The 72,089-nt window shown below is 45.0% G+C and overlaps 1 protein-coding gene across 1 annotated transcript; it reads right to left on the bottom strand.

Moving 5' to 3' along the window:
- Positions 1-34,332: 34,332 nt before the first annotated feature.
- AKR1B1 (aldo-keto reductase family 1 member B) lies at positions 34,333-48,897 on the bottom strand. Its single transcript, XM_012465765.3, has 10 exons — positions 48,776-48,897; positions 43,120-43,287; positions 42,331-42,447; positions 41,294-41,371; positions 40,879-41,001; positions 40,263-40,369; positions 39,871-39,952; positions 39,190-39,273; positions 37,145-37,227; positions 34,333-34,747 (listed from the first exon to the last, which is right to left on the bottom strand). Exons 1-10 carry the CDS (start codon positions 48,839-48,841, stop codon positions 34,705-34,707), a joined length of 951 nt encoding a protein of 316 aa, XP_012321188.2. The 5' UTR covers positions 48,842-48,897; the 3' UTR covers positions 34,333-34,704.
- Between the last annotated feature and the right edge of the window lie 23,192 nt (positions 48,898-72,089).

Here is a 72,089-nt window from a genome sequence, read left to right as displayed (position 1 = left end):
AACATCGATCCTCAGAGGAGGCAGGATACAGTGTTCTCCCATTGTTGGATGTGCTGAAATCCTTGGAATCAAGGCTAGGAGCCAACTGGACTGGGGCTCATGGCAAGGACTTGGCCAAATGGAATAAGGCAGGGTGAAATGATTAGAACCAAGGAGCCAAGATCGGACAGGGTCTATGAGCCAAGGGGGATGGGTGTTAGCTATTGACTACAGGCTCTGAAATTTCTCCTGCCTGAGTACAGGATGGAAGGTGCTGGATTTAAAATTCTGCTCGAGTGGCCTCAGCAGGGAAAAAAAAAGTGAAGGTTTCAATTGGTTATTAAGGTTAATTTTTGTAGAATGAACTTTAAAAATACAGAAAGAATGATAGAATCTCTGAGAACATCTGCACAGACAGCAAAGCCAGCAGAGTGACACTCAGGGATGGCTTTTATATCTGTATCTGAAATCGTCCTCTGAGAACCCTTAAGTGTGACTTTTCACACAGATAGCAAGCACAGTGCAGAAAGTGCTTAGCTGGCCATTCCTGAGAGAGTTATCAGAAATTAACGAAAATGCCAAAGACGTGCCATCAACTAAATAGGAATGGAGGACCTCAGATCACACTCGGGCAATTCAGCAGCTGAAGACATTCTCACTGAGGACTGTTTCTACGCCCCTCGTTTTGCAGAACATAGTGTTTCAAATAGCATTGCAAGAAATCAGAGAGACGCCTGCTTGCAATGTTAAAGCAAGACAGGCACGCTGTATTTTTAGTAGAGACGGCGTTTCACCATGTCAGCCAGGATGGTCTCGATCTCCTGACCTCGTGATTTGCCCGCCTCGGCCTCCCAAAGTGCTGGGATTACAGGCATGAGCCATTGCACTTGGTGATGTTTCGATTCTTAATTGCACATTCATGCTGTAATGGGATGAGACTTTTGGAAACTTTGGGAGAGAGTGACGATATTTTGCATGTGGGATGGATGTGACTCCTCAGGGCCACAGACTAGGCTGTGGGACGCAGCCTCTGAGAAGGCCTCAAATGAGGCCTCAATCCTGTAGGACTCTCCATGGTTCCTTTCCTGGTTTCAGCCCTTACTGTCCCCTAACTGGGCAACCATCCCCCTCCCCACCGCACTCTTCTCCATTGCTGCTTCAGATGGGGGCTTCGGGAAGAATGAAAGAAGAGTTCGGATCCTCAAGGGGCATCTGCTGGGCCAGCCACTCGTGAGCGCTATTTCTCACTGCGTTGTTCTCATTATGAAAATTTCGGCTTCGCCATTCCTGCTTGGTTGTCATCGTCTTTGTCTTGCTTATTTGGCTAGAGCGCCACTTCACACAATGTGTGTATATGTGAGTGTGTGTGTGTGTGTGTGTGTTTGCACAGCCTCATATATGTACTCTCTAGTTTTAGGGTCAAGTGGATGAGGAGGTAGGGAGATGATTGAAATAGCAGATGGTCAAATTGTTATTTTCCTTTCTTTTTGATACATCCGTGGGTAAGTCATGAGACCAAACTAGATGGCTTTAGAGAAGCATGGCTTGCAGGGGAACTGTACCTGAGGGCTGTGCTGCAGGGCCACACCTGAGATGCCTCCTTCACACTTGGACCTGCCTTAGATGACTCGATTCTTTCTTTCTTTTTTTTTTTTGAGATGGAGTCTCGCTCTGTCGCCCAGGCTAGAGTGCAGTGGCACGATCTCAGCTCACCACAACTTCTGCCTCCCAGGTTCAAGTAGTTCTCCTGCCTCAGCCTCCCGAGTAGCTGATACTACAGACGTGTGCCACCATGCCTGGTTAATGCTTTTTGTATTTTTAGTAGAGATGGCGTTTCACCGTGTCAGCCAGGATGATCTCGATATCTTGACCTCGTGATTTGCCCGCCTCAGCCTCCCAAAGTGCTGGGATTACAGGCGTGAGCCATCGCACGTGGTGATGATTCGATTCTTAATTGCACATTCATGCTGTAATGGGATGAGACTTTTGGAGACTTTGGGAGAGAGTGACGATATTTTGCATGTGGGATGGATGTGACTCCTTAGGGCCAGAGACTGGTCTGTGGGAGGCAGCCTCTGAGAAGGCCTCAAAGGAGCCTCGCCTCCTGGGATGTATCCCCTAGTGTAGCTTCCTCTCTTGTTATACCACATTTGTGCCGTGTAACCCAGGAACCGAACCAGAATCCCCACCATTATTCCTGACCCACAGAAACTGTGAGATAACAAGTATTTTGTTTAGAGACTCCGAAGTTTGGTGTAATTTTTAAATGCTGCAATAGAAGATGAATCCACTCAGCACATGGGTATCTTTTTGGTCATTAGCCTCCCATCCCTGTTCCAGGCAGGAAGATAAATAAGGGAACAACAGCCGGGCGCAGTGGCTCAAACCTGTAATCCCAACACTTTGGGAGGCTGAGGCGGGTGGATCACCTGAGATCAGGAGTTTGAGATCTGCCTGGCCAACATGGTGAAATGCTGTCTCTACTAAAAATACAAAAATACAAAAAAAAGCCAAAACATTAGCCAGGCATGGTGGTGCGTACTGTAATCCCAGCTACTTGGGAGCTGACACAGGAGAATTGCTTGAAGCTGAGAAGTGGAGGTTGCGGTGAGCTGAGATTGCACCATTGCACTCCAGCATGGGCAATAAGAGCAAAACTCCATCTCAAAAAAAAAAAAAGAAAGAAAGAAAGAAAAGAAAAAAGAAGGAACAACATGCAAATGTGGAGATGTCCTTCTTAGAGAGCAGCGCATTTCTGCTTCTGTCCACTGAGCAAGAACTAGATCCATGGCTCTCCCTGGCTGCAGAGAAGGCTGGGAAGTGGTTTTTTTTGTTGGTTTTGCTGGGAAAATTACTGCCTGGAAGAAAAAAAATCAGGGTTCCATTAGTAAGAAAGAAAAGGGAATGGATATGGGAAAGGTGACTGTACTGTTACAACAGATTTATTCCTGAGTGCTACACATTCCAACATTACACAGATCCCTTTTCTCATCACGGCACCTAGAAAATAATGCTTGTGGAGCACGCTGGGGTAGACGGCGAAGGATGCTTGCAACTAAGGAAACTGGCGTGGGGACATGGACTGATGCAGGATCTACCTAGTTTCTCCAGTGGCTTACAGGATGATCAATATCCCTGCAGACCAGTAACCCATCCACAGCCGCACTGCTTGGGAAATGCCATAGGTGAAGTTTCTCAGAGATCAGTATACAGGTTTTTGTTTGTTTGTTTGTTTTTGGTATTTTTGGAGATGGAGTCTTACTCTGTCGCCTAGGCTGGAGGGCAGTGGCACCGTGTTTGCTCACTGCAACCTCCGTCTCCTGGGTTCAAGCAATTCTCTTGTCTCAGCCTCCCGAGTAGCTGGGATTACAGGTGCTCACCACCACGCCTGGCTAATTTTTATATTTTCTTAGTAGAGACCAGGTTTCACCATGTTGGCCAGGTTGGCCTCGAACTCCTGACCTCCAGTGATCCGCCTGCCTTGGCCTCCCAAAGTGCTGGGATTACAGGTGTGAGCCACCGCGCAGGGACAATATTTGTGAAGGGCAAGGGATGTGGGACTGGGCAAATGGAGAAGTTGAGCAGCAATAAAATGGCATCAGAGACCTCAGCTGACCTTCTGGGAAATCAGCCCTGCAAACTTGTCCCACCTGAGACAAGGGAGCCAGGTCTTGTTGACCCCTTTCCCACCACTGACCAGTCATTGGATATGGGGCGAGGTGTGGCTTTCAGTGAGGGACTCTGAGGCTGAGTCTAGTGCCCTGATTAGGAGAACCATCAGCTGCCATTATTCCCAGGAGCAGGAGCAATGAGTCCCTCGGTCCCAAAGGGGCTTCTGGAGGCTTTGTGTTCTACCATCAAAGGGAGCAGCCACATCTCCTACGAAATGGTCCTTGGTGGCACAGTAAGAGTAGAAAACATGGATCCATGAAAGAAAGGTCTGACCCAGAACAGCCTTTATAGTATTCTTATGCCGTTCATCCATTGCATCTCAGCCAGCGGACGAGTCCTGGGGCCTGGAGGAGAATTCCACCTGCCTTTACCAGGCCTAGAGCACTGACAAATGTATTTTGTGCTGCTGTTTATTTGGATTCAGCCACACTCTTCTGCAGCATTTAATTGTCATGGACATCATGTAGCGAGAGGCCGCTGAGAGACTGAAAGGAGCTTCCAATTTGTCTTCAGAAAGTTTTCTCCATTATGAGATGAGAAAGATTAAAGGACTGATAATACTTTACACCCATATCATCTTTCCTACCAGCAAAGAGCTTCCGTCCACACGTTATCTTATTTGAGCCTCAGGAGAGTCCTGTGAGGTAGTTAGAATAGGAATTAGTATTCGTCTTAGGTATGAACAAATTATAACTTCGGAAACTGATGCTTTCACGTTTTCCATTTCTTGATTTTTAAAAACTGGTCAAGATCCTTTCCACTGTCTTAGAATTCAAGAAAGCAAAAGCATGAAGGCAAGTGAGGAAAAGGAGCCCCTTCTTTTATGCCTATCTGGTTTATGACATTCTTCTCCCATCTCTGAAGTCACAGTACAAGAATTAGGACACAGGAATGAAACCACCTGATATGATTGGCTCTATATCCCCATCCAAATCTCCCCTTGGGAGGCCGAGGTGGGTGGATCACCTAAGGTCAGGAATTTGAGACCAGCCTGACCAATATTGTGAAACCTCATCTCTACTAAAAACTACAAAACTTAGCCAGGCATCGTGGAATGCACCTGTAGTTCCAGCTATTGGGAGGCTGAGACAGGAGGATCGCTTGAACCCGGGGAGGCAGGAGACAGAGCGAGACTCTGTCTCAAAAAAAAAGAAATTGTAATCCACACATGTTGAAGGTGGGGACTGGTGGGAGGTGACTGGATCATGGGGGTGGATCTCCTCCATGGTGTTCTCGTGTTAGTGACTGAGTTCTTATGAGATCTGATGGTTTAAAAGTGTGTGGCACGCCCTCCCCCAACCCCACCACCTCTCCTGCATGGTAAAGACATGCTTGCTTTTCCTTATGCCATGATCCTAAGTTTTCTGAGTGTCCCCAGCCGTGAGGAACTGTGAGTCAATTAAACCTCTTTTCTTTGAAAATTACCCAGTCTCAGGTAGTTCTTTACTGTAGTGTGAAAAAGGACTAATACACCACCCAAACCAGAAACATATGGAAACTGTCAACTTCTGGGATCATATCACTTACCTAGCACCCCTTACTAGATGCAGGTCACTGCAGGGGCCATGCTGTGGGGGTGGAACGAAACGTAAATAGCAATCATAGTTTTTACGGAGCTAACAATCCAGTGAGGGACATCAGATGGGCAAAGGAGTAGAAAACATTGAGGAAAAAAAGTAAGGTCGATTTTGCAGGCGTGTAGAGAAGGCACAAATGCAAGGGCGCTTTAACAGAAGAGGCAGCATGACAGCTGGTCCCTGAAGGATGAGTAGCATTTCCTTTAGCAGATGGTGAAACAGCAATGACGACCTCATGGCCTAGCATTAATCCCAAGCGTTGTGCATGCCAGGCATTGGGCTGAATGAAGGCGATTGCATTCGCCACGTTGCCAATGCATCCAGGTCAATGTTTAGCCCGTTACTCACTCATTACCACCGGCCAGCCAATCAAACAGCCCATGCCTGCTGGCTCTTCCATTGGTCTATTTTCTAACCATGTTTTGTGCTCTCGACACTTTTTGTTGAATTTGATATTACTGGATTAAAAATTATATACTTGGCTACAGCTTTCCTTGCAGCAAGAAACCCCTCCAGCTGGTATCTCATGGGGTCTTTGGGAGTATTCAAAAGACACTTTGAGCAGCAGATGTTCTCCTATCTGCACCAAGTCAGACGTCCTATTTGCACACAGGTGATATATAAGCTGTGCCCAGGGGAAACAGCAGGCCCTCGAATAAGGTGGATTTTTTTCAGAGTTGTCTATTTGTCTTGCTTTTTTGTTCCACCTTTATTCTTCTCCTGGAAGGAATTTCCTAATAGGATTAATAAATGAAAAATATAAATAATGTGACTACTGAAATGTAGATTTTCCAGGAATGCAATGTATTAGGGGCTTTGCGGTGGTTAAGCCGTGCGATGCCATCTGTTAAATGGCCCCTTCACATGCTGCTAGGAGGAGAGGATTTCACAAATTACAAGCCTGAGCTTTCAGCTGCAGGCCTGGTTAGCCATTCATGCGACCCAGGTATCTCGACCTAGGGGGCACAGCTGAGGGAGGAGATAGTGACCTGGGAATGTAAGTAACCTCCCACCATAGCACTGATGGCATGTGGCACAGGACCTTCTGGCTGGCCTGGCCCGTGCTATTTTCTCTGCAGTTTTTTAATTTTATTTTAGACAGAGCCTCCCTCTGTTGCCCAGGCTGGAGTGCAGTGGTGTGATCTCAGCTCACTGCAACCTCTGCCTCGGATTCAAGAAGCGATTCTCTTGCCTCAGCCTCCTGAGTAGCTGGAATTACAGGCATTCACCACCACACCTGGCTAATTTTCGTATTTTTAGTAGAGACGGGTTTTGTCATGTTGGCCAGGCTGGTCTCAAACTCCTGACTCCAAGTGGTCCACCTGGCTCATCCTCCCAAAGTGCTGGATTGTAGGCGTGAGCTACCATTCCTGGCCTTCTCTGCAATTTAGAGCTGAGTTTTGAAGTAATGTTTTCTCCCTTATTGATGAACTCACTGCTGATTTTTTTCATGAAATATCTTCCAGTGAAGATAGAGAACGGAAAGGAGATCTTTCCCCAGCTTTAGATTGGTGCAGCTGAGGACCTGGTTGCCTAAACTCTCAATAGTTATTGGATAGCTTGGGGAATTTGAGATTTGAAAAGAGTATAGTGGAGGCAGGAAGGAGAGAGGAAGAGGATGATACTTTGGGGAAAATGAGGCGGGCCCTTAAGCAACAATTTTAGGCTATTGGGGTATGTTTGCAGGTTCCACCATTTCGGGGAATTATTGGCAAGGTTGGAGGAGCCCATGCGTGTTTTGGGAACTGGACTTCCTGCTGGAAGGAACTGGTCTCTGCAGTATATTGGTGGTCCATCAGTGGCTCAGGAGGCTTCAAGTCCTAGATGAGTGCCTTACCAGTTCTGTGACCTTGAGCAAGTTACTTAGCATCTCTCTGTTTCCTCATTGATTAAATGAGAAGATAGGTGATCTGGTCTCTAGAGTTACTTCATATTTTATAAATGACTATTTCAGAATCAAAAGCTTTATAAAGAAATTCTTTGCTACATTCATTCAATGTCATTTTTGACATCAGCCAAAGAAGGGAATAGAATCTGATGACCTTGCCTGCATCATAGACTGTCCTTCATCCTTTTCTAAAAAGAAGAACCTGGAGAAGCAGGGGATGATGTCAGGAACCATCCACCTCCTCCTAGGGAGTAAGACACAACCCTACCATTGTTGCTGCAGAGGCGAGGAATCCTAAGAGGCCAATAGGGACTGCCAACCTAGAGATGGCTTCTCCCTGTTCCTTCCTTCCCCTCGCCCACCTTTCCGTTCAAACCTCTTCCTCCATGTTATCAGCCATTTCCATTTAGAACAAGGCTGTCTAGGACAGAGGCATATTTGGGGGTGCTGGTCTTGACCTGACCAAATCCTGAAGTGCAAACCTGCAGAGCTGTTGGGCAGGGGAAGCCAGCCCACGTGGTCAGGATGGTGGACGAGGAGGGAGAGGCTGGGTGGAGGTGGGACGATTGGCTCCAGGGACCAGGATTCTCAGGTAGCTCCGAAAGGTCTACTTTTAAGGCGGTTCTGAGGAGAGAAATGAGGTCGTGAGTGTGGATCTGCCACTGCAGTTGTATGGGCGAAGTATGGCTAGGCCTTTCCAAAAGGCTTCGATTTCTTTGGAACCCACCGTATTTCATGGAGAGAAATGAGCTTCTGCTGCTCATTCATCCATTGATTCAGTCAACAAGCAGTCACCGAGAGCCTGCAGCCTACCAGGCTCTGTGCATCCTTATGAATCTAGTGGTGGCCAAAAGATGATAAGACCCCTGCTTTCAGGAGTTTCTCATGGAAGAGACAGCACTCAATAAATACGTGAAAAATTATAAAAGAACGTCAAGTGATGAAAGGAAGAAAAACAGCCGAGTGAAGTGATGGAGCGTGCAGGGACGGCTGCTTCCATTGGGTGGTGGGAGAGGCTGTTCTGAAGAGGAGACATTTCAGCTGAGACTGAAATGGAGGAATCAAGCCCCGGGGACTTCTGGGGTAAAATCTGTCCCCAGGCTGTGGGAACAAATCTGCAAGAGCTCTGAAGCAGGAGGGAACCTCTGGTGTTGAGGAATAGCAACCATGTGGCTCCAGCAGAGTGAGAGAGAGGAAGGGTGGCAGGAAATGGAGCCCTAAAGGCAACCTGATCAGCCCTTGGGCCACACTTGGGACCTCAGGTTTCATTCTGAATTGATGGAAAACATGATGCTGTCTGGACTTCAAAGCATCCCTCTGGTGGTGTCTGGAGAATAGGCTACGGGAGGGGGAAGAGCAGCTGGAGATGGTGAGGTTATTTCAGTCATCCTGGCTGGAGCTGACAGTAGCAAGGGGTGGGCTAGCAGCCACAGAGATGACAAAAAGTGGTGGCATCCCAGGAGCATTCCGAAAGTGGAGCCAGCAGGACTTACTGATGAATGAGATTTGGGTTGTGAGAGAAAGAGAGAAGCTGGCTGTAACTCAAGCGTTGAGTCCAAGCAACTAAGCAAATGGTGGAACCACTCAACCGAGACAGAGGAGGCTGGAGAAGGAGCAAGCTGGAGGGACGAGAACTGACTGTGGGACATGTGAGACCCAAGATGCCACAAGACCACTTCCAGGTGAACAGGACAGGCAGGCAGGTGGAAAAGTTATCTATCTCTTCTTTCCAGGAGCAGGAGGTTCTAGAATTGTCCAGAGTGGATCGTTACTGATCCCGATCAGGATGTAGAGATGATCATCTTGGGGAAAACAGGAGCGTTTCTATTTCTAGGCTTTCCGGGCACACACAGCTATACTCAGGCATCGAGTGAAGTGTCTGTATTCAGGGCTGGCTGTGGATTGGGGGGCCTCACTTTGCACCATGCTGTGATTGTGAATAGCTGCCCGCATCACTGGGCTGGAGGTGTCTGTGGAACAGACCGCCTGAGACCAGACCGATTCTGTGGTGCAGGGCTCCACCTGTAACCCGAACCACTTTCCGCTGGACGGATGATTCGGTCTAGTTACTCCTGGTTTGGGAGAGCCCACCACACAGTCATGGCCTCTCATTGCAGGCCACCTGCCCTCCGACCTGTGCATGCCTCCAGCTTGCAGTGTCCCCAGTCTGGCCTGCAGTTTCCCTCGAGGGTGATCTTGTAGCTCATCCTGCTGACAGGCTGACTCCCAGTGGAGGCCTGTGGGCTCTCCCTACCACTGCTCTCCTCTGCCCATGGTCATTCTCAAGCCATCTGGTTTCAGCCTGTTGCTCCTATGTTATCTTTGAGTTCTCCCAGACACCTGATTTCTTGCCACCAAGGAGCTTAAATGATTCTCAGTGGAAGTACCTTTCACAGAATAATTTTCAGCTTCTCCCTGGAGAAGGCAACGCTCTCAAAGATACCCAGTGATGACCAATTAATTGATAATCAGCCACATAATCCAGTCTTCCCTACAGGTCTCTGCTGACCTGCCAATGGCCAAAAGACAAAGACAGTGACTCTTTGGGGTGACTTGTAGTCTTTTTTTGAACTCTGTACATAAGAAGAGACCATTTTGTTTATATGGGCCCATAACCCTAGCTACCTCTGGGCCCAGATCTTTCTTTGGCTAACTTTTCATGGTCAAGGCTGATTGACAGTTGATAACTTTCAGATCCACATCCCCTCCTTTGTTTTCAGTTGTTTCTTATCACACCAGGCACCCCCGAGGTGCCATATTTCTATACAGTCTATATCCCTTTGCTTGACCTGCAGGTATAAAGTCATCCTTCAGTTCACAATTTTATGATGTCTATTAAAGTCTCTATAATTCATGAATTGAGAGTTGCCAGAAGCCTTAACATGATCACCACAGTAATGCCAGTACTTTCTACATCGTATCATAGCCCTCCTGGGGAAAGCAAGTTGGCAATTTAGCCTCTGCTCTTCATGGGGGATGGGGAGGGATTGTAGTTATCAATAAATATTTGATTAATTAGACAAACTAGGTCCTAGTCCTGATACTAACTTTCTAGTATCCTTGGGCAAGTCATTTAATTTTTTTGGCTCTCACTTCCACAACTGTAAAATGATTCATAATCCCTAAGGTCCCTTGCAGCTTTAAAGTACTAAGAAAAAAATATATGTGTGTGTGTGTGTATATATATATATATTCCACCATGTTTATTGAAACTAGCCATAGAAGAAGACTCCTTCTACTTGATCACTAGTCTAATGTTTAACATATAGAGGGTAGAAATAAAACCAATTTGGGGAAAGAAAAATATTGGTAGCTCCACAGCGTAGCGTCGAATAAAGGCAAATGCTGTGTTACACCCTCTGGCGCTCAGGGTGGAGTGGGTCATCTAACCAGGCTGAACATGGCCTTTTAGTGCCTGCCTCAAAATTAGTAGGCTGTAAAGAGACTTTAGAGATGCCTCTTCCAAGTCAATTCAAGCATAGCCACGTGTGGGGAAACTAGGAATCTAGAAAGTCGGTAGAAGTTATTGTCAATTTTTCTATTTTCTTCCTCCCTTTTTCAAAACCCAAGAGGGCCCAGGAGGAAACTAGAAAACAGATATTTGGTGGATTACTGTGTCTTTAGGGAAACATCCATCTCGTCTTTCCACTCGTCTTTCCTATTCTCATACCTGCTTTTCGTCTCTTTTCTTTCCTTCATTTAGTCATTGACTACTCATTCAGCAAATACAAGGATGGGTAAGAAGCGGCTTTTGATGACACAGTGAATACATTAACACAAATGTCAGTTACCTGACACAGGATGGGGGGCACAGAGAGGAATTACTGACAGTCTGCCAAAGCTTCCCCCAACTAGAAACACAGATACCCCCCTCTGATGGAGGTGGATGATGAGCAAGAATATAGTCACTCAGCTATCCAACACTTACCCGGGTGCCGTATTCTTACGCCTTCCCTCTGTTGGACTCATGGGATATTGGCACCCCAGGTACAGAGCCAAGATCATCCTCTGGGAGAGCTCAGCCAGGGCCCATGGCTGGGGAGCTGCTGGTGCTGTATCCACATGCAGGAGCTGCAACAGGCTGGGACAATGTGGCCTCGGAGCTTTGGTTTCTTGAGCCAGGATTACAGGTAAATTCCTTATTCTCGTTTTTTCTAGAACTCTCCTTGGTGTGTTGTAGTAGAAGAAAAAAGACAAAGTTTTGGAGCCAAGATCTATGTCCAGATCTCAGCTCTACTACCTACAGTGTGCCAACCTGGTGAGTTACTTAATCTCCCTGAACCTCAGCTGCCTCATGAGTGAACTCTCAACTCAAGGAGTGCTTGTAAAAATATGAGATAATCCATGCACAGTTCTCTGTCAGATGGTGGGTGTTCAGTAAGTGACGGCTATTGTGACTACGAGGGTTGCTGGCTCTCCTACCACAGAGTGTTGGTCCTGCTGCCTTCTACTGGCTCTCTCAAAATTAATAGAGTCTAGAGAGACTTTAGAAACCCTCTCTCCCAAATTGATTCAAGCACAGCCTCTTATGGGGGAACCAGACATCTAGAAAGTTAATAGAAGTTATTGTCCATTTTTTCCCACACACTTTCTCCCTTTTCCAGAAAATCAGGGGGGCCAGGAGGGAAATGTGAAACAGATGTGTGATGACTGGTAGGGCGATGCCAGAGAGCCTGAGCAGCTTTGTTTATTTCATCTGTAGCAGGAGGGGTTGGTTCTTCTTAGCTGGGGCAGTCTAAGAGTCAGTGGGACAACAGGCTATTTCCGATCTCCAGCTTCATCTGGACACCAGCCATCTCCAGAGGAGTGATACCTTCAGGAACCTCTTATCCTCCACCCCATGGGTGTGTAGCATCCCTGAGAAGGAATGGTATCGGTCACTTTCCCTGGTCTCTATCTCCGTCTCTTGGTCTTGTCCTGTAGGACCCCATGCGGTTGATCTGGAAAAAGATGCAATTAGGGAAGATTTGCATGGTTCTTGAAGATCCCTCCCACTCTAAACTAAGCCCCTGGACACACTGGGTCATTTCACATTTCTTTACTTCCACCCTGACTTTCATCGTCATTTGATTGGTTTGTTTATTTATCATTTGTCTCTCTTCACTAGAACATCAATTCCATGAGAGCAAAGACCTCATTGTCAGACCCACAACTGTGACCTCCAATGCCTAGAGGGCAGCTGAGCACAGAGCAGGCATGGGGTAAACATTTGCTGAGCGAGTGCAGGAGTGTGAGGCTCACGCCCACACACAGGGGCTGGGGCCACAGGAAGCCAGAGCATCTAGACTGGGGCAACAGCTAATAGTGGAGGCAAACACCTGGCTCATGAGTGGCCATGGGGAGGCCACACAGCACAACCCTTTTCAAACTGCAGTTAAATGACTTTGACATTCACAGTTGAGCATGAAGCGAATCAGATAAACTAGTCCCTTAGCTACATGTCACCCGTGTGGGTTATTGGTTGGATTTCCCCCCTTTCGTCTTCTTTAGGCAGATCTGGTGTCCTGAGAGTAGGGTCACCATTTGGCAGAGGAAAGAGATGCAGATAAAGTGGGCAGATCTCAGGAAAGGAAATGATCTCAGTGGTCTCAGCTGTTGCCCACAGCAGGGTCCGACGGCCAGTTGAGTTGAGTGTATGGGAGGCTTGTGGCAGACCAGTAAGGCAAAAGACCCCTATGGGCACTGGAAATAAGAAAATAGATGCCCACCCAAATAGATGACCAGTATGGGTGCTTTCTCCACCCCTGCCAGGGTTTGCCTCTCATTCAACAGTCTCCCATCTCACTTCCCATTGTTTTACTGAGACATGGCTTCTTCATGCCTTGCCATATCCTACCTGCTTTTAATTGTTCCTAAATGACTTGAAGTAATTCCCAAATTTAACCCTTTTAGGTTCTATTTTCATCTCAACCAACCTGGAACCCCGCCCTGCCTATGCCCTCATTAGACACAGAAAGGATGAAGACAGGGAGGGCATCGTCTACATCGTACATCCCACGTGGCTTCAGCCACACCCTTCACCGGCTTTTGGAACAAGCGCAGAGGTATGCAGGTGTGAGGGGGCAGGAGGTGTCCTCAGGAAACTGAAGGAGATGAGGGCTTCTGGGCCCTTCAATCTGGCTTGCTCAAATGTCATCTAGTTTTCTCCATTCATTTTAGCTGCTATGGATGGGACTATGTTTGCCCATTCATTAGAAAGCACTTCATTTTCCTTCTTCTCATTTATTTTTTGATCTTCCTCACCCTTGGCAATAGAAGTGAACCACTCTGTCCACGGCTCAGCAGCTGGGGGCTCAGTATTTTGCTTCCTGAGTATAGGCGGAGGTCCAAGTGGCCTTGGGTTTCCAAGATAGAATCGCTCACAAATCTGCTTTGTTATTGATGTTTGATCAGTGAATGTACAGGGATGCAATTGTAGGCAATAGAATGTGGGATTTGGAGAGATGGCTCTGGGTCTCACATTCCTCAGGCCTGTGGGGAGGGTGAAAGAAACCCACCCCCTTTCCCAGGCAGCCTACTGCTCATTGTGTCACTATCTGAACTGAAGATTGTAACAGAGGATGAAAAGCAGATCAAAACAAAATTCCCCCGAAACCATCAACACAAAAGTAGGAGCTACGGGACGCGTCAGCTGGAGCAGAGAAGAAAAGCGGAGCAATGACTCCACCCAGTGGTGTGTCTGTGAATGAGCGCTCGGCTGCTGGTTTCTCATTAACCTTATTATCCTCAGAGTTACGGAGCCCCACCTGGCGTAGGCTCATGAGCGTGTAGGGTTAATGGGGCCGGCTAAACCAGAAGTAAACATCAAATAACTGTGCTAGGAAGGGTGGCAAGCCAGAGAATGAGGATGGAGCAGCAGAAATGAATCCTCTCTAAAGGGAAAACGATAAATACTATATTATTTAGTCCATGACACAAGGAAGTGTTTTGTAAAATGCCGTTCTTACACCACCCGCATCAGAACCACCTGGAGAGCTTGGCAAAGGTGCAGATTCCTGGGCCCATCTCAGCCCTAATCCGAATCTCCGGGGCTGGTGACTGGGAGTTTGTATTTTTAACAAGTGCCCTAGGTGAGTTCTAAGGTACTTTAAAGTTTGGGATCAGAAAGTCGGAAGCCAGTAAGTGAGGTGCATGATGTCTCATTTACTCACTCTGTAAAAAAGAAAGTGGAGGCAACGGACAGGAGGAAGAACAGTTGTGTTTAAAAGAGATAGAAATGTTGGGTTGAGTGCGGTGGCTCATGCCTGTAATCCCAGCACTTTGGGAGGTCAAGGGGGGCAGATCACAAGGTCAGGAGTTTGAGACCAGCCTGGCCAACATGGTGAAACCCCATCTCTACAAAAAATACAAAAATTAGCCTGGTATGGTGGTGCGTGCCTCTAATCCCAGCTACACAGGGGGGTGTGGCAGCAGAATTGCTTGAACTTGGAAGGCAGAGGCTGCAGTGAGCCTACATTGTGCCACTGCACTCCAGCCTGGGTGACAGAGTGAGACTCCATCTCATAAATAAATAAATGAACAAATGAGATGGAAATATGAAGGGAAAGAGAATCCTTTATATGAGACTGGGATACACACAGAACTATTTGGGCAGCCACCAGGCAGGCAGCCAGCCTCGCCGAGGAGCTTTCTTTCTTCTCCCAGTTAGGTTAGGCATCACTGGGCAGGGCTGCCTCTCTACGCCCTCTCTGTGCTGCGTGTCGATGTCCAGGTCCACTCCATGGAAGGTGGCCCGATGGAGGGTAGAGCGTGTCTAATCAATCACTGGGTGCTGCTGACTGAGTCACCTGGTAGAGAAGGCATGACCCAGGAGTTGAAGGGCTGGGTGCTGGTCTTAGTTCTGCCATCACTGGAATGGGCATCTTTGGAGTCTCTGGGTCTCCATTCCCCCATCTTTAGGAGAAGGGAATTGAGCTAAAGGATCTGATAACTCTCACGATGTCCCAGGACTCTCCCTCTCCTCTGGGGCCCTGACCTGGAGCTCACCTGGTCTGCTCACCCTGAGGGTTTGTCTTCAATGTGGGGACAGGGTCTCTACACCCCCCTCCCCCGACCCCAACAGGCCCATGAGGGAAACTTTGAGCCTGGTACCACTGATGAAAGAGGCTGCGCCACGTGGAAAACTTCACCTAAGAACCCAGCTGCCCCGTGAATGGTAGGGTTCCAGTTTCATGGACAGGATTTTCCCAGAAATTCCAGAGAGGGGTGTGGCGGTGCCAATGGGCTGGAATAGACCTTTAGGACCGCAGCCTTGGCGTGCCCGGGGAACACGTCAGGGAAACTTCCAGCCCCAGTGCCCTTCCTGTCTCTCTCAGGGGAAATGCCACCAGGACAGGAAGTCACAGGAAATAATGACTACACTAAATATCATTGAATTTTGCACTTTAAAATGATGAATTTTATATTAAGTGAATTGGGTGAATTATATTTCAATTTTTAAAAACATTTGAATACTTATCAAAGGGAAAAAAGAAGTCACCAGAGGCTCTTAGGGATAGAAAGAGGTGGAAACATGTTTATCTTGTCACTTGATTTAATATATTGGAATATTAGGATTCAGATGAAACCCAAGTGCTGAGTTCTAGAAAAAGAGCAAGTCAGAGAGTGAAAACTCCACCTGTATCCATGCCGAGTGGGGGGTGGGGTCCAAGGGGACTCGCGGCCCGGCTGACCTCAGCGCCAGCCCTCCCGGGACTCCCCTTTCTGTCTAGCCCAGCTCCTTGTTCCTTCAGACAATGGCAGCTGGGGGCTCTAAATCTCACACCAATTCAGAGCCCCTTGTGGAAAAATCCTTCTTCCCTTTTGGTCAGCTGGGGCTGGGTGGGAATTTTCCAAAAGGAACTTTTCCTCAGAAACCCTGGGGGAGGTGGAAGGAACAGAAATACAAAGGTCTTAGGGGAAAAAAAATCCACTCTACCAGAGTGTAGATTTCCATGGTGATCACAGCAGAGACCGAGGTTGAGGGGAAGACTTGGTGGGACCCTTTCTCTTATCTCAGATCTGAGTGGCGTCCCCACTCCCACAGACCCTTCCTCCATGGTTCTCTTGCCCCTCCTGGGATGGGGACAAAATCCAGCCCCAGACCTTCCATGAAATCATGTCTAACTGGGACATTGGACATGGAGGCCTGAGTGGCCCCTCCCTGAGGGCTGAAACACAGCCTTTTTTGGTGCTGCTGTCCAAATTACTCCTAGAAGTTCAGGTACAGTGGCTCATGCCTGTAATCCCAGCACTTTGGGAGGTTGAGGCGCGTGGATCACTTGAGGTCAGGAGTTCGAGACCAGCCTGGCCAACGTGGTGAAACTCCATCTCTACTAAAAATACAAAAATTAGCCAGGCATGGTGGTGTGCACTAATTCCAGCTACTCAGGAGGCTGAGGCAAGATAATTGCTTGAACCTGGGAGGCGGGGGTTGCAGTGAGCTGAGATCCTGCTACTGCACTCTAGCCTAGGCTACAGGGCAAGATTCCGTCTTGGGAAAAAAAAACAACCAACAAAACCAAATGACTCTGAGAATTACAGGGGAATGGAGCTGGTGGAAATCATATGCATTGCCTGTTCCAACTCATCTGTCCCGTCCACATTCCATTCTCAGATGAAAACACTGAGGCCCAGAGAGGTCACATATCTTTGCTCAAGATCACCCAGGATGGAAGGCCACAGAGCCCCTGCCTTATCACCTGGCATAAGGCACCTTGGAGGCCAATCTGGGCCCTTCTGTGGCTTCTAGGGACTGTAGCTTCAGCGAGGACTCCCTTGAGCAGAGAGGGCAGGACCTCATCCACCTGGCCCCGCTGAGCAGGTGAACCTCGGCACGTGGCATGGGGCGGGTGGGAGGAAAGCAGTGCCATTGTGGATGTCCCCCAAACTCTACTCGCCAGAGCCCCATTGAGGAAGCACCTGCGGAGTCCCAGGCTTGGATTGCGCAAGTGAGGGACACAGCCTGAGCCAAGGCACAGGGGATGCAGAGACCCTGGCATGGTGGAGGAACGGCAAGTCCGCAGTTTGGCTCTGTGAGGGAAGAGGGCGGGTGGTGAGGCTCAGCTGGAGGCTTGGATTCAGCTGTGAAGGATTTGGGCTCAAGAACATGGCAAACACTGTGGGCCTTGACGTGGAAGTGATTAAAGTTGCTCATGCAGCAGGCAGATTAGATCAGGGCTGCCCTGGCTGGGAAAGCCATCAATAGGACAGTGTAGCCTTCCAGTGAAAACTGACAGAGGTCTGGCTCAGGTGATGGGAAGGAGCATCCAGGGCAGGGCAGATGCAGGGGCACTTGGAAAACAGAAGTCAGTCGATGGTCAAGGGCGGGGCAGTGAGAGAGAAGGACACCCAGGCTTCTCAACTGGGCAAATGGGCAAATGGTGACATGAAGCAAGATGACGGGAGGGACAGGGAGCTCACAGGTGGGATTTGCTCTCTCCTCTAGATCTGGTTCCTGACTTGCAGGGCTTGGAGCGCATTTTCCAAATGTGATTCCCATGCCACTTCCCTCAGAATCAGAACCACCTGGTCTCCTTGTTAAAGATGCAGATTCCTAAGCCCCACTCAGAATCTCTGGGAATAAAAGGCTGGAACCCTGGGATTTGAAAAACACCTGGTCTTAAACATCGATGTTGGGACATTGGAATAAAAGCAGGTTTTAGATTGGAGGAAGAGCAGGAAGATGGTGAGTTTGGCTTTAGAGTCGCAGATGTCTCGTGGGCAGTGAGCTAGTAAAAGCTAGAGCTCAGAAAAGCCATTGGGTTAGGGTGGCTAGAGATTCAAGACTGTAACTGGAGAAATAATTTGAAATTACATGCGATTTATCTCTTTCATCTTCGTGAGTCTGTGACCTTTATACGGAGTCTGTCCTAGCAGCCATATGTCTAGGAAGAGTTTATAAGTAGTTAGAGAAGGATTGCCTAGAAAAAGGCCAGGTTGGTATTCAACTTTTGACATTCAGAATAAGATTATGTGGCAAGACAATGATCTTCAAGCCAGGATATTATCCTGATAGAGGAGTCACTGAATTCCTTAAGTTCCCTCTGCTCGCTTAGCTCATCAACAGGAAGGCCCCCTACCCTGTCTTAAGGCCCCGGTGGTGGAAATGTAGAAGAAGGTAACTATGGTGTCCGGGAATTAGAAGAAACCCTGCTCCCTCCAAGGGAAAAAGAAGGGGAAGTTAGGGGGTGTGGGGTGGAGTCTGTGGGTAAGAATTGTGCTGCCAGGAACAGTTAAGATGGGGCTCCATCATCCAAGAACCTCCCCAGGACCAAGCTAGACAGCTGGGGGTTCAGGATCAGAGGCCACAAAAGTGCACAGTGAAGAGGCCAGCAAATAATATCATAATATCACCCTGGAGAGCAAGGGGCCTTCCCAGAAGACTAGACCAGCACCCGCAAGGCCAGGGGCCTCTTCTTGCAGAAATAGGCCATGCCAGCTGCAAGGCTGCGTGTTGTAATTCAAGAGAGACCGAGGCACCTTCCTGGGCTTTTATAGTTATCCAGCCTGATTAAACTTCACTAGTGATAGGCCTTATTTAACAGTTGCACTTATAATTTTGCACATCCAAGATGTAGTATGCGTTACATTTTCAGTTTCATGAAGGAGTCATTTGGTGGTAATAGGAGCATAGGAGTAGTTGAACTTAGCTAAAGAATGTGAGTATTATGAGAACATTGGGCTTCAGGAGCCAGTGATGGGAAGAGCAAAATGCAGAAAGGGGGCTCGGAGGTGTAAGGGGAGAGACGGAGAGACGGTCCTGGGATGCTGGGAAAGAGAAGTTTAGGAGGACGATGATGAACAACACAATCTAAAGTTGTAAGAGGAAGGGAGGGATGAAGACAAAGAAAGGGCCATTCAATTTGACAAATAGGAGATCAAAATGACATTTAAGAAGCCAGATGAGCATAGCGGTCGGAAGGAAATCTGTCAGTTAAACCACTGGTGTTGAGGCATCAGTGGGTGATAAAATGGGAACAGCTAGAATGAGTGTTCCCTTTGATGAGTTTGTTACTGGAGTAGGTAAAGAATAATAAATCAGATGACACTTTGAGTGGGTCACATGACCAGGATTATGGAGGACCTGGATGTGTCTGTAGGTAGAGAGAAAAGATCCAGCCAATGAGCAAAGATGCTGGGGAAAAGAGGAGGCTTTTGAGTGTGATGGTTGAGTGGGACAGCTTGGGAAGAAGTCGAGGAGGGATAATTAAGAGGATAGGTGATAGGACTGGCCTTGTGCAGAAAAGGACGTCTCTCTCCAAGAAGGAAGGCAAGTGAGAACTCAGGAATTCTCAGGTGGAGATGAGGGTTTATTAATAGATGAGATCAGAGATGTGTCCCTTCCCCTTCATTCTCCTGTAACTAAAAGATGAGGTTGTTTGTGAACGAGGCTGCCCCAGTGGAGGGGAGGCTGCACCATGAAGGCTTGGGAGGGCAGTGTGTATGGATGAGGCTCACACCCACGGGGTGCTGGGACCTCTGCTGCAGGCCCATCTCAAGATGATGGGAGGAATGCTGCTGATGCAGTGAAATAAAGGTGAGAACAGACCAAGTGCAGTGGCTCACACCTGTAACCCTAGCACTTTGGGAGATCGAAGCAGGAGGATTGCTTGAGCCCAGGAGTTCAAGACCAGCCTGGGCAACATAGTGAGACCCCTGTCTCTACAAAAAATAAGCAAAATTAGCCAGGTGTGGTGGCACACACCTGTAGTCCCAGCTACTTGGCAAGCTGAGGTGAGAGAATCACTGCTTGAGCCTGGGAAGTTGAGACTGCAGCAAGCCAAGATTACACCACTACACTCCAGCCAAAGTGATAGAATGAGATCCTGTCTCAAAATGCAAACAAACAAACAAACAACTTAAAAAAACAAACAACAACAACAACAACAACACACACACAAAAAAAACAGTGAGAACAGCAGGATTTTATAAACGAAGGAGTCAAAGGAAAAAGCTGGGGTTACCCCAGGGATAATTTCATTTTTTTTGTCAATATAATTTCATTAGCCAAAGAACATAATCAAAATGATAACACGAATTTAAAAAAAAAATCAAGCATTAATTTTTTCATGTTTCTTCCCAGTTCTAATCCTATTTTTTTTTTTATTTTTATGCAGTTGCAACCCAATCAAAAACTGTGGCAGATTATATTTTCTAAAACTGGCTGTAGCAGTGTTTCCAGTCCTGTATGCTTTTCCAGAAACTTGTTGCTGTCCCATCATAAGGTGGCATCTCTTTTCTTTCCCCTTGAAACTGACAAGACTTTCTGACTCAATGAATGGAAATGGAAATGACACTGCAAAATTTCTAAGACTAAGTCATAGGTGACTAACTGACTTCTACCTGGCTCTCTCACTGGGATCTTTTGTCCTTGGAACTCAGCCACCATGTTCTGAGGAAGCCCAAGCCAAACGCAGGTGTCCTGGCCAACAGAGCCAGCTAAGGTCTCAGCGGATGACCAACATCAACAGCCAGACACGTAAATGAATGAGCCTCATGTGAATCCAGATCCAGACACTGTGGGCCCAGATAAGCCATGGAGAGTTTTGTTTTATAACTTTTGCATTTGTTAGCATGAGGATTTTCTTATATTGCTTTATAGTCATCATAATTATTTTATTGGCTACAAAATATTTTGAGTTGATGTAGTATAGCTCATTTAAAAATTGTGCTATTCTTGGCTATTTAGACTGTTTCTCATTTTTCACTATTTAAGCAATGATATAAAAAGTTATGCATAGAGATTTTTCTTTTTCCTTGAATTGCTTCGGTGGGACAAATTCCCAGAAGTAGAATTAGTTTTGGGTGTGAACGGTTTTGTGGCTTCCCAAACATACTGCCAAATTACTTTGCAAACAAAATTTCACCAATTCTGCCATTAGTTGTTTGGCAATTTTGGTACATAAAACCACCTCAAATGTGTTTTGAATTAAAGAGGGCATAAGTAAATAACTGTATTAAATAAAACTGTACTGTCTTGGCATCAGCATTAGACATCACCATCACTTTTAATTTTTTGCTAATTTAGTCCATGGAAATTGTATTTTTATCATTGTTTTTCATTTGTGTATCTTGAGTGAGTACTGAAGTAGAGATTTTTTCATATTTCAGAAATTGTTTTTCCTCCTATCTGAAGCATATATATATATATTCTTTGTCTAATAATGTATTTATAAGAGCTCTTAACATCACTGTTTATTTAAATTATGTCATAATTTCATTAGTAGACTATAAAATGTATTGTGGCTCATGACTGGTATTAAAGAAAAAATTAAACTAATAGAATAAAATAGAAATATCAGAGCATTCTGCATGTAGTAAGATTATGTGTGTGTGTATTTTAAAAAAAATTTGTATACATTTCAGGGGTAAAAGTTCATCTTTGTTAAATGGTTATATGGTGTAGTGGTGAAGTCCGGGCTTTTCATGTAGCTATCACCTGAATAGTGCATATTGCACCCGTTGAGTAACTTATCATCCCTTACCCCTTCCATCCTCCCACCTGCCACCCTTCCCACTCTCCAATGTCCATTATTCCACTCTGTGTCCATGTGTACACACTATTTAGCTCCCACTTATAAGTGAGGGCATGTGGTATTTGACTTTCTGTTTCTGTTATTTCACTTAAGACAATGACCTCCAGTTCCATCTGTTACTGCAAAAGACATGATATCATTCTTTTTTTTATGTCTAAATAGTATTCCATTGTCTATACATGCTACATTTTCTTTATCCAGTCATCCATTGATAGGCACTTAGGTTGATTTCATATCATTGCTATTGCGAACAGTGCTGCAATAAACATACAAGTGTACATCTTTTTGATATAATGATTTCTTTTCCTTCTACCAAGTAGTGGGATTGCTAGATTGAATGATATTCTATTTTTAGCTGAGAAATCTCCATACTGTTTTCCATAGAGGTTGTACTAATTTACATTCCCACCAACAGAGGATAGTAAGGTTTTTTTGTATGAAACCTTTATTTCAGTGTAACTTTGTATTGGAGATGCAACTCTTTTTCTTAGCAGAGATGCAATAAAGATGTTTTTAAAAGATGGACCTTATAAATCATAGGTATTAACCCCTTTTTATATTGATGCAAACATTTCCCAGTCTGTAGCTTCCCTTTTTATATTGAATCATTTTTCTTTTCAACTATTTTAATTTTTCATGTGGTCAGGCCTGACAATCTTTTGTAATTTCTTATTTCAGTTGAAAACAGAAATTCATCTTGTTTCTACAGAGGTGATAAATGATCTATCCTTTTTTTTGTCAACTCAATTCTTACTGAAGCATTCTCTGGACACCTCAGAACTTCTAAAAATTCCCGTCGGCTCAGCAAAATGCAAATGAAGAGCTCTGGTGCAAATGCTATTATGAAATGGGTAAATCGAGAATGTGTGATGATCACAAGATCACGTGTCCCCATTCTCACTTCCAGTTGTCAGTTTATGCTGCATCAGCAAAACGAGTTCTGGGGCAAATGCTGTATAAGCAAATGTTATAATTGTTACCCAAAGATAGCTACCAAATGATGAAAGCTATTGAAGAAGAAAGTAAAATTGAAAATGCCAGAACACATGGAAGAACTCAGAATAAGACAAGAGAGATGAGTTTGGAGACCAAACTGTCAGAATAGAAATGAGTAAAAGGATAATAATAATTGTTCCTGTTTATTGTACATTTGCTCGGATCATTTACTCCTCACCACCATTATTTCTATTTTGCATTTTGCATTCCATTATCATTATTTCCATTTTACAGATGAGAACTGCAGTGCAGAAAAGCCACATGACTTAGTCAAAGGCATCAGCTTAAATAGGTGCCTGGAATTGGAACTTCAAGCCCTGGTTCTTTTTTTTTTTTTTTTTTCTTTTCATTATACTTTAAGTTCTGGGATACATGTGCAGATCATGCAGGATTGTTACATAGGTATACACATGCCATAGTGGTTTGCTGCATCAGTCCCCCACCATCATCTACATTAGGTATTTCTCCTAATGCTATCCCTCGCCAATCCTCCCGCCCCTGCTATCCCTCCCCTATCTCCCCTCCCCCACCTCCCAACAGGCCCCAGTGTGTGATGTTCCCCTCCCTGTGTCCATGTGTTCTCATTGTTTAACAACCACTTATGAGTGAGAACATGCGGTGTTTGGTTTTCTGTTCTTGTGTCAGTTTGCTGAGAATGATGGTTTCCAGCTTCATCCATGTCCCTGCAAAGGATATGAACTCATCATTTTTTATGCAAGCCCTGGTTCTTAATCATTGGCCCATGTTGCCTCTGACGTGGGAGCTGGGGGTTGCAGCTAAAAGAAAAAAGGCTAATGCCTGGAGCTAGTATCACTTACTACTCAAGAGGATATTTCAATTGTTCTATGGAAACTTTCCAGATTTCTCCCTCCATTCTGAAGGATTTCTTTCAAATAACTGGATCTAGACATCTGGAATAAAAGCAGCTTCTGCCATGTACAGTGCTGGAGATTACGGCTGATGTTTTGTATTCCAGCTGTAATTTTCCTGGATTCCATTCAGATCATGAAAATTCCCAACATGATGTGATTTTAAAGAGACATGGGAGACAGTGGGTCAGAGCACACAGTCAGTGGCCAGTGTGCTTGGATTTGCTACTAGCTCAGCCTCTTTCTAGCTGCATGATGAGGGGCACATTTTCCTAGTTTTTAAAGTGAGGATAATAATAGAAGCAACCTCAGAGGGCTGTTGTTAGACAATGCCTGTCCATAGCAAGTGATATACTAGTATTTGCTATTTTATTATATGCTATAATTATTTCTTTTGAAGCTGATATATTTCATATTAGTTATATATTTTTTTCTGGTAGGATTTTAGGAGATAATCTAGTCTTATCAGTAGCATGTTTACAGATAGATAGGGTGTTTCTATGTTGATTCTTGTAAATTACATTGGCATTTTCTTATCTAATTCTTCAGTTTCCAGAATATCTGCTGTTTGAGAGGGGTGGCCATATGTTCCAGTTTACTCTTGTTATCCTGCCATCACTAACCATACTCAAATGTCCCTGTTTGGAAGAGAAATCATGTGGTCCTCCCATTTGGAGAAGGGCAACTCTCTTACCAGGGGTCATTGTTACATTATATGGGCTCGGTCAGGAGGCCCAAAGTTGGCATAGACTCAAGGATGGTGTGTTTTCTTTTAATCATTTTTCATGCCAGGATCCCTTTGGCAAGCTGCAGAAGCTTTTAGAGCCCTTCTAAGAAAAATGTTTCTAAGTGCATAAAATCAAATGCACAAGATTACCAAGGAATTCCTTAGTTTTGAAAGACTGCTATCAAAATATTTTTAAAAACCTAATTTGTAATATGATAATATATAGGCTTTTTATTAGTGATTAAATAACAGGTCTAGTGACAGGTTTAATAACTCTGGTAATTTCAAAGTAGTGATGCACATAGATGACATAGTGAGATATTCCTAGTAACAGCAATGGGATATAGCAAGAGCTGTGACTTTCTATTTGTGACAAAGTCATAGAACCCGCTTCTGTTCTCTATATTCACAACGGAATGTAATATTTTCCATGTCCATGTTCACAGACCTCTCGGATTCAATCCAGACCTCTTGTGGATGGCAGTTTAAGAGCTACTGCACAGGCCGGGCCCGGTGGCTCACGCCTGTGATCCCAGCACTTTGGGAGTCTGAGGCAGGTGGATCACTTGAGATCAGGAATTTAAGACCAGCCTGGCCAACACGGTGAAACCCCGTCTCTACTAAAAACACAAAACAGCTGGGCGTGGTGGTGGGTGTCTATAATCCCAGCTACTCAGAAGGCTGAGGCAAGAGAATCACTTGAACCTGGGAGGTGGAGGTTGCAGTGAGCCAAGATAGCGCCACTGCACTCCACCCTGGGTGATAGAGTGAGACTCTATCTCAAAAACAAACAAACAAAACCCAAAAACTACTGCACAAGAGTGCATGTTTGAAGCAAGCAGGAGGGAGGCAAATTGCACAAAGATCAGGAAGAAAAGAAAGAGGCTGGAATGGTCATAGATTTGCTGATGAGCACAAGAAGTGAAGGGGAAAAATGACTCAGAAGATGCCGGGATGTGGACTGACGGAAGTGGAAAAGCAGGAATGGTCTGACAGATGTCTCTGTTGACAGAGGATGCCCCACCCAGAATACATCCCGTCAGAAACAGGCATGTTCACAGTGGCCCAGAGTGCAGAGTTTGAAGCTGACGCATCTAGGCATGAACCCCAGCCCCGCTGTGTTTATCAGCATGTATTTTGCGCAAGTTATTTAGCTGCTCTGTGTCTTAATTTGTCTTCTGTTTAGTGGGAATAATAATACATCCCTTACAAATTGCTTTGAGCGGTGGTCCCCAGCCTTTTTTGGCACTGGGGACTGGTTTTGTGGAAAACAATTTTTCCATTGACCCGGGGGTGGGGAGATGGCTTCAGGATGATTCAAGCGCATTACATCTATTGTGTACTTTATTTCTGTGATTATTACATTGTGATACATAATGAGATAATTATACAACTCACCATAATGTAGAATCAGTGGGAGCCCTGAGCTTGTTTTCCTGCAACTAGACAGTCTACCTGGGAATGATGGGAGACAGTGACAGGTCATCAGGCATTAGATTCTCATAAGGAGCACGCAGCCTAGACCCCTCAAATACGCAGTTCTCAGTAGGGTTTGCGCTCTGCTGACCTGACAGGAAGCGGAGCTCAGGCGGTAATGTGAGAGGGGACATACAGATGAAGTTCTGCCTGCTCGCCCACCCCACGCCTCCTGCCGTATGGCCCCGTTCCTTGTTAGAACTGGTACTGGCCTGTGGCCACGGGGGTTGGGGACCCCTGGCTTTGAGGATTAAATGAGACAGTGTATGTAAAGGGCCTTTGACGGCACCTATTGTATTGTACCACTTCCATCAACAGCTCTGGCAACAATATCATTGCCCTCACTGTTACCAGGAGGATCTGCTTCCCAGTAGTAAGCAGGGACTCCCACCAACGATTACCAAAAATCATTGTTGACCATTTGTGGCCAGAAGGGGGAAGCATACACCACACTATAAGCTCAGGAGGCTAAGGACGGAGAGAGGAGAGTGTGGATGGGGACTTCCTTTTGTTCACACAGGCTGAACTCGATGATCCAGGCTTCCTTCGCCCCCTTTGCCTGGCCACGGTGCCCAGAATCCAGCTGGTCTTTGCTCTAGGATCAAGTGCATCCAGACTGTCTAAGCACCATCAGGGATGTTCTGGTGAGGCAGGCAGGCCGGCCAGGGACCAGACAGAGACCAGTTGGTGTCTATTCCATTCTAGCCAAGCAGCATTTGAATCATATACATGGAGAGGGTAGGTGCTGCGGTCAGGGAAGAACTCTACCGCGCAATAGTTGGAGCTAAGTACTTCCTTCAGCTCTTCATGTTACATAACTTTTCACCGGCCTTCTTATTGGTAGAAATATCATCTGCTCTCCATACAGTCCCAGGAACCAACAGGGTTTACACATGCTGTGCCCAACTTAGGAACATCCAGCCTAGAATGGTCCGTTCTGTCCTCCCTCATCCTACCATGAAGAAATTATTGCCCAGCTTGGGCCACATAGTGAGGCTCTGCATTTACCAAAAAAAAAAAAAAAAATTAGCCAGGTATGGTTGTGCACACCTGTAGTCCCAGCTACTTGGGAGGCTTAGGTGGGAGGATTGCTTGAGGTGGAGAAGTTGAGGCTGCAGTGAGCTCTGATCGCATCATTGCACTGAAGTCTGCGTGACAGAACAAGACCCTGTCTTAAAAATAAAAGAAGGAAGAAGAAGAAGGAGAAGAAAAGAAAGAGGAAGAAGAAGGAGGAGGAGGAGGAAGAGGAGGAGGTTCCATGGAATGTATTTTAATTTTTATTAAACTGTTTTAAAGGAACAGAACCCTTTTCACAAAGAAAATCATACATACAGTTTCAACAAAGAAGATAAAAAGGAATTTGCTCTGGTTGAGGCCGTGAGGTGGGGCCTTGCCTGCGCAGCCCAGGGCAGAAATCCAGGCTTCTTCAGAAACACGATTTGAACCATATGGCTTCCCACTGGATGACAAACCGATCTAGTCTCTAGTCCAGATTAGGCCACAAGTGGGTGGCCTGGGTTTTCAAAATCATGTGTTCAGACTAAGAAGTAGGGGACCTACAGAAAAAGAATATTGGATAAACATCTGTAGACATGAGTTCTAGTCCTGCACGGTCTTGGCAAAATCACCTGATCCCTCCTGTACAACGAAGGCTGGGACCACATGGCCTCCGAGAACACTGCGAAAGTCCCAACCTGCTGATTTGCAGGTTGGGAGAGAAGGCCACACGGTTCTCACCGCCCAGGTCCAGGCCAGGAGGCCTCTGCTGCAGGCCCGGGCGGATCTGGGCAGTGGGAGTGTGTTGAAGCCACCCTCTGCTTTCTTCCCACCGGCCGTTCCTGTCCTTTCTCCATGCTGTGGGCGCCTGTACCCTGTGGTCGGTACCCCATTCTCTGGTGCCCTTTGACTCTGTGCTGTTTCCACCAAAACTTACCAGACTTCTGCCCTGGGCCCTAAGGCTGGCTCTCCTTTCCCTGGGTCCCAGTTCTCTAACAGGTCGGGGCACTCATAATTCTCTTCCAAAATCTGTTTTCATATCTCTGACCAACTCTCTAATACCACTGAAATTATTCCTGGCTTGCAACTCTGGCAAACACCGTTCATCACTGGTGAATATATATTTTATCTACAAAGCAAAGCCAAGAATTGTAGGAGACAAGATGAAAAGATAGCTCTGTTTAAAGGACTTCACTTCTTTTGCTCAATGAGGCAGTTGGGCAATCAAATTTTTCTGTATGTAAAGTTAAGATAGCAGCAAAGGTAGTCATAAAAAGTGTCTTCAGTGTGATTCAGTAGAAAGGTCATAGAGTTTGGAGGTGAAACCGTTGACTAGCTGTGCGATATTTGGCATATCAAATGAGTTTTCTCAATTTAGTTTATCATCTGTAAAGGAAGAACCATGTTACACAAGTCTCACAGAACTGTCATAAGGATCAAATGAGATCATTTATTCAGCAAACATCTTTTTTTAAATTATGAAATACATCACATATAGGCCAGGCCTGTAGGCTCCTGCCTGTAATTTCAGCACTTTGGGAGGCCAAGGCAGGTGGATCGCTTGAGCTCAGGAGTTTGAGACCAGCCTGGACAACATGGGGAGACCCTGTGTCTACAAAAAATTAAAAAAATAGCTGGGCATGGTGGTGCACGCCTATAGTGCCAGCTACTTGGGAGGCTGAGATGGGAGAATCACTTGAGTCCCCGGAGGCAGAGGCTGCAGTGAGCCAAGATTGTGCCACTGCACTCCAACCTGGATGACAGTGAGACCTTGTCTTAATTTTAAAAAAAGAGAATTAGTAGAAATAAATGATACATGCAGAAGAGTATATAACATCTCTGTGTATCATTTAAAGAATTAAACATCCATGTTCTCAGAACCCAGGTAAAGAAAAAAACAGTCCTTTAGGACTCCTTGTATATCCTGCTTCAGTATCAAGATTCACTCTAACTCCCACCCTTGAATTTGGAATAAATCCTTCTCTTTCTCTTCTTGGTAGTTGTATGAACTGTGATTGTATCCTTAAAAAAATATGTATTTCAGTTTTACTTACTTGTAAATTTTAAATAAATGGCTTCTTACTTATGTCTCTTTTGTGTGACTAGTTTTTTCTTCCTCCTTCGTGTTCTCCTTAGTACTTTTGAGATTCATTCATGTAGAAGCACAGAGCTGTAGACTACACCGTGAGAACGCACTGTGATCAGCTCATGCAGATGCTTTCTGCCAGGTAAAGACGTTCTATCCTATTCCTAGTTTACCACAAGATTTTATCATAACACCATTTCGAATTTTACCAAATGTTTTTCTACTTGAATATACACATATACCTTTAATTCATTCATGTGATGGATTACATTCGTGAATTTCTAATATTAAATCAACATTGCATTCCTGTGATAAAATCACATGACTCATTCTTTTATACATCACCGGACGTGGTTAACCTGATTTTGTTTAGGACTTCCGCAACTATGTTCTTTGATGAGATTGGTTTGTAATTTTCTTTTCTTGAACTGTTCTAGTCTAATTTTAGTGTCAGAGTTGTGTTGGCTGCATACAATGAGTCTGAAAGTATTCCCTCTTTCCCGCTTTTTCTGTTTTTTTGGGAGAACTTAGGTAGGATTGGTTTGATTGTACTTAGAACGTTACATACAACACTTCTATAAAGCCATCTTGGTCTGGGATTTTCTTTGAGAAGAAAATTTTAACTAGTTTTTCAACTTCTTTAATGGACATAACACTGTAAGTTTCCCTCCGAGTACTGCTTTGGCTGCATCCCAAAAGTTGTGAGGATTCCACATGCGTTTTCTACATTAGAACAGAACTGAGGGATGAACTCCAGAGCCAAACTGCCCAAGTGGAAATCCCAGCTCCACCATTTTCCAGTTATTTGATCTAGGGCAGGTTCTTTATCCTCTATGGGTCCCAGTTTTTTCATCTCCAAATGGGATAGCAAGGGAATCAACCTCATAGGGTTGTGAGGATTGAAAAATATATGAAAGTCTTAAAACCATGTTTGAGTTTTTAATAGGTAATTTGTACCTATTAAATTGCCTCAGGTAATTAATAAATGCCATATATAGTGTTTGCTGTTATTTTTTCTTCTTTAACCTTTGAATTGATTGTATATCTATTTCATAATTTCCAAATGCATGTGGGGGCCATTTCCAGTTCCTTTTTTTGTTTTTAAATAATTTTATGTGTGGCCAGAGGAATAATCCTACTTATATATCAGTTCATTGATAATTGCTGAGGCCGGCACTTTGGCCTAGTGTATCACTGATTTACATAAATGCTACACATGTGCTTAGAAATATGTGTTCTCCAAGAACAAGATTAGTAATTATGCCATTTAAATCTGTACCCTTGCTAATAATTTTATCTGCTTGATCTAAAAAAGGTGCAGACATTTTAAAAGCATGTAAGTAATCTAGGTAGACATACTGTCGATTGTTTAGAAAGACCACTCCTACAAAGTTTTCTTTTAAGGCACTTTATTTTAGAATAGTTTTAGATTTACAAAAAATTGTGAAGAGAGATTTCCCATATATCCCACATCTACTGTCCCATAATTAACATATTACTATGGTACCTGTGGTATAATGAACCAATACTGATGTCATTAATTCAAGTCCTTGCTTTATGCAGGCTGCCTGAGTTTCTACCCAGTGTCCTTCTGCCATCCCAGGATCCCATCCACACTACATGAGACTTCCTGCCTCCACTAGTCTTGGATATGACAGTTTCTGAAACTTTCCTTGTTTTTGATGACCTTGATGGTTTTGAGGAATACTGGTTAAGTATTTTGTAGAATAGAATATCCCTCCATTGCAATTTGTCTGATGTTTCTCTCATGACTGGACTAGGGTTTTGGTTTTTGGAAGGAAGATCATAGAGGTCAAGTGTCATTGTTATAACATCATATCCTGGCTATATACTATCAACATAACCTGTCACCATTCATGTTAGCCTTGATTACTTGGCAATGTTTTTTTTTTTTTTTTTTTTTTGCGGGGGACAGAGTCTGACTCTGTCACTCAAGATTGGAGTGCAGTGGCCCGATCTCAGCTCACTGCAATCTCCGCCTCCCAGGTTCAAGTGATTCTTCTGCCTCAGCCTTCTGAGTAGCTGGGACTACAGGCATGCACCACCACGCTCAGCTAACTTTTGTATTTTTAGTAGAGAAAGAGAAGGATTTATTCCAAATTCAAGGGTGGGAGTTAGAGTGAATCTTGATACTGAAGCGGGATATACAAGGTGGCTTAGAGAAACGATGGATTAGATGACCTCTGCAGTCTTTTCTGTCTCTAGCACTCTGATTCCACCTGTTGGTATGAAACAGGTAACTTATCAGCCCATGGGCAGCATTTTCTTCAGGACTCACTCTTCCTGCCATGAAATACAATCCTAGGAGTAGGAAACAAAAACTGTGTGCTGCTCACTGGTGTGTCAGGAGAATCCCTTCCTTTGCGTGAGGATGGAGTGCTGTTCCTGGAGAGAAAAAAGCACCTCTCAGGGCTTAGCTCTACCCGCTGGGGGCACCACCTTTGCAAGTCTTAAGGGGCTGGATAGATTTGCTTCTCTTGTCAACATTTGATTATAAAGATATTAACAGCTGGGTGCGGTGGCTCACACATGTAATCCCACTTTGGGAGGCTGAGGTGGGTGGATCACCTGAGGTCCGGAGTTCAAGAGCAGCCTGGTCAACGTGGAGAAACCCTATCTCTACTAAAAAAATAAAAATAAAAATACAAAACTTAGCCAGGCATGGTGGCACACGGCTGTAGTCTCAGCTACTCATGAGGGTGAGACAGGAGAATCACTTGAACCCAGGAGGTAGAAGTGGCAGTGAGCCGAGATCCTGCCAATGCACTCCAGCCTGGGCAACAAGAATGAAACGCCATCTCAAAAAAAAAAAAAAGACATTAATATCAACAATAATCGCTATCATGTTTCGAGTGCTGTTGGGATAGGGGGTTTTCATTATCTCATGCAATCTTCATGACCATGATGAGGCAGGCATTTTGTAGGTTGAAGAAATGAAGGCCGATAGATTGAATTAGAGGTAGAACTGCAATCAAAAGTCTATAGTCATAGAACCCTCGGTCGACATTCGGTGAATTATGGGCCAGAAGATCAGAACTGAACAGCTAGCATTTGGGTTTAATGTATCCTGATTTCACAACTTGGGGGTTTTAATAGGCATTATAAGAAAAACTCTGTTAATTCACTCACTCATTCATGCAACTGAACATTACTGAGTTTACTCTGTGCTCAGGTGCTGTTCTAGAAACTGGATAGAAGAGTGTGGAAAACAGAAGCTGGCACCTCAGGCTACACTGGGATTTGGGGCTGGAAGAGGACCTGAGGAGCCATCAGCTGCTTACACTGCCTTCAAGGGACAGAAAGACTTGGTATAACCTAGGGGGCTGGATCCTGCAGAGCCACGAATTCCCAGAATGCCCCTCCAGGGAAGGCTTCCTGGGTTGAATCCAATACTGACTGTGCATATCCTGGCTGGGCACTCTCCCAAGGTCCTGCAGATGAGCCCCATGATAAGCCATGAGAGCACCAAGGACATCACACTGCAGTGGTTTGTGCAATTTTATCAACATAACTGACGTAGTGTTGAGAAACCTTGTTCTTTGAAGTCAGACCCTAAAAAACGATACTGTTTGAAATCAAGTCTTCAGAGGCACTGTTCAGAGATTTTTCAGTGCAGATCTGACTTGCCTGTGTGATTTAATACTAGTTACGTCTTTCCATTGGTCTCATTATCTTAACAATTCTGCTCTTTGGCTGGAACATTACTTTGGTGAAACCCCACTGTTTCATGAATGTATGTTGTGCCCCCAACTACACAGGGGCAAAGGTCCTCAAAGATGGGGCCAGCACCATTGTTCTATAACTGCCACTGACTTTGCCCTCTGAAGGGTGACTTCATTCATCGTGATGAGTCCTCCAGAGTCCTGAGGCTGGGCTCAGGAAGGTGTAGGGGTTTTGATTCCACTAGGGGAAGGAAGAAAGGAGCTCTCCATTGGTGAATGAAGCAGCACCTCTCTTGATCCATGGACCTTCTTGCATCCATCTGCTCCCTGGATGAATTGTTAGTGGAATGAAGCTGGTCCCACTGAGCTCCGCAGCCTCACCTTCTGCTTCCTAAGCCACACTTTTCAGCATACAGCCAACAGGCCTTACCTGAGCCTGAGCCACTGACTGCTGAAAATGACTAGAGCTTCAAAATGCAGAACCACCTGTTCTGTCATTGGTGGCACACCTTCTCGTCCTCCACTGCAGGCAAGGCTCCTAAGGTGCAGTCCTTTGGTAAAATCTGAGGGTTCAGCTAGAAAGTAGGGAGGGGTGGTTGCACAGCTTGCCTTTTCTCGTTTATGCTGCCGGGCTGAGTCTCAAATTGTTGTGCTATAATGGTCTATCCTAAGCAGAGATCTAGAAGGCAGGCAACCGATTTAAAAAGTCTTACCAGTGACTGCCTCAAAGTTTTTCCAAAGAGTGTTGAAGCCAACTGGAGAAACAGGAGTGGCAATCAGGTCAGATGATTTGACGTAACTGTTGTAACAAAACTAAAATCGACTCTTAATCATCAGAGGGCGACATAAGGTGTCTGCAGTTTAACTTGGGATAAGGTATGACCTGCCTACTCCAGCAGGGGAACCTGGACCACTGTGATCGGCAGATGCCAAGAAGGGCCCAGGCCCGAGGCTGCCAGGTAGTGAGGGCAGCCTGTGCAGTGGGGCTCTGTGTTCTCCACTGGGCTCAACCCCACTGCTGAGGCGATAGGTGCGCCCCTTCATCCCTGGGTGAGGACCAGGAATCACTGCTGCCCGAGTAACTATACCTTTAGCGATGCATCTTAAACACGGATCACCTGCAAAGCAGTTAATGTGACTTGATCATGGGGGGCCTAATTATCCAATAAAGAAGACCGGCCACTAAACCACCTCACTCGATGGACTTTCAAGTCAGCACTTGTCTATTCCACTCCTTTCTTGGCCTTTGTCAGTTTAACTCTGGATAAAGAAACAGTAACAAAAGCAACAGCAATCGACCTCCAAGCCTTTACTTTTGTAACCCTATTTAAGGCATTCATCCTTATCCAATTGGAAGCCATTTATTTATGCTTTTCTTCCCTCTCATCTAGACAACAGGCTTCAGGAAAGCAGTTTCTCTAAAGTTGTGCTGCTTAGTCAACACTGACTTTGGCCCTCACGTGTAGCAGCAACCAAGGGATCCGTGGAATCGAACACAGGCTTACCCTAAAGCTGCGGCTCAGCCTCGGCTGCACACCAGATTCACTTGGAGAGCCTGTACACTCCTGCTGTCCTGGCCACAGCCCAATCAGATCAGCCTCCAGGGCAAGGTCCAGGCATCACCAGCTGTTAAAGCCCCTCAGGGTGACTCAGTGTACAGCCAGGATGAGACCCACAGCCCTAAAGCTAAATGGGTAAAGTGCTGGGGTGATGGGCCCCCAACTTGTAGTTGAGGACTTGTAGAAAAGCCGAGTCCTAACTCCTTTTGCATCACTGACTGGCCTGCTGGATGGGTATCTGGAGAGTGATGGTTGAAAGTGAGACGGAAGGTTGCTATTGTTTTAAAAACACGAAAACAGCCTCAAACTCACAAAAGCACTTTTTATTTGAGGCAAAGAGAAGTCTTGCTGAAAGGATTACAGTTCCAAGCAGTCAAAACTCAGCTGTTAGTGGCATCATTTTGACCTGGCAGATTTTGCTTCTCTTTGGTCAGAAAAGGGTAATCAGGTCATACTTTCCCCAGTGGGGCAAAGAGAAGGGCACAGCAAACTGGAAGAGACTTCTACTCTACGGACGGGCCTCGTCAGACCCAACATCAAGCTGGACACGCTCTCGCTGGCCACTCTGTAAGTTGCTGTCCCACTGCTGAATGACACAGGCTATACTACATTTGCAAGGAAAAAAATGAGGCAGAAAACACAGGTATAGGTCACTTAGGGATGAGCAGGCATCCACAGCTTCAAAACTCTTCATGGAAGGGGTAATCCTTGTGGGAGATAGCGCTGTCAAGAGAAAAGAGAAAACAGTTGCTTTTTGAAGAGATGATTTTGACTCTATCCAACTCCCAATAGAGAAATGATGTGTCTCATTGAAGAAAGAAAATAGAACCTCAGAGGCAAAAAGCTAGGTCTGACTCTGCAGATTACGGTTCTGCAGCTGGGGGAAGGAGACCCCTCTACTGCTACAGTCACCAAGCAGCACACGCGTGAGGGACACCACCCTGCCCACATGCCCGGCACTGTGCCTGGGGTGGCACAGTGTAGGATGGCAACATGATTTCTGCCTCCCAGTAACTCAGTCTAGCTGGCAGGACCAGACAGCATCTTACGATCTTAAACAGTAAGAGAGTGTAGTAATATGACAAGGTAGGCCAGGCACAGTGGCTCACGCCTGTAATCCCAGCGTTTCAGGAGCCTGAAGCGAGAGGATCACTTGAGACTAGGGGTTTGGGACCAGCCTGGGCAACATAGCAAGAGTTCTGTCTTTATAAAAAAATTTAAAAAATTAACCAGGCATGGTGGTACACGCCTATAGCCCCAACTACTTGGGAGGCTGAGATGGGAGGATCGTTTGAGCCCAGGAGGTCAAGGCTGCAGTGAGCCATAATCACACCATTGCATTCCAGCCTGGGTGACAGAGTAAGAGCCCATCTCAAAAAAAAAAAAAAAAAAAGCCAGATGTTAAAAGTCGGTAGTGACTCAATCTGAAAGGACGAGAGAAGCAATGGCAAGTGCTCTGAGGACGGAGGGAACCTCCTTGTATCAGTGGGGGCTGAAGTGAGCCCAATCAATGGTCGGAGATTTGATACTAGAAACAGGGCAGGGAGCACAGGTGCAGGTGTGTCTGCCAAGGCTCACTCACTGTCCACCCAGTAGGGCCAGTGGCTGTGATGGCAACATAACGGCAGGAACGCCAGACAGAAGGCTGGGCAGGGCATGCAAGAACAGAGTTATGTACTCTAAGCTGGGTGCTTAGAGTTTGTAACTCTTACTTAAAGCCATTCAAAAGCTCTCCACGGTCTGCCTTTTTTGTGTACCCAAGGACAGTGACACTGTCATCAGCAAGTCAGGCTCAATAAAGCATTATCTGCCACAGGGAGGGGTGGCATGTGTGTAGTTAGAGAAAACTCCCTAGGAGACTTGGGCACATCAGGGTTAGCCTCTTCCTCCCACTCACCGCTATGCAACAGGATAATCAAACAGAGGTTTCTAGAACAGCGCTGGAGGGCAGAGGAGTCTAACTGTAAAGGGAGCAATGAGAAAATCACCGTGGTTCCTCAGCCCTGAGAGCTTCAATCCACTGTCTGAAGTGGGAGGGGAAAGGAAGACGGATGAATGGACAGATTCTGGAAGGAGAACGAATATAACTTGGTGACTGATTCTTTTCTTCCTTGTCCACCAGATCCAAAAATGATTTTCATGTCTAAGGTTAAATACCATTCACAGAGATGTCTGAAAGGGGCGCTGGCCTGGGGCTGCCTGTGACATGATCTGTTTGTGGCCTATTTTGAGTGCGAGGCCACAGTGTGGCAGCAGCAGGCTCGTCAGTCACACGCATGCCTGATGCAGGGCAGTTATCGTCCACAAGGCAGACTTGGCAAACATCTGCCTGGGGCGGTGGCTGAAGCCACCAGCAGTGCAAACTCCTGGGAGGGAGAGGGGACAGACACTGGAAAGCTGGCAGCCCATCCATCTTAGGGAATGTTCAAATTTTGCTTAGAAGAGGAAGTACTAAAGGAGAGAGTGTGAAAACAGAGAGCTCAGACGAAAATAAGGGTAGCGAGAGAAAAGCAGGGTCTTAGTCTCCAGTGCAAAATGGGAAGTTCCTTCTTGAAACCAGAAAGTGAGTTACAAGCATCACCTAGTTATTGTAATGGTAGGAAAAGAGAGAGAGAGAGAAAAACTCACAGAAAACCTTCCCAGGCAGCTCCTTCAGATTCCAAACTACCATGCAGAGGAACAGAACCAGAGAACGTGTGGCTGGAGGACAAGGTGCCTGCTGCTCAGAGGGCCTGTCTCGCACCCCAGCACCAGGGGCTTCCTACCAAGCCCCTTTCGTGAGGGTCATTAAGACAAAAAGTCACAGGCGAATTCTTCTAGAGTTTGATCCAGGGTCACCTGGTTTCAGATGAACCACTAGGATTTAAAAATTAAATGCCAAAACATGTAATTACTTCAGGTCGGGCCATCAATGCCCCTGGGTGGGAAGAAGATACCGAGAGCGGATCTCCTGGCATCTTCAGCTGATGCAGGTCACGTGGATGAGAAAGCAAGGTAACGTGCAAAGCAAGAACAGCAGTGACAGGAGGACACGGACGCCGAGGCCTGCGGGGATCACTCTTCTGCTCTGCAGCACCTGAGGATCTCCTGGGAACGCTTCTCACGCTGGAACTCACTCACCTCACCAAGGCACAGACCCTCCAGTTCCTGTTGTAGCTAAGTAAGGTGGTCATATCCTGGTTGCTCAGTTCAAAGTCAAAGACCTAAAAAACAAGCAAAAAAAATCCAGTAAGCTCTGCAAATAAAAACAAAAGACAGAATACCGTGCAGGACCCAGGAGATGCCTTCCCTGGTTTTGAGCGGAGAGGAGTTAAGACAAACTTAGAAAAAGCTGATTATATTACTATTCAAGAAATATCCATGCCAGGCTAGATAATATATGGAACAACGGAAACAGTCCTTCCTTTCCAGAACCTCCCAGGGAAATGATACACTTTATTTCATTTCAAAAAACACTACTGAGCACTTCCGTTGTGATAAGCTGCAGTAAGGAATATGATGATGAGTCAGATGTGCCTTTAACTCTGTTTACCAAGCAAACAAAGGGCAGCGGTCTTTCTACAGCTGTAACACAATTAACTAATCACACACTGTATAAGATGCTGAACAGAGCACAGGAAGGGGAGAGGCATTCCAAATGGATTCCAGCTGAGGAACCGAACAACCACAGCCAAAGAGACGGTATCTGACATGGCCTAAGAAGTGTAAGGTTTTGAAAGAGAGGGCAAGAAAGGTACAGTGGGAGAAGAGAACCACCTGCATGAAGGCAGCAGATGGCACAGAACTCAGCTGGCATGGAGGCTGGGAGGGAGGCAGCACTGGGTGAGACCCACGAGAGGCTGACACACACACTCCCAGAGCCAAAGGGCTCTCAGCTTCAGATGATTACAGAATATGCAGAAAGAGAGTCTGCTATAGGCTCTATGATTACGATCACAGAAAAATGTGCAAAGACTATACAGTAAGATGCAAAAATGAAATAACTGGGTTGGCATTTTGAGATTAGTCATTTATATTTTTTTCTAATTCCTTAAAAAATGAAATATGAAACAAAGGATGTGCCTCTGGTGGGATATGCCTTTCCCTCAATGGCCGCTGTTTTGTCACTTTATCTTGTGTGCTCAGAACATCCACTTGTGCCTAAGAAGAAAAACGTCTTCTCTACTAAACAATGAGCTCTGCTCCCCTCTTCAAGGATCACTCCATCCCTGTCTCGTATATGACAGGTGGCATGCATTACGGCCACAGCCTCTGGAGAGTGGATCTGGGCAAAATCAGCTGCTTGCTGTGGAAACAGAGCTGTCCTGCACCTGAGCTGGGGCCTGCCCAAGAGCCCCATGCCCATGGCTGTGATGCACCTGGCACAGATCTTGGATAAAGATGGAGCATCCCTGGCAGAGCCGCTTTGTTCAGTGAGGACAGACGCTCTTGGGCCATCAGGACTCCCCTGAGCTGCTCTCCTTCCAGCATGGCCCCCTCTCAATACTGCAAGGGCAGGCAGGGAGGGAGGTGGCACCAGGTATCCTGAGCTGCTCTGGCTGCCACACTAAGCACTTCACCGGTGCCCTGACACAAGTCTAGGCTCTGCCCATCATCACACGAACTCCTTGCAGAGCTGGTGAGTGGGCTAAGTGGCCCAGAGGGTCCTCTGCAGTCCCTGGACTTAGCACAGCAACATTTCTTGATCACTTACTAAGATATTAAGCACCATGTGAAGCACTTTGATGCATCATTTAATCTTCAGAACAACCCTCAAAATGGGTGTTATTTTATAGACTGGGAAACTGAGGCACAGAGCAGTTATGTGACTTGCTCAAGACCATGCAGCTGGTAACTGACAGAGCTCCAGTGCAGAGCAGGTCCAGGCAGGGTCACCCATGAGCCAGATACTCTCCAGGTGACGTCTCGGTGTGGCTGAAGGGCCTGAGCCAAGGTGTAGGTGTGCACGTGCATAGCTTTGGGCCCTGGAGGCACAAGGCCTGCCCCGCACACTGCTCCACCCATGAGGTGTCTGTCTCAATCCATGGCTTGCTCACCACAGCTCCCTGGCCTCAGAGGACAGGATGATGGGGCTCTCACAGATGACACTCCAGGGACAGGATGAGAGGCCTTTCCCATCCCCTACTCCACTGAGGAGGGCCAGGCCTGACCAGCCAAGATCGTACCTTAAAGTTCTCAGCAATGCGTTCTGGTGTCACAGACTTGGGGATCACCACCAAGTTCCTCTGCATGGGGAACCGGATCAGCACCTGTGAACCCAGGGAGACGATGAGTGTGTGTGCGCACGCCAGGCACTTGCACCATCATCTCAGTCCCTCACACACACAACCCACAGGACATGCTAGAACTCCACGGGTGAGAAGAGAGAGGCTCCGAGATGTCAGGTCACAGCTAGCAACAGGCAGGCGTTGCAATCAGGTCCAGATCTGACTCCAGAGTCCTGCGCTAGCCCCTGTGCCACACGTTTCAGTGTCTCAGGCAATCATGAGACCACAGTGAGGTCCTCCACTGGCTAGGAACGCCTCCCACTCAGGAGAAAGAACATTCCCTGCACGACTGATAAGAGCTCGCACATTTGTACAGAGATGAGCTTCCACATCAATGAACGAGTGCTGTTTCTCACGGCAGTCACCCTCGGGGTGGTGGGGGCAGGCACTATTACTCTAAGAGCCCAGGGCAGGGTTTCTAAAGCCCCCATCTGTGCCCTTTCCACTCTGCACTTGAGGACCCCAAACCACCCTTCCTGTGAGGGTGTAACGGGGCTCAGTCACTTCTCCCTCTTGGCTAATGGGACCATCAGGAATGCAGGGAGTTCTGGACAGTCACAACACCTGAAGTGGCTGTACCTGGGCTGTAGTTTTATTGTGCTTGTCTGCGATCGCCTTGATCCTGGGATCCTCCAGGAGGGAAGGGTCCTCAGGCTTGGCCCTGAGGATAGAAAGCCGGTCCAGGTCACACCATCATGGCCGCCACTCATGGCAGCCAGAAACCCCAATCCTAATCCTCTCGTTAACCTCAGAAGGCAGCCACCAGCCTCCTCCTCAGAGCTGGGTTAAGAACCCACAACCCTTTGGAAAAAGAGTACGTGTCCTACTAGAAACTCCAACCCTTCCAGGAAAAGCAGCAAGAGGCTTTGCAGATCAGCCCCAGAAACATCTTCCTTGAGGCTGAATTGTTCTTTTTAGTCATTTCTAATCTTCACCAAGTGACACGGAGCATGAGGCTGTGGGAAGCTCACCAGGGCCTGTCGGGAGAGCCGAGGGGGCTGTAGGCGGTCACCACGATGCCTTTGGACTGGCAGTACTGGATTAACTTCTCCTGAGTGAGGTACGGGTGGCACTCAATCTGCAAATGCGAACACAAGAGCTGAGGGGAGCACTGCACACTGATGTGACACAGATGAAGGTTCCTATGCTAAAGTCCCTCCTCAACCCATAGAGAACTCTATGTATAACACACACCCTATTTCCCAGATAAGCTGTGACAACTTCCTACAGTTCCCTGGTAGTATCCTTGATGTTATTCTATTATTACTATCATCTTATTATAGATGTTTTCATGGGCCCTAGAGGCTTTTCCTGGCTTTAGTCACTTATCACAGGTCTGAGGATCTCAATGGTTGCCTCTTCGTCTGTCAGACCCCAAATTGTCATAAGCCAGGCTCAAACCCTTTCTCTCCTGTAAGTTTCCTCTCCCAGATGTGCTGTGTCATGCTGAATCGTAACTCAGGACTCTGCCAATGCCCAGGAACTGCCCCCTGGCCACTCGCTGGGTGAGGTGGACGAGAAGTCCCTATCAGCATTGGACAGTAAAACAGCATTGCTGCAGTGCTGGTGTCCCTGGGGGATGGTTACCTGGTTAACTGCAGGCTTATACTTCAAGCCAGGCTTGTTTAAGATCCTCTCCACCTGGAGATGGTTGAAGTTGGAGATACCAATAGCTTTCACCAGCCCTTCATCCACCAGCTCTTCCATAGCCTACAGAGAAAAAGAGTGTCTGTGTGGTGCAGAAACGAGCCCAGAAAGGACAGGATCAGAAATGTCTTTTGTGCCAGTTTAACAGGTCCTGCTCTCACTCCTCAGTGCCCGCAAATTAGACCTTTTAGAAGCCAAGAGACAGTGAGACGAAAGCCAGGCTGGCTTCAATGAGATAAGAGCAAACAACAGTGACAGAATAACAAAATGCAATGTGAGGAATGACAGGCAGATTGCTGCTAAGGGGAACAGGAAGCCAGTCATGAAAACAAGGTCTGACCAGGGACTGTCTTACCGCCCACGTGTCCAGAATGTTGGTGTCACTGGGAATCACGTTGCCCGACTCATCCAATGGGAAAAATTCCTTCCCAGGCTGTCATTGCAATAAAAAACAAATGAACGAAACAATCAGTAATAGTCCTACAGACCTGGAGGGGAAGCTGGCATCTGAAACAATTCTAAACCGCCACAGCTGGCTAGGGTCGATCTGGGTGCCAGCATGAAAAGGTGATAGGCGGAGAGCCAACACTATCAAACAGGCTGGAGCTGAGACTGTCAGATGGAGACATAGACACTACTTGGCCACAGAGATTAGCTCTGCCACTGACTGCAATGTGATGGATACAGGAAGGACTCATGGGGCCCAAGGCCTGGAGGGTCACTGGCCTATAAAACTACCACCTGGCCCAGCCTCCCCGGCTTATCCCTAAAATCAAAAGATAAAAGTCAAGTCCCTTCAGCCCTGACAAGCTGTGGTGCAATAAAACAGGGCTATAAGATAAAGCTAAACCCACACTCTGGACCTGGCTGACAGCAGAAAACTGAGGCAGTGGCTAGAAAAAAAACAAAAGATGTAGTAACTCTCAAGTTCTTCTTGTGCAAAGAACCAGACTGCCAACAAATATTTACCAGGCTGCCACGGGATAGGGTATGTGTGCAGAATGTGGGTAGGGACTCACGTGTGGGGGGTATGTGTGAACGTGCCTGGAGGGGAGGACCAGGGCTGACCATGCCTCATGGTACACTACAGACAGTAGCCATGTTTGCTGACATAGTTTTAAATTACACAACTACCAACTGACAAAAGAGCAGTGCTCCTCAAACTTGGAAGAAGTGTGCCTGTGAGTCACCAGTGGTACGGATTCAAATGGCCTGGGTGGGGCCCAAGACTGAGACCTTCTAAGAAGGTCCCAGGTGATGCCAGTGCTGCTGGTCCACTGGTTATACCTTGGGCAGCAAGAACAGAAAGTCACCCACACATAACCTGCTAAGGGAGCTCAAAACACAGCACAGGTTGTGCCAGGGACCTGGTCTGCACCAGGCATTCCATACCTTAAAGCCAGTTGGCCAGTGAATAAGGTAGAGGTCCAGGTAGTCCAGCTTCAGGTCGCTGAGCGTCTTCAGGCAGGCTCCTTTCACCAGGCCCTTCTCATGGTACGTGCACCACAGCTAAAGCCAGTGAGAGAGCACATGTCATCTTTGCCAGCCACAAGGCAGCTTCCTGGCTGGGAAGACAGAGCAGTCTCCTCTCTCCAAAACCCATTTGTTTCACCATGATGCTGTGAATGCTTGTGAGTGCATTTCCATTGTGTACTGGATCCTAACTTTCCGAAGGCAGGCAGGATTGACCAGGTCACAGAGACCTCTCCCAAGGACCAAACAGAGGACACAAAATGGAATGGACAGAGTGGCCAGCCTGCCCTAGGCCTAAGCATGAACTCTCAGGGCAACTTTCCCCCAGGGCTAGTGTTTGTGGAGCCAGCCCCATCCTCCTGCCCCACGTCCTTTGTGCATCAGTATCTCAGGTCAAAGACAGTGACAATTCAGTTTGCAGATGGGAACCAAGTTCCATCCTTGAAAGCAACTCCCTGGAGAGAGAGGGCCAACCCGCAACCTCAACCTCATCAGCACGGGGTTCTAAGCAATAGGCCCAGAAGGAATGACCGTCCAACAGAGAGCCAAGGATGGGCAAGCTCTGGAGCCCTGTATGACACATTTCCCCTGGACGAATCGCCCGTCAGTGAAAAGTGTAGCTGTGCTGAGTGTGGACTTGGCTTCAGGCTGATGCACCAACGGACGATGGGACCGAGAGCCCCTGCCAGCCCCACCGTGGAATGGTACCTTGCTGACGATGAAGAGCTCCTCACGCTTCACCACCTGCTCCCTGAGCTTCTCCTGAATGGCTACCCCCACCTCATTCTCATTGTGGTACACGTGGGCACAGTCGATGTGGCGGTACCCAACGTCGATGGCCACCTTCACAGCCTCGGTCACCTGGCCTGGAGGGGACTGAAAGGAGAAGGAACGTGAACCCTGCAGAACACAGTTTGCACAGCAGGGAGGAGGGGCGGTGGCAGCCGCGGATCCTTGCTGACCAGCCTGTCGCTTTGTTCAGCAAAGACAGACCAGGGTGCACTTCCGCAGCAGCATTCTGGACTACCAACCTCTGACGCGGGGGATCGAGGTGAAAGGCCACAGTACTGCCCTGTAGAATCTGACAGCCACTTAAGCGCAGGTCAGATCACTTTTAAAAGATATGCTGAAGCCATCTCATTTCCTTGCTTCTTCACATCCACTGATTTGCAAGCCACTGTGTTAAAAACATTTCCCCACTCTCTGTATGCTGAGATAGTAAGGGAAACCATTTCCTTCAAAAACCTCAACACAGTTCAAAAACAGCTGTCCTATGAACCCCAATTCCCACCTGGCTCCCCAGGTCAGCCAGCGAATGCCTGCCCCTTATGTTCTTCTCATGCATGGCTTCCAATACTGGCAATCGCTTGTTTTTAAGCATTCTGGGAGATTATCATGAAGTCAGGAACATCACTGATGTTGATTCAAAGGCCCATGTGTCCATTCTCACTGTATAAGGATCTGTTTCAAGAGGTGGGGAAAGGGGAGTTGGCCCTCAGAGATATTAGCAGACAGAAATGAGTTAAAGGGGAACGGGGGGCAATGCAGATCATGGAAGATCATCAAATGGTTAGTGGTCGGCCCAGCAAAATGACTGAATGGGTGTCCATGGCCAAGCCACCAGACCATCTGAGTGACCAGAACAGCTGAGGGAAGCCTGGCTACTGAGGAGGAGGAGGAAGTGCCTGCATGGCATCGCGCTTCACTGGCACCCAGACAGACTGCATGGACATATACCCCCAACTTCCACTATCCTACTACGATCACAGAGCTGAGCAATAAACATGTGCAGTGGACTGCTGACTGAACAGAGCGCATTCCTTTGGAGAGCTGGGGTAGAAACAAATGAAAGGAAAACCCCCTCAGGGCCACAGCAGCTGCAGACATCTGTGTTTTGACATCAGCTATTTTCAACAGGCGTTGGGGAAGAAAAGGGCCCAGTTGAACAAGCCCATGACCACAGCCTGTTAGCATGGAGCTCACTCCCCACCTCAGAGGGGCCAGCCAGGAGGGACGGGGATGCTAATCAAAGCTGTGGGTTAAGAGGGGGCCTTCAGAGGACCTGGCGACCTATTTCCCTGGAGGACCTCAAAAGCTGCCCTTGCAGCCTTCCCCACTCTGCACGGTTGAAGGAACAGAGCAGATAATCACAGAATATACAGAAAGAATGCCTTACCACAGGTTCTGAGTGGTGTCCAGGGATAGCCATCACTGATGAGAGCAGGGAGAGCAGAGGACATCCCTCCCCCCGAGAGAACAACTGGGGCCCAGGGGGCAAACTGTCTGCCCAGGACGCACTGAACATTCTCCAGGCTTAATAGCACCTTGACTGGTTTTTCTCTGAGGAGCTGCTGCTGCATATACTATACTGTGCCTGCCCGACCCCTCGAAGCCTGGGACAGAGGGGAAGGCACACTCCGCAGGCTTGGCCTAGTCATGCACCACCTGCCACACGACCGGTGCAGGGGCAGGTATATGACTCAACTCAGGCCATGAAACTCAATCTCTGCACTTGAATTGAAGCCACTGAAACCAGCCCTGGTTCTGCTGGGGTCACTGAGCTAGGAGAATGTGAGCCCAGAGCTGCTGGAGGGGCGCAGAGGGACACGGAGGGAGACCGAATCCTGGTGACATCATTCAGAACCATGAGTCTCAGACACCTGACATCAGCAGCTGTTGTTTGGGAAGTCAATGAATCCCCGCCCCAAACATCTTTTCTTTCCTGCTTAAGATTAAAGTGGTTTTTCAGTTATCTGGAACCAAAAGAGCACACACTAGGACAATCAAGGTTGCCAAACAGTTGGCACGAAATGAAAAAAAAATTTGTGTGATATTTTTAGAGAAAGTGAAGGACAGCAATGACTGCAAGAGGTCATGAAGAAGCTGCTACTGATCGCTCCTCGGACAATGTGCCAATTAGCTGGAAACATGCTGGAGACATGCGTGCTGGGAGACTGATCAAAGTGCTCGAGAGAAAAAGAAAGTCACCTCTGCAATGAAAGTGTATGAGGATCCACAACCACATTCAATGCTAATTATCTCAACGCAGAGCCCTTCCCTGAGAGAGACTAATTTGCCTTATGAAAAACGAAGCAGCCAACTTAAACTCTGGTTTAGAAACCATTCACTAAACTTGGGAATGCCAACGCATGACAGTATCTCCCCATTCCATGTCACAGAGAGAAAATGCCAACAGAGGGAGGGGTCCAGACCATGAAAACATACTGAGTGTGTCCAGGCACACCCATCACTATGAGAGCTATAGAAACGCAGTATACGAAACACTGAAATTATAACTCCATCATATAAATCCTACATGTTTCTAACTCAATCCTGCCACTAATCTGCCTTTGATGGGCAAAGCCACGCATGCCCATTCCTCCTAGACCTCTGGCCCTGCAAAGCTCATTAGGTAGTGATTTTGCAATGTTCTGGGCTGACAGCACCAAGCGATGGCAGTGAGAAGCCTCTGCCCTTGAGTCCTCCACCCACTCTTCAAGACAGGGGTCCTACTTCCTCCTTTGATAACACCAGCCAGCTAACACCAACTCTGAGACATTGGTAACTAAAATCAGTGTCTCTCTCCTATACAGATACACACAACACCCCTTTTAAAACCTAATCCTCTTCCCTTTTGCTTACAGGTCTTGCTAGTTACTTCAAGATATCCCTCCCTCTCTTCCCTCTGCAAGTCAAAAAGCAATCCATGGCTCCAGATAGGAAGATAGTCATAGGACAGCGTTTATGGTAAAGCCGAAGTATCTCAGAGACTGGATACTTTGCAATATGAACCACAGGGATCTCTGGAAAGAGGGAACTCTTTTTTTGTTTTTTTTTTTTTTTTTGAGACAGAGTCTTGCTCTGTCGCCAGGCTGGAGTGCTGTAGCGCAATCTTGGCTCACTGCAACCTCTGCCTCCTGGGTTCAAGCGATTCTTCCGCCTAGCCTCCAGAGTAGCTGGGACCACAGGCGTGTGCCACCACACCCAGCTAATTTTTGTATTTTTAGTAGAGACGGGGTTTCGCCATGTTGGCCAGGATGGTCTTGATCTCTTGACCTCGTGATTGGCCCGCCTCGGCCTCCCAAAGTGTGGAGATTACAGGCGTGAGCCACTGCGCCCGGCCAGAATTCTTTCTGTTGTACTTCTTTGAAATGTTCTCTAGTTAGCAGGTGTTACTACTGAAATGAAAGGGTGGAGGGAAAGGAAACTTCACTTTGGGAAAAGAAACTGTCCTGGGTAGGAAGCATGAGAATAGTGTGCTGGCGATAATCCTGGAGCAAAGAACAGGAAACCATCACTCAGAATCAGATTTGGCAACCGAGATTAACTTCTCTTGTTCTATTTAAATCAGTTTGTCCCAAATTCCAAGGCACTGCTGTTACTAACTAGTTGAGATGTGGATGGACCAGGACTGACCCTGCAGGGGCAGGATTTATTTAAATGTCTTTGGTCTTGAAGAGGAGGAGATGGGGGCTTTAGAGAGACCAGGGAAGTGAACAGTAAACCCAGCTTCTGTGTTACCTCCCTGCCCGCAGAGCCTAAACCCTCACCCCTCACCCCATCCAAGGATCTTGGGCCATCACAAGCCTGCCCCACTTGGGAAGGTGGAGCAAGTCTTTCCTGGCACATTTTCTTCTACCTCATGCATTCTCAACGTGGATGCTAGTGTCCCCAAAGAGATAAAAATTAGTTCTTCGGGGCCAAAAAACCCTTAGCTTACAGAATGGCCTGTGACCCTCTAGAAGGCTACTGGCCATAAGCAGAAGTCCAATATTATCTGTGATATTATAATTTTATTGTGGGGCCAATTGGGGAAAAAAAGTCACACAAGGCTCCTAGGTGGGAGGGAGGCAGCGATCATGGCAAAAAGATGCAGAAACACAGTTGAATCTCCAGCCCTAGGAATATTCTGCGAGTGTACATAGGAGACTTACAATGACTATTGACTTCCAACAATTTTTCAACTAGATTAAAAACATTATCAGTAACAAGACACTGGCTGGCACCAGACGTCATCTCTGTTTTAAAGGCTTCCTGGCTTTACAGTGCTATGGTGGGCTTGTTTTTTGTTGTTGTTGTTTTTGAGACGGAGCTTTTTTTGCTCTTGTTGCCCAGGCTGGAGTGCAGTGTCGCTGTCGAGCTCACTGCAGACTCCACCTCCCAGATTCAAGCGATTCTCTTGTCTCAGCCTCCGGAGTAGCTGAGATTACAGGCACGTGCCACCACACCCAGCTAATCTTTGTATTTTTGGTAGACAGTTTTCACTGTGTTGGCCAGGCTGGTCTCGAAAGCCTGACCTCATGTGATCTGCCCGCCTTGGCTTCCCAAATGCTGGGATTACATTACGTTGGTACCTGGCCATTGGACTTGTTTGCTACCCAATGCAGAAGGCAAGCCTGCCAGAAAGAAACCCTGTCCAAGCCACATGGTCTGCAGCAGAGATGGTCTTCCACCTGCCTGAAACCCTCACCTTTGGAGAGAAGGGAGTTTGAGGACTTGCAAGAGTAGAGACTACCAGAGCCCTGCTGAGGTCTGAAAGATACAACACAGCCGCTACAGCATGGAAAGACCCAGGAGAACAAGGAACTGCACCTGCTTGCCGGGCCTCCTCCAGCTGTCACAAAGACAAGCAAAGGACCACATCTTTTGTCATGCATCTATGAAAGAATAGGCACAAGGAAAAGGTTTTAAGTCATTAAAAAAAAAAAAAAAAGTAGTTGACTCTCCAAGTCCATCCTTATACCCTCGGCGCTGCGCCTTGGAAACAGCTGGGTCCGGGCAAACTCGCACCACCTAATTTAATTCTCTGCCCTCTACGGGTTCAACTTGAGATGCTTATTCCTGAGGGAGGGCAAGAACGGAAACGATTGAGACAAACTATTTGCAAGTAAGGCAATGGAGCCACAGGTGCCTCGAGGGTAAGGAGGCTGGGGCTGCGCTCCCACATCTCGCCCAGGGCTCCACGTCCCAGTCTGCGCCAGAGATCCACCGGTCTGGGAAGCCCGTTTTCCCCGCTTCCCTTTAGCTTTGTGCCGCTTGGGGCGCCCGCTCGGATTCCAAACGAGGACTGGGGAGCCGCCCACCAAGGGTCGCCCGCAGTGGGGCGGGGGCTCCCGTGTGCTGCTCCCAAAGCCGACTCGCAGGATGCCCGCCCTGACGCGTAGGGCCAGCCCCGGGAGCCCAGGTCCCCGGACGCCGCAGGCCCGACCCGAGCAGGCTGGGGACCCTGCAAGCCAGCGCGCGCCTCCCAGCAGGCCGGGCGGCTGCGGCGGGGGCCGCTCAGGGTCACTCCGGGTCCCTCCCCGACACAGGCCGCGCAGGGACTGCGAGGCAAGCCCCAGGTCCGCGCCTCCCGAGCACCTACCTTCCAGGTGCCTAGCCCGAGGATGGGCATCTTGGCGCCGTTGTTGAGCACGAGGTGGCTAGCCATTGCTGCTACTGCGCTCCCCAGACCCCCGCCCGGAACCGTACGGCCGCAGCCGCGGCGCGTACCTTTAAATAGCCCGTGCGCCCGGCAGAAAGGGCGCCTGCGATTGGCGCTCCGCTACGCGAGGAGCCTTCTGATTGGTCGCGCCAGAGGGGCCGCCGCAGCCTTCCCCAGGGGTCGGTGGGGATGCTTCTTCCGCCAGGTCCTAGTGGCACCGGATTCTTTCCGCCCCAACGGTTTACCCGCGCCCCGCGTGGCAGAAGAGAGTTCGCCAGCTGCTATATCTTGTGGAAAAGCGAATGCTTTAGCAAAAATAACGGGCATCCTATAAATACATAGACTGGAAAGAAGTTTTGGTTTTATTTAAGAGCCCAGAAGAATACCTTTGTCTATTGTCCAACCCCAGTTTGATGCTCTTTGGGAATTTGACGAATACCCTGTCCTTAATGGATGTGAATCATACTGACTACACGTGTAGTTTACCGCACTTTGTTCTTAGACAAGGTGTATGCCAGAAAAATGGCTTGCAATCTTTTTGCAAAGCACCTTCACAAAATACGGGTTTGCCCAGCCTTTTTGTAGCCTCCTAGAGCTATCTTTGCACCCCACTCTACGTGTTGACTGTGTCTGTGCATACTGGTTGTGGTTCAGCAAGCCTTCCATCAAAAGCCAGCATCCTTTGATGCTCTTGAGGTTAGAAAGCCTTAAAGAGCTTGATCCAGAACACTCAGAAGAATTTGGAAAGTAAGACTATGCAGAATCAGTAAGACAAATTCCATCAGTCTATAGAAAGTGAGACTCTATCAAAGCAGTAAGTTCCAGTACAGTAACTTAGCAAAACTCTCTAGAAGAAGAAAAGTGAATAGGCGGAAACCCACAGAAGAAAAAGTTAACTCTAATGTTGTAGCTTCCAGTATTTCAAATTAGAAGGCACAAAATAATAAATTGATCAGTCCTAATTGGTAGGTAGAAAAACACACTTTTCCAAGATAGCCTAAGAAAAGTCACTTGAAAAGCCTTGAAGACAATTGTTTTCTTTCCAACAACCTCTCTTCATCATACTCTACCTCACCCCAACTGCTCTTTCTGCTCCATCACCCTCCAATCTGTCCCCTAATTATGCAAGATTGGGAATTCCATCTGCCTGATAATGACTCAAGCACTAGGCCTCTCTAAACTCCATGCTGGTGATTTTCCATTTAGTCCTTTCTTTAAAAGTGCCCCCTCCTGGAAAAATTTATACAGAACAGACCAGCCCAGATATTTTTCCATGTAACTTTTGTAAAACTTGTTGTTACTGGGCAAATTCTGATGCCATTTGTCCCCAAGTAATAGAATTTGAACTTGAACCTCAAGCTGGGAACTCGCTTTGTGTAAAACAGCCACTCTTCCTCCATGAGAATCCTCTTGACATGGAGGTTGCTCTGCCAATTGAACCTCTTGGGTCCAAATCGAAAGAGCTAATCTCTTGTGAAAATAATACACCTTGAGTGGCCAGGTTGGTACACACAGAAGGGTCATCTGTCAGGGACATGGAGTCAACATCAGAGGTTTTGCTGTTGTTTTGATAATAATTGAGTATAAAGCTTGATTGCATGAAGGTATAATTATGTCTAAAGCTGGAGTGATACCTATAGTCTCAGCTTCTCAGGAGGCTGAGGAGGGATGATTGCTTGAGCCCAGGAGTTAGAGACCAGCCTGGACAACATAGCAAGACCCTGTCTCTAAAATAAATAAATAAACCCAGAATATTTTGCCTGGGCCATGCAAATGTGAAAAGTCGTATCAGTGGAATTTCTATAGCAACAATATCACTTAGTTGGGACATGCTATTGTGATAGCCCCCTAACATCCCCAATGCCTCTGTAATCTTTGTACAATAAACACATACTAAAATTTTTGATCTCAAGATTTTTGATCGCCTATCTTTTGATAAGTATACATATCAAAATTTTGTTTGAAAAAGTAAAAAAAAAAAAAAAAACCCGTCAATGGAATCCTCCATAGAAACACTGTAGTAATTGGAATCTTAACATCCTCTGAACCAGTAATCTCCCTTCATGGAAATTATTTCCCAAGGAAATAAATTATTTCCCAAGGAAATAATTTAGAAGGAACACACACACACACACACACACACACACACACAGACACACACACTAGGTATAGGGCGGGGCTGGGACCAGGGTAAGGAAAATGAGGTACATGGGTGCAAATTTTTATGCCAGAAGGTAGGAACTGCCTCACATTTATGTCCTTGGCACTTGCCTCCCCTTAGTCCCAGGCCTGCACATAGATATATACACATGTATGCTGGTGATTTTCCATTTAGTGCCTTCTTTAAAAGTGCCCCCTCCTGGAAACATTTATACAGAACAGACTAGCCCAGATGTGTATGTATGTATGGATGTATTTTTTAAAGTTATATATACATAAAGTAAAACTGTAAACATCCAGCAACAGCAAGAGATAAGGTGTAGCCATCAAAAGTAAAGATGATAAAAACAGAGAAAAATGTGTATGAGGTAATGTTAAGGTGAAAGTCAAAGTAGAAAACAAAGACATGTAATTATAACATGATGCTAAGAAGGAAAATACAACATATAACATTTGGGGAAAGTTAGGAAGAAGCCAGAAGGAAGTGGGGAATACTCTTTGTCAGATTATTTCCTTAATGAAAACATTTTAAATTAAAAGACAGTCTCTTATAAACTGTCCATTTGCCATAGGATAAAACTTTAACTCCCGAGCCTTGCATTTAAGGTCCTGAGAAACCCAGTACAAGTCTGAATATACAAAACAAACAAACAAACAAAAAACATCCAATTGTATATTTAAAAGAATAAATAAGCCAAGCGCGGTGGCTCATGCCTGTAATTTCAGCACTTTGGGAGGCTGAAGTGGGCAGATCACCTGAGGTCGGGAGTTCAAGACCAGCCTGAGCAACATGGAGAAACCCCACATCTAAAAATACAAAAAATCAGCTGGGCATGGTGGTGCATGCCTGTAATTCCAGCTACTTGGGAGGCTGAGGCAGGAGAATTGCTTGAACCCAGGAGGCGGAGGTTGCAGTGAGCCGAGATTGCTCCATTGCACTCCAGCCTGGGCAAACAAGAGTGAAGCTCCGTCTCAAAAAAAAAAAAAAGGGGGGGTGGGGGAGGGGGTAAATCATATGATATGGTATATAAATTATACCTCAGTAAAGCTGCTATAAACAAACAAACGTTACATGCTACGTGTCCAACACAGGCTGGTAGAGCTTAGGGTGGCAGCAGGCTCTGCTTCACATTGTCACTCAAGAACTCAAAGTATGGAGGTCCTATCACATTGTTTCCCTGCTGTCCCAACCCAGGGTTTCAGGGTTTGGCTCAGGAAAGCAAAAGAGCACCTAAGAGTCTCAAATGAGCAACCAATTGCTCAGACCTGGGAGTGGCACACATCACGTCTACCTATAATTCTTTGACCTGATCTGGTGGTAGAGCCCAGCCAGGCCAATCTTTGGTGAGATGGGGAAGTGTCATCTTCCTGTGCGCCAGAAAACAGAAATGAATGGGTACGGTAAGTACCAGAAGTCTCTTCCACAATGATAAACCATGGCTCAGTCTTTATTATGGTTCAGACACTGTTTCATGGTTCAGCACATGACATATGTTATATGAAGGTGCTGCTGCTGCTTATCTATCTATCTACTGAGCTTTGTATATGCCCAGCAACAGCAAGAGATAAGGTGTAACCATCAAAAGTGAAGATGATAAAAACACAGAGAAAAATGTGTATGAGGTAATGTTAAGGTGAAAGTGAAAGTAGAAAACAAAGACACGTAACTATGACATGATGCTAAGAAGGAAAATACAACATATAACATTTGGGAAAAGTTAGGAAGAAGCCAGAAGGAAATGGGAAATACTCTTTGTCAGATTATTTCCTTAATGAACACATTTTAAATTAAAAGACAGTCTCGGGAACTGTCCATTTCCCATAGGATAAATTATTCTATGAGCATTATGTATATTCGTTCATTTAACCTTCATAACTACCCCTTTCAGTGGATACTTTTATCAATCCATGTTACATATGAACACACAGAGATGTAGAGAAGTGAGAAAAATTGCTAAGATCGCATATGAAGTAAATGTTAGGGTCAATATTTAAACCTAGGAATTTGACTATTGCACCCAAACTCATTAACCACTACCAGTAGCTTTGAAATTTTTAAACTGTGACTCACATTAAGAATTTTGGAATGATTGACCTCAGGAAGAAGGGTGACTAGAAGTGCTTAGTTCTTGTCCCTGCCACAAGAAAGGACCAAGGCAATGAATAAACTGCTAAGATTTGACTGGAATTATGAAAAGAGAGCATTAAAGTGAATTGGGGGAGTAGAAGGGAACTTGCAGTGATTGGAAGCCCAAGAGAGTAGCATGGAAGCACATGGCCTCTGCAGCCCCCTCTTGCCTGCCACGATTGCATCAGCCCAGAGACAGCAGGGAAGTCCCCTAGTAGGGAAATGTTAAAAGAACCCCACCAGTCTCCACTGCCACTGTAAATGACTCCAGTCCTCATTACAAAAGAATCCCACAGTCCATGCAAGCCCTGTGCCCAGTTTGAAGAGCTCCTGGGAATCCATATAGCTGTACCACTCAAGATTAGGAGCACAGGGTGCGTACTCCCTTCCCCTCGTGAGCCAAGCTGCTGCAGCATGGCACTATCTTGAGATCAGAGCTACCTCTGGACTGTGCCTTGCTCTGGGGCTCATAGCCATTGCACTTCTCCAGCACTGGGGCTCCGTCTTCATTCCACTAAGCCCACATGTGGCCCAACTGTACAGATGCTGAGCCCAGGATTGGCTATGATTCTGGTCCTGCACCACAGTGAAACCTACTCCCGTCATCTGCAATACAGCTGGAGGAACAGTCCAGCAGTCTCACCTAGGGTGAACCTACCTTTAAGCCAGCCAAATGACTATGTGTCCTTCCCCAAGCAGGAGAGGTCTCTAACCCATCAAACACTTGACATGCCCCCAGGCCAGTAGAGTGGCTATATGCAGATGTACAGGGCCTGAAAAACAGGCCTGTAGCAACTACTCCCTCCATACGCACACCTTTGGATAGCCTCGCATTCACAACCAGGGCTTGGAGAAACTTGAGAAGCTGACTGAGCAGCTGTGTGAAGCCCACACAGGTGGCTGAATGCCATAACTCCAGCAACTACCACTCAAAAATATTACATCCAGTAAATCTATATTTTGGAAATGACGGAGAAATAAAATATTTCACAGGCAAGCAAAAATTAAGGGAATTCATCTGGTCCTGCACAGCAGTGAAACCAATCCCCACTGTCTGCTCTTACAGTTGGAGGAAGAGTCTGGAAGTTTTGCCTGAGGAGAACCTACCCTAAATTCAGCCGGCTAAACCGCTGCACATGCTCACCCTCTCCCATGTGGGAAAGGTCTTTGATCCACCTGACAGCTGACATGCCATTGGGCCCACAGAGCAGCTATGTGCCTATGCCCAGGGCCAAAGACAGAGCAGTAGCATAGGACCACACCCCTACCATGGACATGCTCCTGACCCACCCAAAGAACCTGCATGTGCAATCAATACCTGAGAAACAACCCTGTTGGCCACTTCCAGCAGACATGCATGCACCCAAGCCAGCCAAGAAGGTGTGCATCTCATACCTGAGAAATGGCCTTGTGGATTGCCCTGGTAAACACACTCCCAGGCAGCCAAGCAGCCATGCACCCATGTCTTGGGTCATAAGCAGTCCTTAGAAGACAAGCAGGTAGGTCATTAAAGCAGCCACATACCTGTCCCCCAGGCTTGAAAAACAGTCACAGGTCACCAAATCACAGTGAGCCAGACCCAAAGATGGCCAACCCAATCTTAGACATGAGAAAGGCCTGGTAAGCCCACCATCACAAAGCTGCACTGTCACTGCCACATAATCTCTGAGCCTAGGACACTGAGATACTCACAAACATTGCGAGGATAGATTACAGTCGAAGAAACTATGCAGACGCTACACTACAGCATCCACCTAGAAAAAAAGGCAATGCACTGCATTGTACCTATACTCTAAGAGCCATCTATGAGAATAAATCTTTCCCTATAAAACCTACTCCATGAAATCGGAAGGGCAACCATTCCACTAGATGTGTAGAAATCAGTGTAGGGACACATCAAACGTGAAGGAGCAAAGAAACATAATACTTCCAAAGGGACACAGTAATTCTCCTGCAACAGACCGCAATCATAAGGAAACACACAAAATATCAGGAAAAGAATTTAAAATAATAACCTTAAAGAAACTCAATGAAATAAAAGAGAATAAAAATAGAAAACTCAACAAAATTAGAAAAACAATTTATGATTTGAATAAGAAATTCAACAATGAGAAGAACCAAACAGAAGTCCTAGAGATAAAGAATTCAAGGAATGAAATATAAATACAACTGAGAGCATCAATGATAGATGAGACCAAGCAGAAGAAAAAATTTCTGAACTTAAAGATAGGTCATTTGAAATAAAACAAGCAAAAAATAAAAAAGATAAAAAGAATAAAGAGGCATACAGGAGTTATGAAGCACCATTAAGCAAACAAATGTTTGCATTATGGCATTACAGAAGGAAAATATAAAAGAAATGATATAGAAAACTTATTTAATGAAATAAGGCCAGGTGCAGCACTTTGGGAGGCTGAGGCAGGCAGATCACTTGAGATCAGTAGTTTGAGACCTGCCTGGTCAACATAGTGAAACCCTGTCTCTGCTAAAAATACAAAAATTATCTAGGCATGATGGTGGGCACCCATAATCCCAGCTACTTGAGAGCCTGAGGCAGGAGAATCACTTGAACCTGGGAAGTAGTGGTTTCAATGAGCTGAGATCATGCTGTTGCACTCACCTGGGCAACAGAGTGAGACTCCATCTCAAGAAAAAAAGCGTATTTAATAAAATAATACTTGAAAACTTCCCAAGTCTTGGGAGAGGGACTGATATTCTGATTCAGGAAGCTCAAAGAATCACAAATAGAGTCAACCCAAACAGGCGTATCATAGTCAAATTGTCAAAAGGCAAAGGCAAAGAAGTAATTATAAAAACAGCAAGAGAAAAGCATCAAGTAACATAGAAAAGAATTCCCATTAGACTAACAGTGGATTTCTCAGCAGAGACTTTACAGGCCAGGAGAAAACAGGATGATATATTCAAAGTACTGAAAGAGAAAACTACCACTCAAAAATATTACACCCAGCAAATCTATATTTTGGAAATGAGGAAGAAATAAAATATTTCACAGGCAAGCAAAAATTAAGGGAATTCATCACCACTAGACCAGCCTTACAAAAATGCTCAAGGGAGTCATACATCTAGAGATGAAAAAACCCTAATCACCATCATGAAAACATGTAAAACTATAAAACTCATTGGTAGGGCTGATGCACAAAGGAAAAGAGGAAATCAAAATTTATCTCTACATAAAACTACCCAACCACAAAAATAAATAATAAGGGAGGAAATAAAGAATAAAGGATATACGAAGTAACCAGAAAATGATTAATAATGACAGGAGTAAGTCCTCAACTATCAATAATAACATTGAATGTAAATGGATTAAAATTTCCATTTAAAAGATATAGACCAGCTGAGTTAATTAAAAGAAAGAGGACACAACTATCTGCTTCCTACAGGAAACACATTTAACCTGCAAAGATGCACATAGAAAGTGATTGTAAAAGATACTCTACTTGAAAGGAAACAAAAAATGAGCAGGAGTAGATATATTAGACAAAACGGAATTCAAATAAAAAGCCAAAAAGAAACAAAGATAGATATCATGTAATAATAAAGGAATCAATTTATCAGAAGAATATAACAATTGCAAATGCATATGCACCTAACACTGGAACACCTAGATATATAAAGCAAACATTATTAGATTGAAGAGAGAGATATACCCCAATAGAGTGACAGCTGAGGACTTCCAAACCCCACTCTTGGTATTGGACAGAGTCATCTACAAAGAAAAACAATTAAGCAACGTAAAATTTAAATTGCACTATAGACCCAGTAGACCTAACAGAATATTTACAGAATATTTTGCCCAGCAGTTGCAGAATACACATTACTGTTGTCAGGATATGGATCATTCTCCAATATTGACCATGTTAGGACACAAAATAAGATTCCAAAAAAATTTTTAAAGGCTAGGTGCTGTGCCTCAGGCCTGTAATCCCATCACTTTGGGAGGCCAAGGCAGGAGGATTGCTTGAGCCCAGGAGTTCAAGACCAACCTGGGCAAAATAGTAAGATTCTGTCTCTACCAAAAAGAAAAAAAATTAGCTGGGGCTAATGGTGCATTACTATGGTCCCAGCTACTCAGGAGGCTGAGTTAAGAGGATCACTTGAGCCCAGGAGTTAAAGGCTGTAGTGGACTATGATTGCATCACTGTACTCTAGCCTGGGTGACAGAATGAGACCCTGCTACCACAAAACAAACAAACAAACAAATAAATAAAATTGAAATTATATCAGCTTTCTTCTCTGACCACAATGGAATAAAACTAGAATTCAATAACAAGAGGAACATTTGAAACTATGCAAATACATGAAAATTTAACAACATGCTCCTGGATCACCAATATGTGAAGGAAGAAATTAAGAATAAAATTTAAAAATTTCTTGAAGCAAATGAAAATAGAAACATAATGTACCAAAACCTATGGGACACAACCAAAGCAGTATTAAGAGGCCAGTTTATAGCAGTAACTTCTTAGAAAGATTCAAAAACTAGAACGATTTCAAATAAAGAAGTAATGATATATCTCAAGTAACTAGAAAAGCAAGAACAAATGAAACCCCAAATTGAGAGAAGGAAACAAATAATAAACATCAGAAATAAATGAAATTGAGACTAGTGAAACAATATAAAAGATCAATGAAACAAAACAATTTTTTAACAAAAGATAAACAAAATTGACAAACCATTACCTAGGTTAAGAACAAAGGAAGAACCAAACAATACAATCAGAAACAAAAAGGAGATGCCACAGTGTATACCACAGAAATACAAAGGATGATTAAAGACTGCTATGAGCAACTATATGCTGGTAAAGTTGAAAACCTCCAGAAAATGGATAAATTCCTGCAAATATACAACATACCAATATTAAACCAAGAAGAAATTAAAATCATGAACAGACCAATAACAAGTAACAATATTAAATCAGTAATAAAAAATCTCTGACAAAGAAAAGTCCAGGACCAGATGGCTTCACCAATGAGTTCTACTGAATCTTTAAAGAAGAATTAATATTATTATTCTCATTCTTCCAAAAATTTAAGCAGAGGAAGTTCTTCTTATCTCGCTCTATGGGGCCAGCCTAACACTGATACCAAAACTAGACCAGGGCACAACCAAAAAGAAAGTTACAGGCCAATATACATGATGAATATAAATGTACAAATCCTCAACAAACTACTAGCAACTCAAATCCAGCAAACATCAAAAAGATAATACACTCTGATGAAGTGGAATTATTCTAGGAATGCAAGGATGGCTCAACATACACAAAGAAATGATACATCGCACAACAGAATGAAGGATAAAATCATATGATTATCTCAACAGATGCAGAAAAAGCATTTGATAAAACTCAACATCCCTTCATGATAAAAACTCTCAGTACATTAAGTATAGAAGGAAAGTACCTCAACACAATAAAGACCAAATATAATAAGCTCATAGGTTACATCATACTAAACTGGAAACAGCTAAAAGCTTTTCTTCTAAGAACCGGAACAAGACAAAGATGCCCACTCTCACCACTCTTACTCAACATTATAAGAAAGGCAAAACAAACAAAACAAAACAAATGCTGGCAAAATGCAGACAAGAGGAAACTCTTAGACACTGTTGGTGGGAATGTAAACTAGTACAGCCTCTATGGGAACAGTATTGGGGGTCCCCCCTCCAAAAAAACTATAAGTAGAACTACAATGTGATTGATCAATCCCACTAGTGGGGATTAATCTAAAGGAAAGGAAATTAGTATGTAGAAAGGACATCTGCAGCTCCTTATTTACTACAGCACTAGTCACAATAGCCAAGATATGAAATCAGCCTAGGTACCCTAAAGCAGATGAATGAATAAAGAAAATATGGTATATACGCACGATGGAATTCTAGTCAGCCATAAAAAAGACTAAAATCCTGACACTCATAGCAACATGGATGAAACTGGAGGACATTATGTCAAGCGAAATAAGCCAGGAACAGAAAGTTAAACACCACATGTTCTCACTGACATGTGGAATCTCAAAAAAAATTGATCTCATAAAAGTAAAACGTAGAAGAGAGGATTCTGGAGGCTGGGAAGGATAGGGGAAGGAGAGGCAGAGGGAGAGATTTGTTAAAGCATACAAAATTACAGTTGGATAGGAGGAATAAGTTCTAGGGTTCAGGAACACTAGAGGATGACTATGGTCAACAATAATACATAATTTCAAAGGTTGAAGGAGATACTGAATTCTGCCCACACAAAAAATTGATAAATACTTGAGATGATGGATATGCTAATTACCCTGATCAGATCACTACATATTATGTGTATTAAAACATCACTATGTATTCCATATATCTGTACAGTTACTATATGTCAAAAAAAATAGATGTCAAAAAAAGAATTATTCTACCCTGTGACACACTGTACATACAGTAAATGTGTGTTTTAGAGAAATGTAACATTAAGAAACAATTATGCAGCCATCAAAAACGATGAGTTCGTGTCCTTTGTAGGGACATGGATGAACCTGGAAACCATAATTCTCAGCAAACTGACACAAGAACAGAAAATCAAACACCACATGTTCTCACTCATAGGTGGGTGTTGAACAATGAGAACACATGGACACAGGGATGGGAGCATCACACACTGGGGTCTGTAGGGGGAAAATAGAGGAGGGACAGCAGTGGGTGGGGAGTTGGGGAGAGATAGCATGGGGAGAAATGCCAGATATAGGTGAAGGGGAGGAAGGCAGCACATCACACTGCCATGTGTGTACCTATGCAACAATCTTGCATGTCCTTCACATGTACCCCAAAATCTAAAATGCAAAAAAAAAAAAAAAAAAAATCAAAAAGTCTGACAATACCAAGTGTTAGTGAGGATGTGGAGCAATGGGAACCCTCAACTGCTTTTGGAGTGTAAATTTGGAAAAGGTTTGGCAGTATCTACAAATAAATTAATACCTCAGCCAGGCAAAAAAAAAAGAATTCTCATCTTTACTATGTGTGGTGTATGCTTGTGTTTCATACATCGTTCTTTTTACTTAGTGCTGAATTGCTGTTAACTTACGATCCTATGACAAGCAATTTCATGATCCACACTAATGGGTTGTGGCCTCCAGTTTGAAAGGCTTTGCTTCACTCTGTGACCTTGCTACCTCTCCTCGTCTCAGATAGTTGGAAGGCTATGAAAAGCTGCCATGCTATGGACATGATCACAGCTCCAGGAGAAATGCACGGGTCAGTTTTTTTATCATGCAGCAAAGTGCTTCTCCCCACCTTTGCTTACATCAGCCTTCTGTATCTTAGGCCAAGAAATTATAATTTTGGGATGAGAACACCTGAGGGTGTTACCAGTGGAGGGTGTCCAGGTTCTTGGTGTTTTGAACAAACAATTGGGCAAAATGCACAAACAAAGCAAGGACACAGTGAAGCAACAAAAGCAGAGATTTATTGAAAATGAAAGCGCACTCCATAGGGTGGGAGCGGGCTGAGCAAGTGGGTCAAGTGCCCGGTTACATAATTTTCTGGGGTTTAAATACCCTCTAGAGGTTTCCACTGGTTACTTGGTGTATGTAAATAAAGAGGATGAAGTAAGTTGCAAAGTCATTTACTCAGTGTGTGTCCTGTGTAAATTGAGGGGACATTCCTGTAAGTGTTTCCATTTGATTTTGTTCTAAGTCTTTAGGTTCCCTGCCTCCAGTCCTATTCTCTTGCCTCAAGGGAAGCAGGCGACATCAGCAAGGTAAAAGAGAAAAAGTGGAGGCTTTAGGAAGAGGACAGGGAGCCCCAGTCCCTGCCCTGGAGTGAGATGGGCCTTAAAGACACAGGGAACTGGTCTACTGGGGCTGGCTCCAGGGTGTCAATATTAACTCAGGTTTGTTACTGAGGTGAAGTTCTTGTTTGTTTGTTGTTGGGGTTTTTTTGTTTTGTTTTGTTTTTGAGATAGAGTCTTGCTCTGTCACCCCAGGGTGGAGTGCAGTGGCGTGATCTCAGCTCACTGCAAACTCTTCCTCCTGGGTTCAAGCAATTCATCTGCCTCAGCCTCCCGAATAGCTGGGATTACAGGCATGCATCATCACACCTGGCTACTTTTTAGTATTTTATATTTTCTGTATTTTTAGTAGAGACAGTGTTTCACCATGTTGGCCAGGTTGGTCTCGACCTCCTGACCTCAGGTGATCGGTGCTGGGATTACAGGTATAAGTCACTGCACCTGTGAGGCGAAGTTTAGATGGCAAGCCTCATTGAGAGAACTATCAACATTAACCCTCTTGATAGATACTGGACAACACAAAGAAGAGAAAAACATACAAATAAAACAAGGTTTTCTTGCTTTTAGCACACCCATTCAACAAATTCTTGTGGATAAGAATATCTGCTATTTTTTGAGTGCCTTACAGCACCAGGCACTTCAAATTCATCCTCAACTTTATCTTTACAACCTACTGACAAAGACAACTGTCTCTATTCCCCCATTTTTCAGATTGAAGAAACTGAGATTTGGTGATATTAATTTGCCCAAGTCCATGAAGTTAGTAAGAAAGTGGCCTTTCTTTTTTTTTTTTTTTTTTTGAGATAGTCTTGCTCTGTCGCCCAGGCTGGAGTGTAATGACACAATCTTAGCTCACTGCAACCTCTGTCTCCTGGGTTCAAGCAATTCTCTCTGCCTCAGCTTCCTGAGTGGCTGGGATTACAGGTGCCTGCCACCGCGACCAGCTAATTTTTGTATTTTTAGTAGACATGAGGTTTCACCATATTGGTCAGGTTGGTCTAGGACTCCTGACCTCAGGTGATCCACCCACCTCGGCCTCCCAAAGTTCTGGGATTACAGACAGGAGCCACAACGCCTGGCCCAAAAGTGGCCTTTCTTTAAAATTCAGATATTTTATTTATCATAGATTTTTTTACATTAATTTAAATTTAAAAATTGCAATATAATATCAATAGTATCTTGATTATTGAGATGTTTTTGTGCTCCCCTCCCCTCTTAAATTTTGCACTTAGGCAAATGCTCCATGCACCTTATGCTGTCTAAGATCACACTGGGAGGGGTGGAGTCCAGATTAGCAGCCCTTGCTGGTTTCCAGGGGATTAATACTCCCATGGTGGCCTATTTTAAACTGTCTGACCTTCAGTGCCAAGTTCAGGGCTAGGACAATCTCTGTGATCATGACGACTAAGATTTTAATGCCATATTCTAAAAAATCAAAATCGATGCAAAAAATCCATGACAAGCAAATTATCAAAACATTGACTAAAGATGGGCTGCTGCTTTCGTGTGTTTTTGGACCCCACATGATTGTGGAATAGTAACAGTTGTTTCCAATCAGTTCAGGCCTCCTCAGTCTTAGTGGCTTTTGAGTCACCCAACAGGAGGTTTTATAAGAGTTTGCAGTGGCATGAGAACAGATTGAATTAGGCAGATTTATATTTCTACCTATGTATAATGTACTTATGCAGGGCTTTATACATGATCATGGACTTTTGTTTGTTTTTTGATTTTTTTTTAAGAGATGGGTTCTTGTTATATTGCCCAGGCTGGCCTAGAACTCCTGGGCTTAAGCCATACTCCCTCCTCACCATTCCCAGTAGCTGGAACTACAGGTATGTGCCACTGTGCCTGACTAATCATGTTTTTTTCTCTTTTTTCTTTTTTTTTTTTTTTTTTTTGGAGACGGAGTTTCGCTCTTGTTACACAGGCTGGAGTGCGATGGCGCGATCTCGGCTCACCGCAACCTCCGCCTCCTGGGTTCAGGCAATTCTCCTGCCTCAGCCTCCTGAGTATCTGGGATTACAGGCATGCGCCACCATGCCCAGCTAATTTTTTGTATTTTTAGTAGAGACGGGGTTTCACCATGTTGACCAGGATGGTCTCGATCTCTTGACCTCGTGATCCACCTGCCTCGGCCTCCCAAAGTGCTGGGATTACAGGCGTGAGCCACCGCGCCCGGCCTCTTTTTTCTTTTCTTTTCTTTTCTTTTTTAAGACAGATTCTTGCTCTGTTGCCCAGGCTGGAGTGCAGTGGCACCATGTCGGCTCACTGGAACCTCCGCCTCCCAGGTTTAAGCAATTCTCACGCCTCAGCCTCCTGAGTAGCTGGGATTACAGACATGCGCCACCTCACCCGGCTGACTTTCATATTTTTAGTAGAAATTGGGTTTCATCACTGTTGGCCAGGCTGATCTGGAACCCCTGACCGCAGGTAACCCAGCCACCTTGGCCTCCCAAAGTGCTGGGATTACAGGTATAAGCCACAGTGCCCAGTCTGTTTTTATTCTATATCATAGTACTTTTATTAGTTTTTTCCACTTAGTTTACCACATGAGAGGATATTGTGATAACTGTATATAGGGGTGCATGTTTTTTCCTGTTGACTCAGGTTCTGATATGATTTCATACGGCACTGCTGGTTTCTCTGAACATGGAGTCAGGAGAGATGAGCCCAGTTGCCTCTCGGTAGCCTGTGCAGTGGGCTCAAGCTGGCTGCTGAGTGGTGATCTTCACAGGAATACAAATAACTCTGCACACAGTTGCAGGCACTGGGTTCTAGGTGTGGCCTCAGGGAACCTTTTATTCTAGTGGCAGAGACAGATAAATGCTAAGCAAAGGAATAGGTTTATTAACCAAACAAATACAATAATTTCATAGAGTGATTATAACATCGAAAGAGTTAAAACAGGATGATGGGGTGGAGAATGCCTGGGGACCGGGGAGGGAGTGAGGAGGCCTCGCATTTCATTAAAAAATTTCAAGTACTCGGCTGAAATCTTGAAAGAAGTCTTGTTTACTGTTGTGAGAGTCATCAGTTTCATCAGAATCAGGGCTTTGAATCACCATTTTTTGAGAGGTTTTTTGTCAAGAAATGAGAGCAGACTTTTAAGAAACTCACTGACTGTGCAGAGGCCTTCCAGAGGCACAAAATTGAACATTAAGTACTTTTCTCTTTTGTTGAGAGAAAAGGAAAGACCATTGTTAAAACCATATGCCTCACGCCTGTAATCCCAGCACTTTGGGAGTCCGAGGTGGGTGGATCACCTGAGGTCAGGAGTTCAAGACCAGCCTGGCCAACATGGTGAAACCCAGTCTCTACTAAAAATACAAAAATTAGCCAGGCATGGTAGCAGGTGCTCGTAATCTCAGCTACTCAGGAGGCTGAAGCAGGAGAATTGCTTGAACCTGGACGCAGAGGTTGCGGTAAGCCAACATTGTGCCATTGCACTCCAGCCTGGGTGACAGTGAGATTCCGTCTCAAAAAAAAAAAAAAATTTGCCAAACTTGAACATTTATTAGAGTATCACAAATTACTGTAAATATTTTTCTATTATTTTTGTGAAAGAAATACGTTTTCAATGCAATGAAAACCCATTATGTGTATAATTAGGAGTGTATGTTTTCATGTCCATTCTCCCAGAGAAGAGTTCAAAGTTTTCTTTCAGATCCTGGAGTGAGTTTCTGACCGCAAAAAGGTTAAGATTATTAGAGAGCAGCCTCTATAAAATGTAAATGCTAAAAATACACACTATAAGACCATAGACTGCAACATGCCTTTCTCTGTCTCTCCACATACACAGACACAGGTGCACACACACACACACACACACACACACACTCTCTCTCTCTCTCTCACATACATACACATAACTTGTCATATGCATGTGGCAAAATGCTTATGTAAGCTTCCATTTAAAAGTTGAATTGTAAGATGTTAGTAAATCTGTAACACTTTTGTGGGAAAATATTTCATGAAACTCTATATTTAGTTTTGATGACCAGTGCAGAAAAATTCCTAGTAAGTTTTAGAGGAAGTAAATTACAGTTGAGAAATGTTCTACTCTAATGCCAACCGAGCAAAGGGAACTGAGTTTTCTAAGAGAACATTTCTTGGTAAACCAAGAAATCAGGAAAGGGTTGCTTCAGCCCTTCTTTGCCACTTCTTCCTTTCTACTGCCTGGAATGTGGATATAATGGCTGGAGCTCAAGCAGCCAGCTGGGATCATGAGACAGCATGGATAAAGCAGCAGAATAGAAAGAGATATCAACCTAAAGAAAGTATGTTAGGCAAAAATTAATGTAGAGAATTTATTTGGGCAAAGGTTGAGGATAACTGCCTGGGACACATTTCAAGTTGCCTTGGGGAATGTTCCATTTGTTACAAGCAGGATATTAAAGGCAAAGAGGGACAAGGAGCACGCTGATAAAATGTTGTTTGACTGGAATTCCCATTGGTTTACAGTGATAACATTGGCTGGTGTTTGACTTATACGTTGTCGAACTATAGGATATGAGCTGTGGTGTCCAGCATATGGTATTTTATGGCTATTTGGCATCAGTTAATCCAGAGCCCACATAGCAAGTGGCTTCAAGTGGTAATTAATTAGCTCAAGGGGGAGTGAGACATTACTGCTGTTGCATTTCATTGCTTCCCCAGGCCTGACCATTAAACGGGGCTCCCATTCCTCAGCAAGAAAATTTATTTTCTTTCATAGAGCCTAGATTCTGTTAAAGGATACAGCTGCCATGTCGGACTTGCCTTCCTCCAACCTCCTTTTTTGAGGCAGAAGGAAAAAAACCCTCACTGTATTGATGCTATTCTTTGGGGTCTGTATTACAGCTGAAACTGACCCTAACCTTTGAAGGATTACCATAAACTCTGCACACATTATCTCACTTATGCACCATTATAACCCATAGGTAAGTATTATTGTACCAGTTTTGCAGTTAAGGAAACAAGACCTACAGGATTTGAGTAGATGGCAGAGTCAGGCAGCCTGGCTTCAGAACTGGTTCTGTTCATCCATACCAGGCATTATTCCAAGCACTTAAGAAGTATAGGCATACCTTGGAGATATTGTGGGCTTGGTTTCAGACAACATTCATAAAAAAATTTCATGGTAAAGCAAGTTACATGAATTTTTTTTGTTTCCCAGTGCAAATAAAAGTTATGTTTACATTACATTATAATATATTAAGTGTACAACTGTTGGAATTCACTCAGGGTGGCTGGTAAAATATTAGGGAAAATATTTAGGGAAAGTTATAGTCTCCAACCTTTTGGAAGGCCAAAGGGTCTTACTGAGGCAGGTTGAAGGCAGCTGCCTCATTAACATTAGCATAGGAAAGGGATAGAGATGATCAAAGGCCTTACCCCACATCTCTTTGTCTCCACTCTGTTTACTCATGCAAATTTTATGCTGGGTGGCCTCTCTGGGGAAAATCAAAGGGGAATTACCTGTTAATAGTATTTAGTCTGGGCCCCAGAACCTAAAGCTTTTAAGAGCCGTCTGCCCACAAGTGCGTTACCTTAGAACCTCTGTGGTAAAATCTTGATGGCATAAAAGTGTGGATCAACAGGGAGTCTTGGTCGATTGGTTGTATTTCGCCCTCCGAAAGCAGCCGACGGCCATCCCTAGCCCACTTGGATCACTGTAATGGTGTGAGAGTGCATGTATTCATCCATTGTTGAGTCAGGGTCAGCAGATCAGACTTCTGCAGATGGTGAGTGACATCTCATACAATAGCATTATATAAAAAAAGTATCTACCTTAATTTAAAAATACTTTATTGCTTAAAAATGCTAAACCATCATCTGAGCCTTCAGCAAGTCATCATCTTTTTGCTCTTGCCTTCTTGTTGACGGCTGCTGCCTGATGAGGGTAGTGGTTGCTGAATGTCAGGGTGGCTGTGGCAATTACTTACAATAAGAACAAAGTGAAGTTTACTGCATCTATCGCCTCTTCTATCACAAAAGACTACTTTATAGCATGCAATGCTGTTTAACAGCATTTTACCCACAGTAGAAGTTTTTCAAAATTGAAGTCAATTCTCTCAAACCCTGCCAGTACTTTATCAACTAGGTTTATATAATACTCTACCTAAATCCATTGTCTTTTCAACAATGTTGACAGCATCTTCACCAGGAGTAGATTACATCTCAAAAAAGCACTTTCTTTTCTCATCCACGAGAAGCAACTCTATATCCATTCAAGTTTTCTCATGAGATTGAAGCAATTCAGTCACATCTGCAGGATTCGTGTCTAATTCTAGTTCTCTTGCTGTTTCTGCCACATCTGTAGTGACTTCCGCCACTAAAGTCTTGAACCTCTCAGAGTCACCCATGAGGGCTGGAATCATCTTCTTCCAAACTCCTATTAATGCTGATATTTTGATTTCCTCCCATGAAGTACAAGTGTTCCTAATGGCATCTATAATGGTGATTCCTTTCCAGAATGTTTTCAACTTATTTTGAAAATAGCTATGTATGGCAGCTATAGCATTACAAAATTTATTTCTTAAATAATAAGACTTGAAAGTTGAATTACTCCTCAATCCATGAGCTACAGAATGAATGTTGTGTTAGCAGACCAGAAAACAAAATGACTCTCTTTGTATATCTTCATCAGAGCCCTTGGGTGACCACGTGCATTGTCAATGAGCGGTACTATTTTGAAAGGGATCTTTTTTTTATTCTGGGCAGCAGTTTTCAACAATGGGTTTAAAATATTCATGCTGTAAACAGATTTGTTGTCATTCAGGCCTTGTTGTTTCATTTATTGCACAGGCTGAGCAGATTTTGCATAATTCTTTAGGGCCCTAGGATTTTCAGAATGACCAATGAGCATTGGCTTCAACTGAAAGTCACCAGCTGCATTTACCCTTAACAAGAGAGTCAGTCTGTCCTTTGAAGCTTTGAAGACAGGCATTGACTTCTCCTGTCTAGCTATGAAAAGTTGTAGAAGGCATCTTCTTCCTACATAAAGTTGTTTCGTCTACCTTGAAAATCTATTGTTTAGTGTGGCCACCTCCAACAATGATCTCAGCTAGATCTTCTGGATAACTTGCTGCAGCTTCTCCATCAGCACTTGCTGTTTCATCTTGCACCTTATTGTTCCAGAAATGCCTTCTTTTCTTAAACCTTACAAACCAATCTCTGTTAGCTTTAAGTTTTTCTTTTGCAACGTTCTCACCTCTCTCAGTCTTCACAGAACTGAAAAGAGTTAGGGTCTTGTTCTGGATTAGGCTTTGGCTTAAGAGAATGTTGCGGTTGGTTTGATCTTCCATCCAGACCACTAAAACATTCTCCATATCAGCAATAAGGCTGTTTTGCTTTCTTATCATTTATGTGTTTACTGGAGCAGCACTTCTAATTTTCTTCAAGAACTTTTTCAAATAACTTTGCATTCACAACTTGGCTACTTGGCACAGGAGACCTTGCTTTCAGCCTGTCTCAGCTTTTGACATTCTTTCCTTGCTAGGCTTAGTCATGTCTCAATTGACTTAGTTTTTTATTTAAAGTGAGAGATGTGTGGCTCTTCCTTTCATTTGAACACTTAGAAGTCACTATAGGGTAATTAATTGGCCTAATTTTAATATTCTTATGTCTCAGGGAGCAGGGAGGCCCAAGAAGCGGGGAGACAATGGAGGAATGGCTGGTCAGTGGAGCAGAACGCACAGCATTTATTGATTAAGTTCGCCCTTTTATATGGACACCTGGTTCACGGAATCCCAAAACAATTGTAATAATAACGTAAAAGATCACTGATCAGAGATAATGATAACAGATATAATAAAGATGAAAAAGTTTGAAATATTGTGAGAATCACCAAAATGCAACACAGATACTCAAGTGAGCACATGCTGTTAGAATAATGGCTTCAGTAGACTTACTTGGCAAACCTTCAGTTTGTAAAAAATGCATTCTGCGAACTGCAATAATAAAGTGTCATGAAATGAGGTGTGCCTGTACAAATGGATGAAAGATAGATACAGAACTGGTTACATTCATGCCTTTAGTATTTCTCTATTTTACAAGTACCAGAGCTTGTTTGACAAAAGAACACTCATTTCATGTTTGGCAAAATATAATGTATGTTCATAAGCATGGAAATCTCTAGAAAACCAAACACAAAATTAATAGTCAACATATATCTATCACCCTCTATTGGAGGTTGAGCAAGCCTGCTCTTCCTTTCTTGAGTTGATACTTAATTGAGTAACAGATACCAGGCACATGAAGATAAAATTGTCCGCTTGGTTTCTGACAAGGCTGAACTGCTGAAGGTGATTTGATCTTTGTCTACAGACTCCATCAAATGCCCCCCTGGAATGAATGTGCCCACCAGTGTCAGGCGAAGCTGGACCACTAAGACTCCCTCTCAGAGGCAGGTCATCTGGTTGGAAAGTATGTGCAACCTGAAGATAGCATTCTTTCTCAGAGAGAGAGAGCCAGCAGACCCAAAAGAGGCTGTGCCGAGTGTGCACAATTCCTTTTTCTGAATTCATCAGATAAAACACTATCACCCTCAGGGAAGAATGACGAGCTGGATGAAAAAGAATAGATGTTATCTTCTAACGATTTTCCCAAGAGCAGAATGTTCTACTTTAAGGGGGCAAAGCAGAGTCTAGAGAAATGTAGCAGAGAGGTTCCACTAAAATGGCTTGTATGAAAGGCAACATGCTAAGCATTTCACATGGCAAGGTGACAGGAAGCGGGGTAGTCTGAGCCTGGAGACTCCATACAAAACCTCCAGGCTGTGTGGATACTTCCAGACCCTGAGGAAGAGCAGTCATAAAGGGCCAGCTTAGATGAAGGAACCGATCTCATCACCGGAGTTGTCACATACACATCACTGCTGAAGCATAAGTAATGCACCCTTCTCTCCACCTTTAAAGGGTCTGGGCAAAGATGTTCTAAAATGGAGGGAGTTTTTTGTGAAATTCTCTCCTCTGTGCAGCCTGTTTCCATCCAGGTTTCTCTAATTCTCTCAATATCCTGCAAGGTGGGCATGGTTGCTATCTTATGGATGAGACATTTAAGGCCCAGAAGGGTTCAGTAGCTTGCCCAAGACCACATAGAGCTACTAAGGGAATGGAACCAGGATTGAAGGACTTTCAAAAGCTCCTTCACTTTTCACCTTATCTCATCGCCAACTAGAGAATCTCTCCCAAGAGCTTGAAACTGATTGGAGAGTGTGACAACACTAGTTGATCTACACCTTAAGATTTTTCAGTAGGACGGGTTATGCGATCTATACATAGAGAAGGTCCACGGTGAGAGAGCTATGCATACGTGATGAATTTAGAATTTCTTTCTTTGACTGTTGCATCTAAGCACCTAGAACAAAAATATGTTTCTTCTTTCATGAAATCTTCAGAAAGAGGCCTTGTTAGCTATGTAATAATCTTGAGTGTCAGGTAGTAATGAGAACACAAATCTGTCAGCCATAAATCTCCAGAGCTTTTTTGTGATACTAGCTTGGTGCTAGGGCCTGGCGCTTCACAGTCACAGGTCCTTGATGGGCCGAGAAAGCCTCAAGAAGAGAAAGTGTACTGAGCTGAAAGAGGTGACAGTGATGGATAATAGTGGAAGATGAATGTGGACAGGACTTGATAGAACTTGGGTGTGGGCAATTCTTTCATTTCTTATTTATTTAAAAATTCAAGTAACTAATGGTTAATTGCTTGAATAAAGAGTTGTAATTTTATAGGAAGATGGAAGCCCATTCATTGCTGGGATTTTTGCCAGACACTGTTCTTATATTATCCTTCTTAATCCTCATAAGAACCTATAAAAGTAGGCTACAACAGCTCTGTCTCTCTCTCTCTCTTTCTTTATCTCTCTGATCTTTAGCACATAAAAATGTTTAGGCTTAAAAAAAGATTAGGTAACCTAAGTATATAGGTCTAAAACCCACATTCCTTTCAACATATAATACATTCCAAAAACTCAGCTTCTTAAAACACTATAGAATTACAATGAGCGGTTCACATATATTGTCTTCTTAAGCCTTCATACGACTACTTGGAGTTAGTCTTTATTTTGCTCACTTTGTAGATAATAAAGCTGAATCTCAAAAAAGTTATTTCTTACAGCCTGTAAGTATCAGAGTGGCAATTCAAATTCAGGTCTTCTGACACCCAGTCTCAAGCTCTGTCCCCACTGTTCCACTGAAATCAGTGACACATTCCTTTTCACCCACAGGAAGCCTTTCTGTGTGAGTCATGACTTCACATACAGAACAAAGCTGGCTGCCTAAGTCTCGGGCTTAGACTTTGAAAATCGAAATCTGCAAAGTGAGGCCAACATCATTATCTTTAAAAAAAACAACAACAACAAAACCCTTTGGGACAAGTAGTTGTGGACAGCAGCACCAGAGTGCATTGTTAAAGGAAACTAGGACCTTTGGCATCATCCCAAATCAATTACATTGATATTAGGGAAGATAACCAGGATCTTTCTCCACATATACGTTGTTGCTCTTATGAGAGATATAACTAGATAATCGTTACATCTGTAAAGTCTAGACATTGGCACTGATTTTGTATCTTCTTTTTCTCTCTCTATTTATTTTCTTTACACATCCATCTCCTACATTAAGCTGCTTCTTTATTGCACTTGGCAGCACCTGTCCAGCTAAAATTAAGTTTCAGGCCAGGTGTGGTGGCTCATGCCTGTAATCCCAGCACATTTGGAGGCTGAGGCAGGAGGATCACTTGAGCATAGGAGTTCAAGACCAGCAACAGAGCAAGACGCTGCCTCTGGCGGCGGGTGGGAAAGACTGAGCCTGCAGGTCGAGGCTCCAGTGAGCCATAATTGAGCCACTGCACCCCAGCCTGAGACTCTGTCTCAAAAAAATAAGTAAGTTTCACTGATAACAAAAGGCAGCATGGTATGAAAATTGACAAGGATTCTTTGCTTGGCCAAACTTCGGTCAGGCTTCTGAATCTTTTATTAGGCCCATCTGTGCACTTCCTTGTAAAATCCAGTTCTAGCAAAGAGTTCTACTAAGTCCGTTGTGCAAGAAACCCCATCCTCAATATTTGGTCAACTCGATATCCGATCAGATTCCTCTACCAGTCCCAGGTGATGTCTGATAACCCGGGCCAGGAAAACAGTCAGGGGTTCCTAAAAGAGGGTGGGGGAATAAGAGACATGGGAAAAATCATTTTTTCACAATAAGAAACAT

The sequence above is a fragment of the Aotus nancymaae genome, unplaced genomic scaffold (assembly GCF_030222135.1).
Source record: "Aotus nancymaae isolate 86718 unplaced genomic scaffold, 86718_ANA_hifiasm-v0.15.2.pri h1tg000002l, whole genome shotgun sequence".
NCBI lineage: Eukaryota > Metazoa > Chordata > Mammalia > Primates > Aotidae > Aotus > Aotus nancymaae.
This window is presented reverse-complemented; position numbering and strand designations above follow the sequence as displayed.

What these genes read in the sequence shown, in the direction of transcription:
- AKR1B1 (XM_012465765.3), bottom strand. Translation starts at nt 48,841, where the DNA reads ATGGCTAGCCACCTCGTGCTCAACAACGGCGCCAAGATGCCCATCCTC. An exon ending in ATAAGCCTGCAGTTAACCAG is followed by an intron (nt 40,370 to 40,878) that starts GTAACCATCCCC and finishes TCGCATTTGCAG; the next exon opens with ATTGAGTGCCACCCGTACCT. An exon ending in ACAATAAAACTACAGCCCAG is followed by an intron (nt 39,274 to 39,870) that starts GTACAGCCACTT and finishes CTGGGTTCACAG; the next exon opens with GTGCTGATCCGGTTCCCCAT.